Source organism: Mandrillus leucophaeus, unplaced genomic scaffold (assembly GCF_000951045.1).
Source record: "Mandrillus leucophaeus isolate KB7577 unplaced genomic scaffold, Mleu.le_1.0 Scaffold938, whole genome shotgun sequence".
In the NCBI taxonomy this organism is placed as follows: Eukaryota; Metazoa; Chordata; class Mammalia; order Primates; family Cercopithecidae; genus Mandrillus; species Mandrillus leucophaeus.
The window spans coordinates 1,372,269-1,444,357 of NW_012110230.1; the positions used below are offsets into that span (position 1 = coordinate 1,372,269).

Genomic DNA, 72,089 nt, shown 5'->3' on the forward strand with positions numbered 1-72,089 from the left:
TACATTCTGGGAGGGAAGGGATACAAAAGAGAAGCTGGCAAGTGACTTTTATTGCAACTTCTATTCCAAATGCAGCATATTTCAAATACTTCCTGCCCCACTCTCCCTTTCCTCTCATTTATATATGTGTTATACTGCTTGTCATTGTCCCACCGGTTATTGAGGCTCTACTCATTATTTTAGCTCCTTTTTCTCACTGAGTTTCAATTTGAATAATTACCACTATGCTGCACAATCACTACTGTGATCTTTTCTTCTGCACTGTCAATCTCCTGTTAGGCATACCTAGTGAAGTTTTTATTTCACTTATTGTATTTTTCGTTCTAGAATCTGCATTTGGTTCATTTTAATACTTTTCATGACTCGATTTAGATTCCTCATCTTTTCACTTATGTTCATCTTTTTCTTTATATTTTAAACAAATTTTAACAAATGTTTTAATGCCTTTGCCTGCTACAGGCTCACATTTTACTATTTCTGCTCATACTTAATACTTTTAACTGTGTTCTGGTATCATGGATATACTGTAAGGAGTCTACTATCCTTTCAAGATAACAGGAATGTTTAATTTAGTTCTGAAAGGCAGTTTTGTCCTGGCAGATAAGTTGGATCCTTTGGAGGCTTGTTTTCAGTTGTTTTCTAGAGTGGACTTTTAGTTCTAAGACTGCCTTGTTACTAATATGTAACCATTCTGAGGACTCACTTAAATACCTGGGTTGTTCAATGTGTTCTCTCTACTCTGGGTCATTGGGAATCTTACATCTCCCAACACCGGGATCTTTGTTCGGCTCGTAGACCCCTTACTAGTTATCTTTGCCAGATCTCATCTTAACCTACCCTGTTCACGCACAGTTAATATCTGAACAAAAATGTAGGGGACCCCTAGGCAGATTTCTGGATCACTTTCTCTGAACCACTGTCTTCCATTTGATATCTTGCCCTGCAGTCTCCATCGATTTTAACAACCTCATTTTTCTTTTTCTGTTGATGTATTGCCTCAATACTCTGCAAAATACAGATAGAAGAAGAAAGGCGATTACTGCCAGTACAATTATAAAGTTTTGAGCAGAAAAAGTTAAGAAAGGAACAGAAAATTCAAATATGCAACTATGGACATCATACAGTAAAAAGGGAAATACGGTGAGGTTTCTGGTGTGTTTGTTACAAAGCAGGCAAAGAGCCAGAGACCTGAATGAATGATGAGGCATAGCAGTTATATTGTTAGTTTTGTCATGTGAAAGGATTCAGCTATCTGCAGTTTTCCTCTGTAATTGCCATAGCTATAGATCAATATAGTTACAATGATATTAATTATAACTATTTTATCAATTTTTGGCAATAAAGTATTATATGCTATGAAAACAAGAACATACAGACTTTTTCTTTTTCTTTTTTTTTTTTTTTTGAGACAGGATCTCACTATGTTGCTCAGGCTGAAGTGTAGTGGTGCAGTGGTGTGATCTTGGCCCACTGTAACCTTCGCTTCCCGGGCATGAGCTATCCTCCCACCTCAGCATCCCGAGTAGCTAGTACTACAGGCACATGTCACCGTGCCTGGCTAATTTTTTTTTTTGTTTTGTTTTGTTTTGTAGAGAAAGGGTGTCGCCATGTTGGCCAGGCTGGTCTCAAACTCCTGGGCTCAAGCGATTCACCTGCCTCAGCCTCTCAAAGTGCTGGATTACAGATTTATTTTTATGTACTTAAAATATTTTAGAATGTTTACCCTATTAGTGTAATAGGTCAGACTCAGGGCACCAATTTTTAAAGTATTCTTGAATATTAATTATACTCATGATTTTAAGGTTAAATTGTAATAAGTATATGTTTAAAATTCAAACATTTAAGAAAACATAAGGTTCACTTGTTATAAGCTCTCTGTCTTATTCTTAAAAATTATTAAAATGCTTATAGATTTTGCTTGTGGTTTTGTTGATTATATAATTGAAATATTCTAAAAGAAAGTAGAATATAATAAACTTAAATATGGAGCTGAAAATATTTAGGTGAGTTTAATTAATTAGATTTATAGGTGAAGCCAAACATTAATCTGGGCTCTATTTAAAGTTACTCTTAAAAGTAGCTAGACTTATAAATAAAATAAAATTGGAAAACTGACCTTAAAAATACAAGGAATAACTAACATCAAATTATATATTTTAAAAAATAGTATCAAGTAGCTCATTTTTGTGCACATAATCTCTCATCAAGGACATTAAAAATTTGATCTACAATTTTTTGCCTTCATATACTTAAGAAAGCTTTAATTTTACATTTGTATGGTTAATTAATTTTGATGTCCTCTATTGAACAGAAGATTCATGAAGGCAAAAACCCAGTTGGTTTCTGTTTTTTATTTAAGCTCAGTGGAGTGCTCTGAGTAGGCCCTCAAAATACATTTTTAGATATGGTGAATACATTCAAACAGCATTTTTTTCATTTTCCAAAAAGACAGATATTAATCATCTTTATATCTAGGTAAATATTGATATATGCATATGTGTGAGGAAAATATTCCATTTATTTCTCAGGTAAAATATATACCATAAAACCTTCAGTCTTACAACAAGATAGGTCCAAGTACTCTCTTCCGATACGAGAGTATCTGACCATTCACGTCTTTCTCTATATACTTCTGTGAGAAAGGGGGAGGGCCCTGGAGTGGGAAATAATTGCTGGCATTGGTAAGTCTGTTCCAGAGGAGTGCAAGGCAAGAGGCTAGACTAAAGGTGATGGAGAGGACTGGCTGTAAAGGAATATAATGAGAACAATGTGTAGACAGAATTGAGATTTCCTTTTCGCGCGTGTGTGTGTGTGTGCGCGCGCACGTGTGAATAACAATTTAGTCATATTAATATTCATTTAGATAAAGAGAATGCCCTGTGCAAAGAGAAAGTATTAATGATGCATCTGTCCACATGGAGTTGCTAGTATGGCATGAACACCAGAGAGATTAACCTTGCATATAGGAAGAGGAAATGCTGCTACTTAGACAAGAAAAGAAAAAAAGGAAAGGAGAGAAGGATGAGAGTGTATGCAGATACATGCTGATGACATAGGGCACACTTGGGCAATGCAATTTCAGGCTTTCTTATTGCCCTTTCCTCTTTTCCAAATCCCCTCTAGCCAAGTTAAAGTTTGCCTAAAATTCTGATTTTTAGATATAATACTATGATTTCATCTCTCCAACTTTGAAAGGTAATTTTTTGTCACTTTACTTTCGTTTGAATATTTATTACAAATATTCCTACTAAATTTTTTGAAAATGACTAGTTTATGACTATCAGAATCAAATGTAGCTTTAATAATATTTATATATGCATAATTAATATATACACAAATATATTGATCAGTTAATAAACATATATATATATAAATTTTGTCATAGGGAAAATTTTAAAGCAGCATAGAGACAAATAAAGCACATCAAATGAGAGTATGAGGCGAGCAGTGTCTATTACGGCTGACCTGTGTTTTCTGGATTGTCTAGCTGCTATTGATGATCAAAAAATATTTGCTCCATTCCTGAGATAGGAAACAGTGTCTTGACAGCTTTTTAAGCTAGACAAGAAGACAGTGAAAAGGAATATATGTAAAAAGTGCGGAGTCAAGTGTATAGTAAAATGAAATGCATACATGTGAAGAGTTAAGTATGCGGTACAAAGAAACAGCAAAAATGATAGAAACACACAAAGACAATTTTTATTTTATCCCTAATCCTTAGAATAATAGCTAGGAACTTTTAACAAATGCTTCATGTAATTTAAAGATTAATCTTACCTCACAATTTAAAGATTTCACAATGAAACCAGTGACCCTGAGGCACCTTAGTGACAAGCCAATGATTAGAACCTGAGTTTCTGCTTTCCTTTTAGCCATTGATCCAGGCTGCCTCCCTCAGGACGCCAAGATATTTCTAGGAAAACCACAGCTCACATTTGACTACTTTATTGATCATTAATCTTCCATTTTAAGGGTAAGGACCTGAAAGTAAATACTAATCACCTTTTCCTGGAAATATTAAAACTTTAAAGGTTCGCACAGAAGGGGCTAGAATGACAGGGGAAAAACTATAAATTAAAAAAAAAAAGTGATTTGCAGGATGAACCCCCAAGGATCCCAGAACATGATCCTCTTTTTATATTCTCTATTCTACTCTTATCCTATTTTATCATTCTCTATGATGAAATTGCATATAACTTTTCTAGCCATTTTCATTTGTAAATAGACTTATGTTAACATAAATTCATAAGGATATTTTAAATCATGAGAAAAAAAGTGATCAAATTCTGTATTTAAAAAATGGAATATTCCCCACTTCAGGTAAATTCAATGAAAGCAGAGTGTTTCTGTCTTATTCATAGATTTAGCCACAGCATCTAGTGTAGTACCTGACTCAAGATAAATGGTCAATAAATATTTGATGAATAAATGAATGAACTATATTTCATCAAATCGAATCAATCAATACCATAAGCAATCAACTGTGTTACACATTAAAGAAATACAAAAATGAGTATCCTATGTACTCTGTGGTGATAATAGAAAGAAGATTGTTCACTTGATCTGGGCCAAAAGTCAGAGAAGTAATGAAAGAACATGCTTCTGGAGATGGGAGATATGAAGTAGGAGACTGATGTTTAGCAGGCCGCTTAACATACTTGAGACTCAGTTCCATGATTCGTTAAATAGGAACCAATAAGCTGAGTATCATTGACTCCCCATGAAAATAAAAGAACGTATGTTATACTACTATTTCCAGGAACTTTCCTACAAAGCGCCTGTGATGGATTGAACTATTTTTCTCAACTTGTTACTCCCTTCTTTTCATACGAGGATTACCTATCCCTTTCCCATTGGCATTGGTGACTTACTTTGGCCAATGAAATGGAAGTGTATGTGATACACTCCTCATACATAGGTACCTAGTGGCAGAACTTGTAAAATATAGGAAAGTCTGTGCCTGTGTTCTTGTTCTTGCCCCCTCTACCGTGTCCCAGCCAATGACTATTCCTGCAGCCTAATTCTCGGAATAAAAAGTGAGGGGAAGCAAATCCAAACCTGAAACACCTCCAGGAGCAAAGACAGCAGCTGACCTGTAGTTGCTGGTATCTGTTAACAATGTATTTATGTGAATAATAAATAGTCGTTGTAAACACTCAGTATTTTTAGCTTATTTGTAATGTAGCATGACCTCAAGAAAATCTGACTAATACAATCCCTTAACCACAAAAGCAAGTAATGTGTACCTCTCCCCACGAGGTCATAACTTAAACTGGATCATCAGAAGCCTGTGAGTTCCTGCCTCAGCCTCCTGAGTAGCTAGGACTACAGGCACGCACCACCATGCCTAGCTAATTTTTTGCATTTTTAGTAGAGATGGGGTTTCACCATGTTGGCCAGGATGGTCTTGATCTCTTGACCTCGTGATCCGCCCACCTCGTCCTCCCAAAGTGCTGGGGTTACAGGCGCGAGCCACGGCACCTGGCCGAAGCCTGTAAGTTCTTAAAAATCTTGTGGTATCTAATTTTGCACTCCAGTTCATAGTATTTGTGTTTGTTTTATAAGCAGTGTTCTGAAATACTTACAATGAGGTAACGTCACTCTCTAGGAAGGTTTCAAACCACATGTACATGTGGCACATCACAGCTCTTACGAGAAGCACAACGCTGTGAAACTTCAAATAAAATAAGGTTTTTGCTTTTGTTTTCTTGTAGTAGAATAAGTCTATACTGATACATTTTTAAAAAACTTTTAAAAATGTAAAACTTATACATTTTATATTTTAAAACTTATGACGTAGCTCAAGTTCTAAATATATGTATGAAAAAACAGTTTACATACACAAACAGAGCACAGCAGAGCTGGTATGTGTACATGTCGACATATGCATGTTGTAAGAGTGCGTATTAGTGTTAATTATTTTGTTTTTTTATTTGGTTAATTATGATTTTCTAAAAGGATCTCTCATTATACTATCCCCAGAGAAAAACAGATCTTCAACAGGTTTTTGACTGTTGAGGAAATAAACAATTTCAGGTTGAGACAACACATCAACTTCAGGCATTCCCTCAGTTTAAAGTCAGCTGGGCCCGGGGTTGAATCTGGTTCTGTTTTGTTGTTGTTTTGTTTTGTTTTTTAGCATTTGACTATGTACAGTCTCCATTTCTAAGTCTTGATTTCCTCATTTATAAAATGCAGCAACTAAATGATATCCCATACACTTGTTTTGAAAATCAAAGAATTAAGAACAGCACCCAAGACTATTTTTTATATCACAGGCACACATGAATGCTTTTTTCATTTTCCTTTTCTTAACATAAAAACCTATATTTTGTGACTTGTATATTTATTCATAGATGCTCTCATATGTATTATCTCATTTTTACAATAATATTATAAATATAAACACTATTATGCTATTTTACAGATAAGAGAATTGAAGCACAGAAGGCTAAAACTACCTTTAATTTCTAAAGAAATTTTGTGAGAAGTATTTGAGACTCTTGACAGTTAAAATCCCTATCATTTCAGAAAGTGCAACTGGGGATCGCATGTATTTTAAATAATTCTACTTGAGAATAGTAAAAAGTTGCATTTTTGAAGGAAGATTGACATTTTTAACTTTCCCAATGATTTCATCAAGCTCCTTTAATACTCCTAGCCTCAGTTTCTTCACTTGTGAAATAAGAATAACCAAAAATAGGAGCTTCGTGGATTAATTTTAAGAATTAAATGGGAAAATGTTTATCGACATTTTAGCACAAGCCTATTTACAATAAGCATTTTAAAAAGTTATCTATCTTAATAAATATTGATTATTTAAAGTGAATATATTTTATTTGTGATTTTGTTTTTCTTGCTTTTTTTTGGACAAATCTGCCAGGTGTTCATGAGCATGTATTGATCAATTTGGAGTCATCCTATTTTGGTTAAATGGATTTAACTGCATGTATGAAGATGGTAATGATAAATATAAGTAATCTCTAGATAGCACGATTGCAGATGATTTTCAGTTATTCTATTTGTCTATCAATATTTTATATTTTCTGGTAAAATTCATTTATTTTATAATAAGAGACATTATTATATATTAAAACAGACTTTTAATCAAGAAAGCTTGAAGAACTGCATGCAATGTTATAAGGCTCAAAGGTGGGTAATGCATATTCAAAATGCTCTAACTCAGTTTTGTCATATTGTAAGAAAATTGTCCTCATGATCATTTCAAATGTTTGACCAGCCTCCTTTTAGAATTTACTAGAGTGTCATTACTTTTGCTTCTTAACGTGACCAGTGAGTAGCTCTAAAGAGAAAAGGTGTTAGCTCTGCCACTTTCTAATTTGTTTCACATCTATTTTGTGGTATATTTAATCCATATTTGATTGAAAGATTTTTTGATCACTTGTCAATTTTTTGAGCATTTGTGCTTTTAAACTTTGAAAATATAATTCATAAATCCATACCACTAGGCATGCAAAAATCATATCACAATGTGCTTAAATGAACTAATATATAAGAAAACCATTGTGGTTATTTTCCATTGTGAAATGCTCACTCACTTCGCCTTGAAGTATGTCACTGAACAGAGAAAGCATGGAGTTATCTGTCAGAGTGTGATGAATAAAGTGAATACAGATACTTAGAATGCTTAATGCCCATCTAACTTTTTAAATTAATATATGTATGTATAAAATATTAATCCACATGTATGTCATATATATATATGAAAATCAGCAGAAATCCTACTTACACTTTGAGATGTTATTTCACTTTCAAAAAATGCTGTAAAAATTAATTATTAACCATTTACAATGTGCTAGGCACTGTATTAGACACTGAGGATACATACTGAAAAAATAATATTACAGTTTCCCATATGCACTCATAGAGTCAAATGAGGAAGACAGATGGTAAACAGTTCAGAAGAAGGAAAAAAGCAGAAGGAAATTAAAGAGTTTAACGAGGAAGCTCATTTAGACATGATGGGCAAAAAAGCTCTCAAAGAACTGGTGTTACGGCTCTTCTAAAAGATTAGATGCCATGAATCAGGGAACAGTAGGAATGAAGGCTTTGAGTTAGAAAAGGAGAAATTTTATTGTAAGGGACTGTCTAAATCCAATATGACTGTGGTGTAGTGAAAGAGGGGAACAGTTGAATGCGAAGAGGTGTGAGAGGTAGACAGGAATGAGTTATAACAGGTTTTTCAGCCATTAAATGGGTTTTGCATTTAATCTTCATGCAGTAGCAAGGGTTTTACATTGGCTGCATGAAGAATAGATTAGATGAGTGAAAAGCAGAAGCTAGAAAACAAATTTAGAGTCTGTCTCTGTAAAGCAGGGAGGAGATGATACTGTCTGAATGAAGGAACAGCATTGAGGATGCAGAAGAGCAGAATTCAAAGTATATTCTGAGGACTGAACATTCAGGACTTGCTGATACATTACATGTATGGGATAAGGAAAAGAGAAGCATCAGGAGAGACTCCAAAATTTTAGCCTGAGCAACTGGTAGATGGTAAAGGCATCTACATCTATTGGGATGAGGAAAATTGGGGAAGAAGGGTGCTTGAGAGAGTAAATCAAGAGTACCCTTTCAACCAGATTGGGCTAGTGCCTTGGTGATATAATGTAATGTTCAAAAGGGAAATTCAAGTTTCTATCGTTTGTAATTGGATGAATGGTGGCATGATTTACCGAGATGGGAAATAAGAAAGAAACAGATTCGTTCTTACTCTAAATTGGTGGGATTATGAGATCTCTATTTCCAAGGCATATTCAAGAGGCATTTAAGATGAGAGGCTGAATATGAATTTGGGACTGTAAGTTTGGCATGCAAAGGAGAGATCTGGGATCTAGATATATTCATTTTGGAGTTAAAATACTGTTATTTAAAGCAAGGGGTATGGAACCTGAGGAAAGAAATGTAGAGACAGAGGAAAACCTGGTAGCAAGATAGTAGCAAACTCTGTGGTTCCAAATAAAAATTTTTAAAGTTCCATTCTAGTATTCATGTCTCATAGAAAAAAATCTTAAAATAAACCGTCATGGTTTTAAATAAACTCCAGCTTGCTGGTATAGCTTAATGATGTATGAAAGTACGCATTCTCCAAATCACATACAGATGCCCCTCGGCCTAGATTGGGGTTAAATCCTGATTAACTCATCGTAAATTGAAAATATTGTAACAAAAAATGCATTTAATTCACCTACCAAATATCAGACCTTAGCCCAGCCTACTTTAAACATGCTCAGAACACTTACATTAGTCTATAGTTGGACAAAAACCTTTTAGCAGAAAGCCTACTTTATAATAAGGGGTTGAATGTCTCACATAATTTATTAAATACTGTACTGAAAGTGAAAAATAGAAGTGTAGTTTTTACTGAATGCACATTATTTTCAAAACAATCCTAAAGTCAAAAAATCAAAAGTCAAACCACCATGAAAAGTGGGAGACTGTCTAAATGCAGGTTTAAAACTTTTGGCTGCTTTTCAGAGTCTAGGTTACTAAGTTCCCTGATAACTTTGTAATTTCTCCCTTTCTTACTGTATTCAGATTATTGTTGTTAAAAATGATTTTATTCACTACAGAACCTTTGCTAGCTGTGGTTAATTACTACTCTTTTTGTGTATCTGTCTATTCTGCAGGGTATGGAAAATTAAAAACTATACTTCTCAATTTTCTTTGTAACCATGATAGGCAATGCAAATTTAGTTCTTTCAATTAGATGCACCAAAGACTGAAAACAACTTACCATTGTTGACTATTTTCTGTTGTCAAGTCATGAAGATGCCAGAGTTAGCCTTGTGGAAGTTGAGAGACCTTGATGGTGGTCACAAGTCCTGGCATACCAGAGTCTAGTCTGTACTGTCTTAGGATGTTAATGGCATTTTAGCTGTGACCATACTCTGTTTCCAGGGTATAAGCTTATCTCGGGGAGGGAGCCTGATTCTGGCTTCCTGATCCCTGCATCACAGCCAGGTTAATACATTCTCACGTTCAATAGTTGCAGTTTCAACTCCTGATTCTCCATCTTCCTGCCTGTATTAGAAAGTGGTAGTTCACTTGGCAAATGAGTGCCACAGTGTTCTGTCAATCATTCTAGAAAGGCCATCAGAGAGCCCATTGTTCCAGTATTTGCTGTAGTTTTGTAAGAACTTTTATGAAAGCCGATAGTTTCCTAAATCCTTGTCTACACAAAAATACTTAGAGATATTTTTACTTCCCGTATTAAAACAAGACCCATAGCCTGATTTAACTCTGGGGATAAGCAGAGTATCAGTTGGAATTAAACACTATAAAATTGTTGATAGAGGAGATCCTTTGAATTATGAATTTTTCATTATTTAATTTAGTATGATACATCGATTTATTATGGGTTCACATTGAGAAATACAGACAAACTTAGTAACCAGTACCCAATTTCAAAATTTATGAGATAATTCCTGGGTAAAAATAAGTGATTTACAGTCATGATTAACAGTTCACAGTCTTGTGCTTAATGTCCCTATCCATTACACACAAATTGAAGTAATTTATTTCTAAAAGCACTTTATTAATAGAAAAAGGAAAAGAAGATTCATTTATGTAACTACACTCATAATAAAATTGCCAGAATCATTCTATTAGAAGAAACAATATACCTTCTTAAAGACACAAATATATCCCTTTTTATGGCTAAATTATTTGATGTAATTTGATTTATGGCATAACATTATTGAACAATCTAGAAATGCAAAATGTACTCTTTTCAGATTTTGTGATAAATATTCAGAGAGTTCTGAGCTCATGTCTATTATATTTTATTGCTCTATATCAAAACATAATGAAAGAACAGGAGTTTGTGGCCCTGAAAAGTTTAATATTCTCTTGTATTAGTCTATTCTTATACTGTTAATAAAAACACACTTGAGACTGAGTAATTTCGAGAGGAAACAGGTTTAATTGACTGGGAGTTCAACATGTCTGGGGAGGCCTCAGGAAACAGAATCATAGTGGAAGGGGAAGAAAACATGCCCTGCTTCACATGGCGGCAGCAAGGAGAAATGCCAAGCAAAAGGGGAAAAAGCCCCTTATAAAATCATCATATCTCGTGAGACTCACTCACTATTATGAGAAGAGCAGCATGGGAGAAACTACCCCATGATTCAGTTACCTCCCACCAGGTCCTTCCCACAACACAACACGTGTGGATTGTGGGAACTATAACTCATGATGAGATTTGGGTGGAGACACAGCCAAACCATATCATCACTTGTGTGATATATAAATATGGAAGATATTTCTCAGGTCAGAAGAACAGGTCCAGCACAGTGGCTGGCATACACCAGGTGATCAATCATTATATGTCCAATGAACAAATGAATGACTGAAGAGATTCTAAACAACAACAACAAAATAGGTGATTTGGAAAATCACCATGGATGAGGTTGACCACACAAGCTTAAACGAAACAGTTATTAAACAGCCATTATGAAGAAAAGAATAAAATATTTCTCTGAAGTCAGTTAAGCTGGCTTTGGTTCCTAAATATGTGTTTTATTTAATATATTACATGTCCAAATCATTAAAAAACCCTCCAACCTTGATATTTTCTCATCTGTAAAATAGGGATAACAAAGCTTCCCTTGCATAGTGGTGATACGGGTTACATGATGGGTGCTCAAGAAATCGTACTTATAGGTATTGCATAAGTATTTTATTTTTAATAGAAAAAATATTTAAACGGAAAAAATTTAAATATCATCCTTTTCTTTTTAAGAAAGAGTAAAGCAAAATGTTTCTAGGAGGCCTGCCGAGCACTGTAGGTGCCTCATGACCTATGATAATTCCTCTGCTTCTATGAACATCCTTCACTCCCACTACACCTTTTGAGAGAAGATTAAATTCAGTATTGATATGAATCCTGTCTACAGTTTAATTCTCTGATATGTGGGTTCTTCCTCCCACTGATGGAAAAAGAAGTATTAATACAAGTGAAATTATGCCTGCTTTAAATTCAATTTTACATAATTTTTTTCACATTTGAAAACTGTGCTAATGAAGGTTAAATTACAAGTGTATGTGTTTATATGTACATAAATATTAATGCCAAATGTGTCCCTACGCATGTATTATATTGCATGTTTTTCGTGTAAGTTGCTGAACCCTCATATCGAACATGGGTCCATCCATGTCCCTCAAGGACAATGAGAAAGTACCAAGTGTGCCAAGTGTGTGTTGCGTGCAGAGTTGGAAAACAGGAGGCGACAGAGTAGTCTGGCTAATTCTCAACATGATTTTGAAACCAACTCTCCAGAAGACAGAGCTTAAAGCTATAGAAATACCTCTGAAATGCTATGCAAAAGTTAAAGACTCATCTTAATATATTAATCCTATAAATTCACACAAAAATTATACCAGCTTCTGAAAGAAAGTGTCTATTTGCCATCACATCATCCAATAAATAGCATGGTAATAATAAAAGAAGCAAACATAGTTTAATGTTTGGAGTTCAATTCAAATGATCTCATTAAAATAGAAATGTCTAGTGCATGCGAAGCACAGTAGACTAGTAAAAAGTTAATTAACTCGTATTTATTTTCAAAATGCATTTATTAAAAATGAATTACATGGGTAAGTTATGTTTGCCAATTCTTACAGCTACACACTTCCAAGGACATCGGGGTTTTCTTGAATCTAAACTTTTAAAATATCACTACCTCTTTAAAACTACCTTGAAAAAATTTTGCTTATGGCATAAGCACTTGCAACACAGGACACAGTAACAAGTGAAAGAAGAAATAAAATTCATCCTGCACCCATGGTGCTAAGTGGGCTTTTTAAGGAACAATTTAAAAGCAATAAGTAACTATTTTTACACATTTTCCTGATACATAATAAATTTGGGAAAAAGGGAAATCAGCAACTGAATTGATAATTCCTTTGCACTATTGTGCCTTAGTTGTCTATACAGAGCTTTATTACTCTATAAATATATAATAAAATTTGGAACGATAGACCCATTTGGCAGTGTAGTGAATAATTAGTAAACTCAAGAGTACAAATTGAATCATATTTTGGCAAAGACTTGAAGAAAACACAAACAATGCAACAAAATTCATTGCTGAGGATGTTCAAGAGCTAATTCACATCAATAAATATATGTCACCCAAAGTGACATATTAAACAACATAGAGGAAAGGAATACTGGTACTCAGGAGAAACTCAACCTAAGCAAGAAAAAAATGGATGAAAATACAAACTAATGCAAATGATTATTTTCAAAGAGCAAAATTCATGACCTCTAAAGTTTAATGTCCATTTGTGAGCTCAGCCAGCCCCAGTGAAATGTCAATTACCAGAAGACTGACAATCCTCATGTGCAATAGTAAGCCCTAGCCAATCAATAGAAAATTGAAAACACTATAGTACAATGTGGGAACTGTATGACCTAACACAAGATTATACAGTGATACAGGGGGTTATAAGCAAGAACATGCTGAATTAATCTTCAGTGAAATGACCCATGCATTGTATCACTTTATCAGATAAGACCTAACACTATCAGAAAAATGACTCATTTCTTGACTTCAGTGAAACACAATAGGATATTAATTAATATACTAGTATTTTCTTTGTTAAGAGTCTTAGATCTATTCATTATTTTAAAACTTGATACCTCTTCTTGTTCTTTTATTGAGACAGCAAAGGCAGATCTGCCTGGCTCAGGTGTAAAACGTGAGTAACCCCCAAGGATTGAAGATGCATGGAATGACATCAGAGAACAGGGCGTGGTTTTGCTTTTAATATTTTGCAGTCCCCTTCCAGTTGCCTTTCTACTTACATTCAAGTAGAAGAATTGGTAAAACTCAAGAGAGAGTGTGTGTGTTTGTGTGTGTGTGTGTGTGTGTGTGTGTGTGTATTTTTCCTCTTAGGACTAAATTATAGAAACATCATAAGCATTTTAAATCAAAGATCAGCTGTTTTAGGAATTCATAGTAATATCAATGCTATCTTATATACTAACATTAGCAATCTAAAGTTTTCCCTAGCATGGGGAAATAGAGAAAAAATAATTCACCAGTTAGAAAAAAAAAATCTTATTCTAAGCTTAACATTTTTGTGATTAAAACATAAAATTATTAAGAGTGACATTTCTGTAATATTAATGGATGTGAGAATCATAAATTACTGTAGAATGACTTTCTAAAAAACAATATTTAATACATTTTCTTCTTTTACTCTGATGTAACATCATATCGAACCTAACCCTGTATGTAGGTTTTGTAGCTGTATTGGGCTGTTATAAACCATGGCCCTTGAAAATCCTGATCTTTATTATTTTTCTCTGTAAGATAAAGAATGAATTTTAGCATACAAGAGATCATCTGGAAATAAATAGAAGATTTTCATACTAACAATTTTCCTCTTTTATGTTACATTCAGTATCTAATATAAGGTTTTCACTTTCTGTTTTGTCTGTAAAGAAACTAGATGGTGTTTATCTGCTTGAAAACTATCATAAGTACAGTATTATAATAATCTACTATGATAGTTCCTTCTGTGTTTCTATGATTTTATTTATATGTATTAACTTTCCCACAAGAATGTATCATTAACTCTGCCCCAACATTTATTAGGAAAAATCATCTAAGTTTTCTTGATCAGATTTAAAACTTCATCAATACTTCTACATGCTTTATGCTATTATATGCCAAAGCAGAATTATCAAACTATGAAGTATACTTATAAATTAATGTTACATATAATTAACATTTATATAGATTAATGTTATAAACATTTCTTATACATCTCTCTCGTGAGCAAGCACTTACTTCATCTCAAAATAATCCAGTTAATCTTTGAAACTCTTTTTTTGTTTTGTTTTGTTTTAAGACAGAGTCTCATTCTATCTCACAGGCTGGAGTGCAGTGGCACAATCTTGGCTCACAGCAACCTCCGCCTCCTGGGTTCAAGTGATTCTCCTGTCTCAGCCTCCCCAGCAGCTAGGATTGCAAGCACATGCCACCGCATCCGGCTAATTTTTTGTATTTTTAGTAGAGACAAGGTTTCACCATGTTGATGAGGCTGGTCTCAAACTCCTGATCGCAAGTGATCCACCCGCCTCATCCACTCAAAGTGCTGGGATTACAGGCGTGAGCCACCTCACCCGGCCGAAACTCTTGATATGATGTGCTGTGTTATTATACACGGTATATGCAGGGATTAGGTTAAGAAAAAATTCTACTAGAAAAACAAATTTAAGAATTGCTCCCTTCCAATTTTCCTTCCAGTTTAGCCATTACTGGACCAAAGGTGAAAAGACTGGAAAAAAAACAAAAAAACAAAAAACAAAAACTGCCTTTCTCTAATTCTACATCCCGCCCAACTAGTAGGAGATTTAATTTTTATATACTTGTAAAAATTTGATTCATGTATGAAAATCTAGATTGTCTATGCTTTTCTTTGTTTAGTTGTAAATAATTTACATTGTGACCTATTTATTAAGACCTGCATGTTGTGCACATGTACCCTAGAACTTAAAGTATAATTTAAAAAAAGTAAAAAAAAAAAAAAAAAAAAGAGCTCTGAGGTACGTCATTTTGAGTGCAAAAGAGGGTCTCGATTTGCATTTGAATTACCGCTATCCTCAAATAACCAATCAAGTAATGTCTCATTTTGAAGGGCAAGTGGGTGGGAAGAAAGAGTAGTAAATATGAAGTTTATATTTCACATGATGTACCAGATCTTCCCTCACATATGATTTTTCAAACTGGGAAAGAATGGAGGAGTTGAGTGATTATTATACTCCTGGCATTTGGATGAAGACAAGGATATAGCCATGCCAATCATCTTTTCTATTTCATTTCCCCAAAGGGAAAGACCAATTAGTATGATTATCTTATTTGGTGTACTGTAATTTTACAGAAAGTATTGATTCATTTATTTAAATGTGTACCACATATTATCCCATAAGATTCCACAGTTCTGTGCCCCATAAAACTATAGAATTTCTCATTTAATAAAAATAAGCAATAAGAAAATAAGATACTACATTTTATTTGTCATCTAATCCTTTAATATTTCAAATGCTAACATTAACACTGAATCATAATCAGTGTGCTCAAATTAAAGGCAAAAATAGGTATTTTTGTTTTGTTCTATATCAGAATTGTTGAAATGTTAGGTCTTTTTAAATTTAATGATTGAAAGAAAAAAATGAAGACCACACTTAATGGAAATCAAAAGAATTTGTAGAATTTGACCATTTTCATGATATAAATACTGCATACATTTTAGCACGTATTAAAATTATATTAATATGCAATATATAATCAACATGCAGTAAAAGGTTCCTACTGGTACTAATAACCATATCAGCATTTAGTTAACAGAATACCTGTATTCATCTTAGTTATATTGAAAGTGATAATTAATTGAGTTCAATCACCAGCTTCTTAAAAAAAGATTATATAGGTGGTATAATGCAGAGATAGATTTTCTATAGCTTAACTAAATTGACCCAAATATGGTTATATTTGCATTATTGTAATAGCTAATCAATGAGCAGTTAATAATTGCCATTTGGTCACCATATGGCCAAACTAATTTAGTTATTCCAAGTGACCAAAATAATATAAAGAGATATTTGTTATTCTGTTAAAACCTTAAGTACAAATTGGAGTAACCATGTAACCAATATTCAAACTTGCAGTAAAATATATTTCTTATAAGAACAATATTAAATCTAAATCATATAAATGTTCTGCTGATACCATCTGAGAGCATAATATGGCTACATTCCATACTTGAGTGCCAAATTTGTTGTCTGGCTGCTCTGGGATTAAGGTACATCCAAATAAAAGCATATGGTTGAAATATACAGACGCCTACAAATACTCAAAATGCACTTTCCTGTAGCTTTAAAAATCAACATGGACTGTCTATCAAGAGAACTACAAGGCAGCAGAAGAACTTGAGCATCTATATCTAGCTACCAAATGAAGAGCTGTGTGTACGTGTGCGTGTGTGTGTGTGTGTGTGTGTTTTCCATGCTCTTCTTTTTAATCATGGTCATGTAAATCAGCATTGAAAGCCATGTGGGTGATTAAGCTGAGAATCACACCCAAAACTTTCACAATCAGTGCACATATATGGTATTTTGGCTTCTTATATTTCTGACCATCTGTCAAAATGGCAAAAGGCCCAATTCAAAGTTGCCAGATCCTAGCAAGTAGTTTTCAGATGGTTATCGGTTTCGAGGGATATTCTAAATAATAAATAACACTTGTCATTTAAGGATTTCTGGCATTCTAATAAAAAAGAAATCGTATTATACTTCTTTTATGCCAAAGTAAATAGTATATAGATAAACATCATATTTCCTAGCAAGTGAAGTAAGTAAATGGGAACATCTTGAAACAACAACTAAAAATACTACTTCTAGGTTGTTTGAATCATTGTCTTCTTTAAATAGAGATTTAAGTTTAAGTGTTTTCCTATTCAGTAATGGACCTATATGAATTGGCCTGAACTGTACTTCTATTAACTGGCCTCAACTGGACTTAGGGGTAGGATTTGTGAAGCCAGGGCCACTGAACAGGGATAGAGTCCCTGTGTGAAATACAAAGTCTGGTGACCTGAAAACCCTGGAAATCCTTGTACTTTATTTCTCTTTCCCTTTTATTTTTGGTTCCTTTCAACACCTTACTTTACAGGTCCAACTCTCATTTTATTCATGTTTAAAATTAAGCAATTGAAATAAATAATTGCTCAAGTCTTTTTAATAGTATTTTTAAAATTCTAGAATGCATAGAATATTCTCTATTCCTCAATGCCCCAATCACAGATCTTCTCTGTGTATCTTTAAAAATGGGTCCCCCTCTTTCCCAATCAGAATTATTTCCCCATTTGTGTTCCCATAGTACTTTGTACATATATCTACTAGAATACTTAGTGCATGATAGTGTAAGTTTATGTATGTTTACGATGTCTCTGGTAAACATTTTGAGAGCTCCTCAAGAGCAGACACATTTTGGCATTCCTAATATTTAACCCAGTGCCCAGATAACAGTATCTACTGAATAGACATGTATTACAGTAAACATAGACACAAGTATACAGTAAACATAGACACAACACTAAAACAATAGTAACTTTAGAAAAATAAAATGAAACCGCATGCACACACATCATATATATTTGCAAATAAATATATATAATATGTATGCATACATATTTATGTATATATTACACATGTAATACATATATAATATATAATAATATATATAATACATATATAATAATATTCTGTTAAGGTTTTAACAGAATAAATACCTCTTTATGTTTTATATGTATTATATAAGTAATATATATTATATGTAATATATGCATATATAATATGTATACATACATACATGCATATAATATGCACACATATGTATATATTACATATATGTATGTATACATATATAACATGTATATATTATATATGTATACATATATCGTATATATATGTTTATTTGCAAATTTTGGCACTCTGAAGTGAGCATGACTTGCCCTAATGCACAGGAAAAATTTGTTCTATAATCCACTTTTAATTTTATGCATCAATAATAGCTTATAAGATTTATCCCTGCCAGCATTTAATTTAATTAGGTGAGAATTCTTACATTATTTTAGAAACTAAAACTAATTATTGCTAGCTTTTAGATGCTTTCTTCACAAAGACATTTATGTCCATCTGTCTTCTTTGTAGACTTTGTCAAAACTTAATGGGTTTCTATTTCAAGACAAGCTTTCGCTACATTCTCATTAGCTGCCGTTTACCTCGTTCTCTGAACTCTGTCATTTGGTTAGGATCAGTGCATTCACTTCTCATCTTCTGCATGGCATCCAGACCAGAGTGCTCCCAAATCCTGTCATCAGACCCAGGTGGCCTCACTTGGCGTTACCTTCTCACACGTGGACATTATAGATTGACTCTTCGTTCAGCTTTTTAAAGGAAGTTTCACTCTAGTACACAGACCTAAAATGACAATAATTCTTAATACTCTGTAACATGGGTAAAGGCAATAAGTGGTAGGGCTGGAATTGGAACCTAGATCTTGCCATTTTGACTTCACAGCTTTCCTTCTATTAGTTGTTTTTCCAACTGACCCATTTGATCATTCTACAATTTTCTGGAGTATTGACAAGCTATGTGTGGTATTGCCTGAGCTTACTCATTGGATATCTGGCAACATTAGGTTCCAAAGTGAGAAATGGAAATCTGGTGTCTCTAAAATTCATGCAGAGCATACTTTGAGAATGAGCCTTGTGAGACTGTAGTATCCAAAGCATTCTGTATTTCATGTAGGCAGAGTTTAAGATGAGAGATCAAAGAACAGCACACTTGTTGGATAAAATAATAACATTTGGATGTTTCCAAATGATTTACTTAAAAAAAAGGTAATTAATAAATGGAACTGGGCTTTCATTTCCTAAATAAATATTTCATAAAGTGATTGCACAAGACTTTCTTTGCATTTTGCACTACTGAAGGTTGGTCAAACATGTTGAATATGCAGAAATAATGAGATCTGTCATCCACAATGGTAATTTTGCTTGAAGTCCTGTTTTCTTTAGAGTCCTTGTTATTTAAATAAATTCACTTATCCTCATGCTAGGCTTGATGCATTTTATTTTTACTTTTTAAAAATGGCAACAATTTAAGGAGAATTTTGTAGGATAAATTATGAGATTCATATTGTACAGCACATCTTTTTAGTCTCACTAAATCTTTCTGGACATACATAATCCATATCTGTATAGAAATTGTAGAATTTTCTTTTTCAGAAAAGCACAGAAAACATGAATCTAATTCGAAGTTGGCTCAGTATTTGAAATAAAATATGAGAAAAACAAAAGTATGCAGTTAAAACTAGAACCTAAACTTTAGCTGAAAACTTTGGGGTTTTCTGAAAAGGAAATATCAAAACTGCAAGTAAGCAAAAAATAATTTAATCTACACAATGTTACTTTAAACGAATACTTATTAAAAAAATAAAGATGATGAAGAAGAAAACAAATTAAAAAAGACAATTGAGTATCTTTCCAGAGATTTTATTTATCCTCGAAGAGAGATGCCCTTTATCTTTATACCCATGAAGCTAACTTCATAACATTGCACAAAATTTTTTTAAGAAAAAAAAAAGCCTCATGGACTGTGGTATATAATTTTCCAATGTGTTATTTCTCAAAATAGTAACATCTTAAAATCTATACAATAAACTTCAGATTATTTCCAAACAAGGGCCATGATCAGAATAAGTTAGTAGAGAAACTTCTTTGATTCTTCTATAAGAAATTATGTTGGGAATATTAAATGCTTGGCATACAAATATTTAAAGTAGAAAAATGCATACCTAAAATTGACCTTTAAGTGGATATTAATCTTTTTGTTATACAAATATAAAAAGAAACTCACCTAGGGTTTCTTCTTTTAATAAAATTATAGAAAAAGCAATTTATATATAAATGTATTTGAGTGTCTCTAAAGTGGAAAAGAATTGTGTAGCTCAACAATGCATTCATTTTAAGCAAGTCCAAGACATTCCATGAGCTTGTGGAGCGATATTTAGGATTTCACTGAAATGGATTTCTAAAAAACCCTTGTTCATTTTTCCCTTTGTGTGTGTGTGTGTGTGTGTGTGCATTTTTAAAGAGATTTAATCACAATAAGTCTGATTAATTTACTTTCCTCTCATCAAAATGCTATTTAGCAAGAGTTGGATATTTGATAGCCAGTTATCTATCCCAGACCTTTTTCTTTATATGGGGAAATGCACATTTTGCCAAAATTAAATGGAAATCAAATATCAAGAATATGTGAGTAAGGTATGAGATTTAGTGAGTTTCAAAGCTATAAATAAATTACGGTTGTGGTCTGAAATTCATTCCTACTCCTTATTCTCTATACAGTATGCCAGAAGTTCACTCTAGATACTTATTGAGGGCAGAGCTGGATTAGACTCCAGAAAAATCAGGGACACTGAGTGGTCTGATTCAAATGAACAGCTCCAGGTCATTTTTCATACATTAATTAAAAAAATAATCAACTTAAAGAGAATTTGTCATGGCCTAGATATTGCTCTAAATACTTTACACATGTGAACTTGTTTAAGTTTCCTACCAAGTATGACGAAGGTCACATTATACAACCCATTTTACAGAGAAGGAAGTGTTAAGTAACTTGCTCATGTCCATCTAGCTGTTAAGTGGCAGAGCTGAGTTTCAAACCCAGGCAGTGAGGTTTTCCCAAAAGAATTGCTTGAGAAAACTATTAATATCCATTTAAAGGTCAATTTTAGATATGCATTTGTTTACTTTAAATAATATTTATATACTAAGCATTTAATATTCCTAACATGATTTCTTATAGAAGAATCAAAGAAATTTTTCTACTAAATTATTCTGACCACGGCCCTTGTTTGGAAATAATCTGAAGCTTATTGTAGAGATTTTAGGATGTTACTCTTTTGGGAAATAACACATTGGAAAATTATATACCACACACAGTAAATTAGGCTTATGTCTTTTTCCTTAACCAATTGTTGTGCAATGTCCTGAAGTTAGCTGCATGGGCACTTCTTTTGGGAAAGCCCCACTGCCTGGGTTTGAAACTCAGCTTTGCCACTTAACATGTATATGGCCATGAGCAAGTTACACTAATCTAATTCTTAGATTAGGTTAATGACGCCCAAATGTGCTTCTTTAGTGACGGGATTACAATAGGAGCCTCATAGATTCTACTCAGCAGTGTGGAGGTGTTCATTTGACCTGAGGCAAGCTGAAAAGTGGTTAGTAATTCCAAAGAAAACAAGTAGCAAGGATTTAATAAATTCAGGACTCACGAGCCTTTTCTGGAGCTGCCTTTTCTTTGCATTGACGCCTTCTCATGTGGCTGCGTATCATCAGCACAATCTTTTACATTACTTCCCACAATTTCAAATGTGTAACAGACATTCCAATGTACCCCAATTTGTGCCCATTTTAGGAATCTAGACAATTCTAGGGCTAGAATATGGAATTTGGATGATTTGAGGCCATGCACAACTACTTACTACATGGTGCTTTTGGCCAAGTCATTCAACTTTGATAAACTACGGTTTACTATCTGCAAAATGGGGATAATAGGAGTAACTATATCATCACCTTTTTTGTGAATCAAAGGAGAAACCATAGGTAAAGAACCTCAAAACGATAAGCATGTAATACTATTTACATGAGGACATTTGCATGAAGTGAAAATGTTTGTATGGAGCCACCAGGAGAAACATGGAGAAAATAGCTTGTGGTCTATTCTCTGAGCTGCAGACTGAATTCATGTCTAGACCCTAAAAGGAAGACACCAGTTCCAGGAAGCAGTCTATGAAAACACAAGGCTTACTCAGTGTTTTGTGGGGCAATATGTAGCATGACTTGGAGGACAAAAGAATTTCCTCATTGCTTTAAAACAGGGAGGGCAATAGGAAGCCCAGAAACTCTTGGGAATCTCACGATTGGGCAGTCAGGGAGCAGAGGGTAATCATGCCCTTGGTGTGCACATTGGTTTTTCTCACTGAGACAGAGGCTGTCGATCATAGGAAGCTTGCACCTTCCAGGGACTTTAAGTACCAAAAGGGAAATGTGGAGGAAGAAGGGAAGGAATGAAAATACCTTAGTGTGAAGTACACAGAAGAATCTCTTCTGGGTTTTCTAGAAATAGCAAGTTGAAACCTTGAGGGAAGCAACCTGAAATCCTTTTTGTAAATGCACATACATGTGTACACATTTGACAGTGACCCTATTAATACCTACTTTGAGGCTTGTAAAGGAAACTGGGTTACACTGGGTATTAATTTTGTCATTCTAACTACATTATAACGTCTTCAAATGGAAACCTATTTTATGAAAAGCCTCTAGTATACAGCCCAACACGTAGATAATTGATCATTATTTTCCCACTCTGTGCTTTGCATAATTAGTGATCCTAGAACCACCTCTGGACTTAGGTGAATCTCCCAGTGATATGTTATCATCTTCGGCTTTCTTAAGGCTGATATTTTGCTGTGTGTTTTGTACACCTCTGATCAATTGTTAAGGAAAAAATGTTTCAGGTTCTTTCTCAACCTCTCACCCTCAGCTTTCTAACCTGTTTCTTTATCATTTTGGTAGAGTTTCTTTTTGCTTTCATACAATCAATAATTTTCTTTTTCTGTATTATATAATATGTGGTCTAACATACATGTCTCTAATGTTGTATAAAATTCTTGAACACAGAAATTTCCAAAACAAAAAAATGAATGTGTAAGGTTTGTATGGATAAATTCTATTTTAGTTTTTATTAGGCTAACATTAAAATAAAAATGTTGAACTGAATGTATATAAAAATTCTTACATAAGTAATATTTTTTGGATTTTTTTCTATGTGAAAAATTATGATAGAACTTTTCAAATGCCTTGGCAAACGTTCACTGGGGTGGAGGGGGAATATGACACAATTAGAAATAATTGTCTTCCAAGACTTTTTCTCTAAACACTGGGAAAAATTATAATATTATGAATTTTAAGTTCATAAATATATATATTACACATTTCTGTAATGTTATGACAATTGTTTTATAGGATCACATATCATCAAGAGAATTCAAAACCTGTTTTTCCTTTGTTTGATTGTATATTTAAAAACTCAATATTTTTGCTGGGATTTTTCAGACCATAAAAATATGCTAAAACTCTTTCCCTACTGGAATGCCTCTGCTTAACCCATTTTTCTACATCCTTTCTTCTTGCATTTATAACTGGATCACACCAAACCAGAATATGCCCCACAACACATCCAAGAAATATAGTGATAACATAGGTTCACCCATATCTTTGTTACTTCCTTGGCCTTAGTTGTCGGTTGTGCCTGCTCCCCCTCCCCTTTGTTGGCAAATAGATCAATTTGAGGTGTCTGCTTTATTTCTCACAAGCATATGTAAGCATTTATTTATGGGTTTTCGCTTAATGCATTCCATATTAGAAAAGGCCAAGAGTACAACATTTCTTTAAAAATTCAAATTTCTTGAGAAACAGGGAGGTGGTGAGGGGGAGGGAGTGTTAACTTGGCAGACTGTGTTTAAAATATTTTGCAAGAGGAGCCCCCTGAGGAGCTGTCCATTAAACTCCCACCATTTTGCTGTGAGTAGTGAATGTTTTTCCTGGCTCTGAATGTATGTGATTCTTAAACGTTCTCACAGGTTGAAACAAAAAGAAATAACTGAATGTATACTTGACTATTCATGACTAAATTGTCTCTATTTATTATAAAGAGAATTTGTTTCTTGCTTGAACTTCATACTTTCTTTTATTTTTCTTAGAGAAAGCATAATATGTGGATAAGTTTTAACACTAGTCCTCTAAGAATATCAGAAGGAACATTACATTTATGCCACAATTTTTTTTCTCTTGTCTGCATTTGCCTGATTTTGAAGTGCTATTCACAGTCGCAGGAAAGCAGTTACGTCTTTGAAAAGCACAAAATAAATTCTGTTCACTGAGTGGGTAATTGTTCAAGGTCATCCATTTATTGTCTTTGTCTTGATTGTTTGAATTAGTAGCTAATAATGGTGCTGAAATGTGAATGAATTATTAGCAATGGGGCATATTTTGGGGAGTGTCAGGAAATATTACAGGGCAATTAAGGTTATCCAATAGCAAAGCTGTGTTCCCAGCAGATGTCTTGTAATTACTGTGTTTAAGGAGTGTAAGGCTTAAACTAAGATTACAGCTTTTATATTGTCTGCCTTTAGAAGTCATATTTGGAATTTATTCAGTTTATTCTCCTGCCCTTTCCTTTTTGTTCTGATTCTGTCACTTACATTTTCATTTAAACATAGTCTTCTTATGAATTAAAATAAGCATCAGCAGATGGTATGCAGTATAGATGTTTATAAAATAGGAAAATACTTGCAGAGACATTTAAAATGACTATTGATAAATAATTTACATTGATATTATTTGTTGCTCACTTTTTAATTTCTGGAATTCAAATATTTTAAAATCTCAAATAGTTTCACAACCTGGCATTTATTAAAGTGTTGCCCCAATTTATTCATACTTACCAGGGTGGTAAAAATCATTCAAGAAATGTTGAGTTACATATAATCTGGGAGCTCCTAAGTTTTAAGAGCAACACTCATTGCAAAGTTAATTTCTTCTTTCAACATTGACCTGTCACAATGGTTGTTGTTTCATTAAGTTTATAAAAGATATTAAAATAAGTGGAGTAAAAATTGTTATGTCTCTAATAATAAGTACTTTTGATTTGCAGATAGAGCGTTAGGAAACAGCACTGCATGCACTGTTCACATCTGCTGTGAGTATACTTGACACAGCTGCGGTGGAGAGATGCTTGAAAAACATACTGTAAAATACACTCGGTTTCCTCTTATTGACATATTTAGCAGAACAAGGCTAATTGGACTATTCCAAGAAAGTACTCATGATCAAATCTGAAAGTTGATGTATTCAACCAACTCATAAATTATCAGAGGACAAAGAGAATGAGTGGATTGGGGTTGGGGTGGGGAGAACCTAGCAAAGTGTCCTTATTTGTAGATTGCTATCTCTCCTGCACTTTATAAAAATTTTAAAAGAACTAAAAAGAAAACAAATAAAGAATGAGCATTAAGGTAAAAAAAAAAAGTCAACCATTAAAATCTATAGGTCTTTAGCTTACAATTATTAAAACTTTCTCAGTTTTATATTCTCCATAGAATTGAACAGATTATCTTGCTGATAAAAATGCCACTATTAATAACACCTGTGAGACCTTGGATTTTCTTATTGTATTTAATTTTAACATATTTAGGAAATACTAGTTAGGGCTTTGCTAATAATTTTTGAATAAATAATTTCAAACATAAGTTTTCTCAAACTTTTGGAATAATTTTATGAGTCATTGGAAGCCTTAAAACAATTGGTTGCTGAGTCTTGAATTTCTCCTTATAAATGGCAAAGCATGAAAATATTTTATAGTTAGAACATTTTGGTCACTATCTTTGATAGACTTACTATGAATATTAGCATTAAATAGGCATACATATTTATTCAATTTTAAAACACTTTGTTTAAAATTAAACAAGCAATTTTTGCACACTTACTCTTTGTATGCATTGTGATAAACATTCACAGAAGTATGCCTCTGAGTAAGACACAGATTCTCCTCTCAAGGAAAAAGGGAATTTTGTTTTGTGGACCAGATAGGTGTAAGGTACATACTGTGACCCAAAACAAAATGTTGCTAGTGTTGTAATAAAAACACAATGCACAGTGGCAACACAGTGGCATTTCAGATACGTCAATGCAAGTGATTGGAGAAGTTTTCCTGGGCCTTTAGCATTTTGTGTATGAAAAAATAGGAAATAAGTTAGGTCAAAGAGGGAAGAGCAAATGATAGGAACTCTGGACCAAGAAATGGACTTTGGGGACTTGGGGGAAAGGGTGGGAGGGGGTTGAGGGATAAAAGACTACACATCGGGTAGAGTGTACCCTGCTTAGATGGTGGGTATACCAAAGTCTCAGAAATCACCACTAAAGAACTTATCCATTTAACCAAACATGACCTGTTCCCCAAAAACCTATTGAAATTAAAAAAAAGAGAAATGGATGGAAGTGTAAAGGGATTGTCTTATTTAGAGATGAGAAAATAATCTTTTATTGCTAGGATGTAGTTTTATAACATTGATTAATAAAGAAATAAACTCTAGTTAGGTTGGAGTTAGACAAGATAAGGACTTAAATGTCACACAGAGGAGTTTAACGTGATCAGTCAGTAGTTGTTTTGGGGTTTTGAACAAGAAAGTGAATGACCAGATCTGTGATTAGGAGATAATTTTGGAAGCTCTGTGAAAGATGGAATTAAAGGGAGAGATTGGTGATAGAAAAATCAGCAGGAACCTTATTGCAATAGCTCAGTTTAGTGACAAAAGAGTCCTAGAAACCAGTAATTGTGTATTTCACCATTTTTTGTATTTTCTCATTTTATCTTCTCTCTCCTTCTCTCTCCATTGCTGTCAATAACCCAAGAACAACAAGAAAAAAACCTCAAAAACTAATATGTGTTTGCTTTTAAAAATTCAATTAATAACTCAAAATAATAATAAAAACTCTGGCACCCAGGGACAAAAGAGGGAGAGGGACACTGAAGTGTAATTTAAACACAAATTTTGATATAATTTTATTGAAAGGAGGGAGATAATAGAAATAAAAATTTCTACCAAAATAAAATATTCTTTCTTCAGCCTTCATATTACTAAATAATATATATTACTGCTATCAATGACTTCTTTTTATGCAATATTAAAACTAGCACTTTTGTACCATGATACGAAATTCTCTCCACTCCCGTCTTCCTCCTGTCAATAAAATTTTGTCAGAATTTGTATTTAAATTACCACTTCAGTCTTCACCCCTCAACTTTTTAAAAGTTGTGTTACATTGTTCACTTCTGAACCAAGTCATTTACTAAGATTTGCACCCTTACCTAAATAACTCTTTGTTTGTCCTGGAGTTAATACTTGTGTCTTCTTTTTCATAAATTGCTACATTCCAAACAATAAAACACCTATGGAAATTGTTTTGTTTATGTCTGCTTATAGTCAGTCTCACCAGGTAACGTGTCATGAATTCATTGGTTCCTTTTTTGTTTCCTGGAAACATTCATTCCTTAGTCTTCATGCTCTCAATAGCCTTGGGGCTTCTAGAAGAATGGCTGATGTTTTAGGATTTCCCTTCAACAATATTCCAGGAATTCTTTTCAACCTCTCCTGTGTTGTAATCATTTTTCATTAATCCTATGTCTTGTTTATTTATTCCATTATTTTGGTGATGTATATCTTCCAACAGAAGGGTGTATCACAAATACATATTTTTAGATCTAACCTATCTGCAAGTTGCTTTACTTAATCTTTGTCTTCTGGTTAATTTTTTTAATGGAGCATAGAATTCTAGGTTAGAATTAATTTTCTTTCAGAAGTCTAAATGTTGTAACTCCCATATGTGATCTTCTTTATCTTTATAGAAGTTTTCAGCATCAAATATTTATATGCATTGTACAATTTCAGAATGATATACTTTTGAATATGTTTTTATTCATTTATTATGTTGACTCTTCAGTGTGTGTTTTTCTTTATTTATTTAGCAAATATTATTGGATATTGTCAATATGTAGATACTGTTCTAGATGTTAGGGGGAAAAAGTGGTCTATATTCTTAAGTTCTTGGAAATTTCATTCAATTATTTCTTGTATTATTTTTAAGATTCAATGGCTGTGGAATGTAAAGAGATCCCCAGAGAGAGTATAGAGTGGGAAGAAGACCTTGAAGACAACAATAAGAGGAAATGAAAATCATCAATTAGAGGTTGATAGAAAATATCAGGTAAGTAAGATGAGACTCATTAATTTACTCAGACACTCATCCAACCTCACTCTTGGGAGCCTGTGGTTTCTGTTGCACATGACTCCTGCAGTTCATGGAAGTGAGCCACTTCTCTGTTGCTCCCTCCCTTGGGCAATAGCAGAGTGCCTGTAGTCACGGCATGCTCACTTGACCCCTTGGCCCATCTCTAGCTCAACCCTAGGGATAGTGGCTAGTCTGTATATCTGTATTCCCAAATTTCTTAACATTATTTTACTGCTGCTTGCAAATCCCTCATTACTTCAAACCTCTGTTACAGTTTAAAAAATTATAAACTTCTTTGTTCAAATTGATTGGATCCCAACTGATTCATTGGATAAATAGAAATCAAACTATAAACATGTATAAAATTATTATACCCCCCAGATTATATTAATGTTAGCTATCTTTGGATATATTGTCATTATATTGCTTATCTGCATATTCTAAGTCCTTACAATAAAACTATGTTTGTGATAAGAAAATTATCAACATACTTTTCTTAATCCCCAAATAAATTGTTTTTTATCCACCTATAGACAGTAAAGAATGATCTGCAATTACCTGCAATTACTCAGTATGATTTAATTTGATTCTTTGTGCCTTGTTCAAATACTGTGTGATGAACTTAGAGATAAATAACCAACAGAAAACCCAGAGTTTTGGTACTGTTTCCAGTAAAAATTCATGATCCAAGGTAATTTACTGATGCATTAATGTTCATGGAACATTGCAAGAAATTATTTTCAGAAGTAAGGCAGGTACACAACAGAAGTGTTAGGGGTTTCAGCTTTCCCATTACATGGAATAATCTTCCTTGTCTAAAACTTTATTGGTTCCCACATCTAATATATACTTACAGAGACTGGAGGGAGGGTTATTTAAACCTTTTTGACATCTGAATTTGAATTTTAGTTGACATCATATAAAAATCAGACATTGTATTGATCAGAAGTAATCTAATTGGAAAATGTCCACCATTTTAAAATTTGACTTCTCTTGATATTTGTTTATGTGTACCAGATCACAGGAATTCTGAAATGAAAACACTCTTACTTCAATAGAGAACCTTAGGTAAGCTAGGTAGTTACACAAAAGGCCAGTAGAAGGGCTAGGGAACACACAGTGAAACTGGAGTAGTTCTCTTAAAGTTTGATTTAAAGTATAAAGTGGTTTTCAAAACTTGAAATTTTCTTTCTCTCAGAAAATACATAATTTTCACCTTTAACCTGGCTCAAAGTTAACTTGCAGTTACAGCTTTGATATTAGTAAAATCCTGCACTACTACTATTTTTAAAGCACTATTGCAAAAACTTCATATATACCATATTCTATATTTTATTTTGAAATAAAATAGAAAACTTTGTCATATGCATTTGATTGTTTTACTGTTTGTTAAAATAATAGTTTCACAATAATTTTAAAGTATAACTGTAGTATGTTAGCAGTTAATCTTACTTTTCCTGGTTCAACCTAAAATTTCTGCCCTGGAAAACAATTTAGCAGGTTTTTATCAGTGTACTAGACAGTAGCCTCAGAATGAAGCAAAGGTGTGTTCTGGGAATAAACCACAATGCTTTAAGAATTGGAAATGTTACAAATGTTACACACAATTAAAATTATAAGACACAGAAAAAGGACTAAATCAATTTTGTTTACCATATCATTGTGTAATATTATGTATGAAATATATGGGCTTGGTGTGGAAAACCAGGTGGACAACTCAAGTTTATTTTATGAAGTATTGCCAAACATGAGCTGCTCTTGATAATATTGGAACTCAGATTGGAAGTATTGCCATAGAGACTACACACTTGATAGGAACAGTTTTCTTTTCTTCTTTAAAATTTGATAAGTAATTTTGATATTTTCAACTTCATAGCCTCAGAAAAGTCATTCAAAATATTCATGAAGATATTAGAATTCCTTCTTCTGGAATAGAAATACATTTGTTTTATTTTCAGCCTTAAGTCACTCATTTTTAGTTATTGGTCTGATTTTCCTAAATTTAGGATAATAATATCTTGTCTAATCTGTTGTCATAATAGAAAAGATCATTTTATGTACGATTTTGGTTAGCTTCTGGTTTGCTTTGTCAAATTTAGAACCACTTGAACATCGTGGTTTCTAAATTTAGTCAAACCCTTTGAGCTTTAAGTTCCGTTTGGCGCTGGCTGAACATGAACTGCTGCTTTGAAAAAAAAAATTCTCTTGGCACTATCAGAATCTAGATGTGTGCACTGCACAGACCTCCTCTTATTTAAAAGAAATACATTCACTTTTTTTGAAAGTTGGGAGCTCCAAGAGGATAAATAATAAAATGAGAAACTTGAAAGAAATAGGTCATATTTTAAAACAGCTCTCAAGCAGAATTACGCCTTTGGGTTTAGGGCATGATATTATTTAAAAGAGAGACAGAGAGATCCATTTTAGTTATTTTAAAATGTAGTGATTTAATTTTTCTCAGGAAGTTAAAGCAAACTCTGTCCATTACGTTGCCATTAGTCTGGTGTTACTAAGAAGGATCATGTTGAAGTATTTTATTTTTCATTAAAGACAACTTATTTTCCACACTATAAGGGATAATCAGAATATACATCCCTCAAAGTCAGTGGGCTAATTTTCTTTTTCACACTTGTACAATAAGTTTAATACATAATGATAATTAAAATTAATATTTATGGCTGGACATGGTGGCACACACCTGTAATCCCAGCACTTTGGGAGGCCAAGGTGGGTGGATCACCTGAGGTCAGGAGTCTAAGACCAGCTTGGCCAACATGGTAAAACCCCATCTCTACTAAAAATACAAAAATTAGCTGTGTATGATGACACCTGCCTGTAGTCTCAGCTACTCAAGATTGTGAGACAGGAAAATCACTTGAACCTGGGAGGCAGATGTTGCAGTGAGCCAAGATTGCCTCATTGCACTCCAGCCTGGGTGACAGAGTGAGACTCCATCTTAAAAAAAAAAAAAAAAAAAAAAAAAAGAGAAGAAAGGAAATAAAAAGAAAGAAAAATAACATTTACAAGGAGACACGTCAGGCAATGTCCTAAGCTTTTTACATGTAATAATTCATTGACTACAACTACCCTTTAAGATAGATACTACTATTCCCAATTTACAGATGTCAAGGCTGAGGCTCCAATGGTGAACTAACTTTCTAAGTACCACACAGATAGTAACACAGGAAGTTGCACAGGAAAAGCCAGGGTTAGAACCAGAGCCATCTGTTAATTCCTGAGAATATGCAGTATGTCAGTAGTAGGCTGGACGAAATCTAAAAGCAACCATGTTCAGGGATCCAAGTTTCCCCCTCATTCTGTCCACATCAAGCAAATTAGCCTGGGTTTATGTAGCAAAGATTTTTTTCCTCAACTTGTGCACTCATTCTTTAGACACTTGTACAGAAAGCTTATGTAAAACCTGCCACACCTGATGTTCAAATTATAACATAACACAAGGTTGTAAGCTACTCGAGGTTTTCTAAAGGAATCTCGCTTCTCTCTTAAACTGAACATTCTGTCAACTTGCTTGAAACTTTCTGGGAAAACACATACACACACACACACCACACACACACACTTCACATGATTCTTTGTATTTCCAGTCTCAGCATGCTTTTCCTTCCTTGGTGGTTCAAGTCTAGGCTGGGCATTCCAAGTTTATGTGTTCATCCTCTAATATTCTCTAGGCTATTTCCCTGTATGCTTTGATGGCTTCTCCTGTAGGCCTCATGCGCAGTTAGTAAGCGCTGGTTGTAACTAAATGAATAAATAAAGGAACTGCTGTAACACAGAGAGCTGCTGCTCCTGAAAGATGACTCTTTAAACACAAATAGGAGAGAATATTCTGTAGTCAGACTTCTGAAGGCAGATACGTTTTTTCTTTTGTCTGAGAATAACCGAAAATCTGGTTAGGGAAAGGCGCAGAGAAGTAATCTTTTCTCTATGCTTACTGCCCCCTTGTAAGATAAATTCGGAGTGGTCCCCTAAAGAATTGTGAGGATTAAACTGAAATGCCATTGAGATCCTATCTGAAAACACTTTGGGATAACATCTCCAACTCTAATGAGCCTATCTACTGCCAGCAAACAAAACAGAACATTTAGATATATTTACTGTTTTACAGCAGGTTGGACCTTATGGGTGAAATTTCCTAAATCATACTTTCCTTTGTTATTTTAGTTTTAGTTTATTACTCTTAGGTTTCCTTCGCAAGGATGCTAGAGAGCCAAGAGACTCGTGAGCCCTATGGAAAGAAATTGTTCAATACCAACCAGCCCTTCCCCATAAAGAGGTAGTCATTTTCCAATCTTTGTGTGTGTGTTTAAGACAATAAATGAATTTATTGTACCTTCTTATAGTGCAGCCATAATATTGGGTATTCAATAAATTTTGTACTGAATTGGATTGAATATTTTAGCTCTTACCTTAAAACATCTTTCTTACGGTAACAAACTGAGTGAAAAGTGCACAAATGGTCTCCATTTTATGTTGGATTATACATGACATTTCCAGGAAGTAAAAAATGTAAGGAATTGCAGGGGTAATAATTTGTTGAGTGTTGGAGATAGAAATATCAACAAAATGATATACTCCAAGCTCATCCACTACTTAATGGTGGATAGTTGGTTTCTATTCTGTGTCTTTAAGTTATTGTCACTGCCTCATCATAAATTATAGTGACATACACTATAGCTATTTCTTACATTCTTCTATAGCCGAGTGAGCAGAATTACCAATTTCACATTTTCTGTACAGTTCCCTGTAGATGGAATGTTTTTTAAAAAAATAGGAACTTGAATGAGAATAAAGGGTAGAAGGGCTATAACAACCCAAAATAAATAAATTTGTAAAACTCTATCATCATGCATGCATTTTTCCATGTGCTCTGGTGTGTAAATTCTTTTTTCCCTACAGAGATAGCTGACAGAGAGTATAAATGCTTATGTATCTTTGAAACAGCCACTATTCCAATAAAAGAGAAGAATAAAACTAAAATATTAGTATATGACTGCAGCCAGAAAAATCAAGAAATCTGCCTCTCCATACTTCAGATTAGCTTGAAATTTTTTGTCTTCCTTTTGCCTGTTTGAGTTTTAATTTTCTTTTTTTAAACTGGAGCATATGAATTTTGCAAAAGTAATTATTAGCTCTTCTCCACAGGTTTTGTTTGTTTCTGAAAAATTAGGTTTTCTTGGAAATTTGCTTTAGCGAGTAAACCATATTTAGAAAATTATCTTACTCAGAGAAGACACTCAAAATGTATTAAATAAATTAATTAATGTGTTTTACTTCATGTAAATGCACCTATTTGATTATACAGCTTTGAATAAGAAGATTTCAAAGAGAGATTGTAAAGAGAGGGATCACGTTTGAAATCCCTTTCAGCTCTAAGCTCCTTCTTTGCCATCCTTTTTGGGTCATCTTGTCTAAAACTTCAAAATTAGTATCTGAATGTAGCATGAAGCTACCCTAATCTCTACACAGCAAAAAGGAAAAATATAACTCATAGAATGTGATGAAAACTATTTGAAGTATATTAAAAATAAAAAATATTTGGCGGAATATACACAAAACCAAACAGTGTTTACCTGGAGAGGGTGTGATGGGAGAGTCTGGGCAGAATTTAGTTTCTTCTACTAGATTATAAGTTTTATACAGCAAAGTCATGTCAGTTTTGTTTTCTATTGCATGTCTAACTGCCAATATGGGGTTCAACCCATGATACATGTTCAAGAAATACTGATTAAATGATATTATATTCATTTTTCTTCTGTATAGGTTTTTACAAAGAAAAAAAATTCCTTTTCTAATCAGAAAAATAAGCAATAAAGTTTTTTAAACAACTATGCAATATAGCCTATTACTGAACCTCTGTAAACATTTGTTGAGTGACTGAACCCAAGCAAAGAGCATGAAGTTAGTTGTGCAGACTGCGAAACATGAGCCACTATTCTTCAGCAGCATGAAAACCACACCTTTTTCTTCAGGATAAAACTGAACACGTAACACAGGCATGCCCAGCTCACCTGTGTCATGGCTCTTCCAAGTGTTTCCCATCATTAGGCTGATGCTAAACAGGCCAGAACTTCCCAGTGGGAGTTTATTTGATATATCTCTACTCCACTTCAAATGTATCTCTAACTCCAAGTATTCACTTTCCATCTTCTACAGACTTAGAGAAAGAAGTGTCATTTTCGATCTCAAAAGCTCATGTTTCCACCTGTGCCTGGGATCCAATCCCCATGGTCCTGCTCCAGGACCTGATTCCACCAAGTTGCCCTCTTGTTTCTGGAATACAACTCCTTACCATGGCTGCTCCCATCCATTCCACAACTGTGCATGACTCATATCTTCTAAGAATAAAAAAATCAAACCTCCAGCACCCAAGGAGCTGATCAATTCACTGCCCCTTTAATAATTTCCCATCGCCTTCCCAAGGTAAATGATTCACTGAAAATCTGGGTGGCATCTGAAACCTGTGGGGAAGCTGGTGAGGTGGAATGGATAGCGATTCTGAAGGAGCCTACACACCAGCAAGATACCATCCAATAGGTTTGGCTGGACTTCTGCTCCTTGGCTACTGCTGCTGATTCCCACTCCCAGCCCTGACTGTTGCGTTCGCCTCATGAAGCTCTTTGTTGTCTCCAGTGGGGACACAGTATTTAGCCTCGTCATTCCCCTGTTGTCTGTGACCAGCCATAACCTTCTCATGGCTGTTTTCACGACTGCATGACAGAGTTTTTTCAAGTTTTTCATCACTATAAAATCAGACAAGGTTTTTGTTTCCTGATCACCCACTTTCTCCTTAAATCTTACACTTCGATTTCTGCTTCCGTCATTTAATAAAACCTCTCTCACAAAGATATGATTAAGAAATTCTTACTTGCAAAACAATGATTTGTTTCAATGTCATTCTATTTCTCTTCTCTGGATTGTTTATTACTATAGGCTAGAGATCACAAACTGGCACCCTGTGGACCAAATCAAGATAGCAGTGGATTTTCCATAAGGATATTGTGTTTTAAAAAATGTATTTCTTTTGAAGTCAGTTACTTTATATGGGTCACATGTATTTCACTTTGCCTTTGTCCCATGTCTTCTTATTACTTTAGACTTGGATTGCTGCAGTGTTTGCCTGACCACTGAAAAGATTCAACTTTGCCACTCTTAGATGATTCTCTCCTTTGAGCTACTACTCTACTCTTTCTTTGTTGTCTTCAACTACCTTTAGGATCACTCTTTCTGTTTCTTCTCTCTCAAGTTCTTCCAATTCTGCTTCCTCATCCCATCTTTAAGATATAGATACTTTATAGGGATTTGCTCACAGTCTTTATTTTTTCTCGAACCACACTCACTTCCTTAGTAATTTTGCTCAATCTTATACTCTCAATTGTCAGCTTTACCTAGTGACTTCCAAGAATCCACCTGTGTCCTCCTGACTGCCTGTGGGTTCTAGTGTGCATTGTACAACTTCAGCAAAAATTCTGCAAATCATTTAAATTGAGTATATATAAACTAATATTTTTATTGTAGCCCCAAAACCTACTCTTTTTCCAACATATCCTTCTGGTTATTAGTAACCTCCTAATTGACTAGATTAAAAATGTCAATTATTACTACTATCTCTCTCTAATGTCTCTTTATTGTCAAGTTCTATTTGTTGCCATCTATCATATGTCTTTATCCTCATTTCCACTTCCCTTATATGATGCTCATGAAAAATCAGCTTTTCTTTAATTTGATGGTGCTGCCAATAGAGTAAATTTCTTTTTGATTACACAAAATATTGCACATCCAATATCCAGCATTTTCCTAGACATACTACTGTTACTCTTTTTTAATACATTGTCTTGGGCTCACCTTTCTTCCCTTGATGAGTATCATGAAGTCTGTTTTTCCACACCTGAGTGTCTCACAGACTCACCTCTCCTTCTTACAAAGACATTCCCAAAGAACATCTTACATTACATGTGTGTATAAAAGGAAGCCTGTAATTTTGACCTAGTAAGGAACTAGTGACTGACTGATCACCCTTCCTTTTTGTAATTCAGTTTAAGAAACAAAAGTTTAATTTTAAATTCTAATTTTATAGTCATATTTTCTACAATATTTGTTATTTCATTCTTTCAACAAGTTAATATACTAACTTTTATTCCTAAACCAATTATTTTTTCCTTATTCATTTTATAACTCATTTCCAGATTAAACTTTCTGAAACCTAGTTCCATTAAGTTTCCTCTACTTTTCAAAAATATAACAATGGTTTCTTCTTGTGTATAAAATATAATGTTCAACTTCAGTGTAGGGCATTCAATTCTTTCCACAACCTGAACCCAAAATTTTTTCCAACCTGATTGTCCCATGTACATGTGCCACACCCTTCAGCTAAACCAAAACTTTCACCTTCCACCCTGTGGTGGATAGGCTCTCTTGTGTCTCCCCATCATCCCCATCTCCTGACATTTATGGCCTTGAATAGTACTGTCCCCTGAGTATGACCATGACCTGTGATTTGCTTCTAACCAATAGGATACAGCAAACAAGACAGGAGGAATGTGATTACATGTTTATGATTACATAGAGAATAAGGTGTGATCATCTTGTGAAAGTTTATTTTTTCCTGGCTGTATTTAAAGAACTATACTGTTATGTTGTAGGTTGTATGTTGGGTGACCACTGTGACAAGGAACTTAGGGTGGTCTCTAGGAGCTGAGGATGTTCTCCAATTGAACATCAACAGGACATTGAAATTCTCTGTCCTTCAACTGCAAGGAACTAAATTTTGCCAACACAAATGAATTTTTCTCCAGTTGAGTTTCAGATGAGACTGTACTTGCAGACAAATCCTTATTGCAATCTTGTCCACCCTAAACAGAGGACTCAGCTAAGCCCTTCCCAGATTCCAGATCCATAGAAATTTTAAGGTAACAAATGTGTGTTACATTAAACTGCAAATTAGTGATAATTTATTACTCTGCAATAGAAAACTACTACTCACCTTTTGTTTTTGCATTATGTCTGAAAAGTCTTTCTCTATCTGATCATACATTTTAATTCTACCATATGTTATAACGCAATGCCAGTTACTCCAAGAAGTATCCTCATGTCTTGGGAAGCAATCTATTCCATCTCTCAACTCCAACATCACCTTATTGGATCTGCTTCTAAGAACATACTTCTTTTACATTTTTATTATGGGTGCTTACCTTCTCTTTTAGACCATAACCTTCTAAAATGCGGAATTTGTATTTGATTCATCTTTAATAACAAGGGATCCAACACATTGCTTTGAATATATTAATAGCTCAATAAATACTTTCACTAAAAATTTTACAAAATATTTGAGCCTAAATATTTCGGTGCTGGGAAGATTAAAATATATGCTTTCTGTTTTATACAATGACAAGCTTAGTGGGCAGTTGATCACACTAGTAAATACTGCAGAGAAGTAGATTGGCACTTCTCATTATTTTTTCATAACCTGCTCAAACTCCTTTGCATTGTGAAATACAAGAACTTTTTCTAAAGGAATGATACAAATACATAGTATTAGACAAAATTAGAAATTAATTTTTATGTAAATGATAATAGTTTTCTAAAGGTTTCACAAAGGACTTACTATTAAAATAAAGAAAAGCAGTTTAACTTTATTTCTCCATGGTCTACGATAGTTGTCTTCTATTGATAATGAACATTCTATCTGCTACACTCATAACTATTGTCTGTATTGGGAGAATGATTTTGATTAACATACATAAGAGCATAAAATACAAATTTAACCTTTTTTAGTTTTTCAAAAAAGTCTATAAAAATAGTAAGTGAAATGAAAGTAATTTTCTATTAGCAGGAAGATAGTCTAAGGCTGTGTTTATGCTTTGTGGAACATCCATGTTGTATGTGAAAGGAAGCTGTACTTTATAAGAATTGCTGAATAGTAAAGAGAATTGGAATAATGTTTAATATTACATATGGTAATACCATTAAAATATAAGCAGATTTGTACATGTTTTCTGCTAGGAATGTGTCTTCATGTACTAGTTCTGTCTACATTGAGAAGTCATGATTATTATATCCTTATTATATATGAATTAGCTCATTTCCTAATAGCAGTAAGTGCCAGTGTATCAAAGATATAAGATTGTTCCGAAAACTGCTTAGATGTAATGGAGACTCAGGACACTTTTCTAAATTTTCATTTATTCAAATATTATTTATTTACAGAACTATGGTTTTTAAAAAGAACATTTTTAGATCTGTACTATATAACCCTGGTAGAACCAGTATCACACCAAGTGTGTTTGATAAACACCTCTAAATTGCTAAGAGTAAGATGAAAATGATCTTTTGTGATAAGAGATTTAAAAATGGTAGTCTATCTCAAAAATATCAAAAATAAAAGAAGGAATAAAAGCTTCACAACAAATTAATGCTTTACTCCCTAATATGCTTCCTTTAAGTATAAAACATTCCATTTAGCATTCAGAAACTGCTATTGAATCAGTCTACATCAAAAACATATTCACTCACTACAATTTGTGTTGTCATTTTGGAATATTACTTCAAAGCATGAGTCATAAAGCATGTGAAGTGCTATTGTCAAAAAAGTCATAACATACATTATTTAAAGGAACACATTAAATTCTACATTATTGTAAATATACTTTTCATAATGCTGTTTGCTAAAATACTTTTAAAAATCTTCAAATTTACTTTCAGTGACTTTTCATTGAATGGGAGATTTTTAAAGCATATACTCTCATTTTGTGCTTCTCTGCAAGGTGATAATTTCAAGATTATCATTATAATGAGTACATTCTTTAAAATTTAAATGTCTTAAATTCAATATGCCTATAATTTTCTGTGAATCTGCACATATAAGTATCCAAACATAATTCTTATGAATATAGATTTGATCTCCTTTCCCCTCACTTTCCTGCAGAACAGCTAGAGTAATCCATTTAAAATGAAACCCAGATTATGCCATTCTGCTACTTAAAACACTCCAATATCTCTCCATAACACTTAGGATAAACCAAATTACTTGGCTGCTCAACACTCTACTTGATTGGTCCCTGCCTCAACCTCTCTAATGTCAATGCCTATCATTCTTCCTTAGTTCAGGGTGTGATATACCAGCTATACTGGTAACGTAGTGGCCCTTGAATGTCCTTGAATATGTGAAGATTTACCTCTGCATTATGGTCACAGCTGCCACCCCTTTATCTTCTTATGCTTATTTCCTTCTTGACACGCAAATCTTAGCTTAAATGTCACCATCTCAGAGAAGTCTTTGTAGGTCACCAACCCAAAAGTAGCTGCCATCTTCCAGGCATTGTCCATAATTTCACCCTTGCTTAATTCTCATCTGAGTTGTCATCCTTTGTGTATGTAGGTGTATATATATTTATTTTGGTTTGGTGTCAGCCACACCCAACCAAAAGTAAGCAGCATAGACCTAGTGCCTGGCATTTAGTAGATGTTTTGAAGGGATGAGTGGAACATTAAGATACAGAGGGCTTGCTGTAGCTTAACTCCTAACTCTTAAATTTTGGCTTTTACTCTCATTTGCTGTGACTTTAGGCAGTTACTCAAACTCTCTAAGCCTATTTCCTAATCAGTAGAAATAAAATTGTCACATCTATTTCATGAGGATTTTTGAATAATAATGACATACTATGTATTCAATATTTAACTTGTTGATTGATACACAAGTCAAAAATTGTTAGCTATTTAAATGCATATATATGTCTGTATACCTATGTACACATATATACATATATGAAGAGAAAGCGAAAGAGTCTCATCTTCAATACAATACATTACATTTCTGAGGCTAATATTTTATGTCACTTATGAATAATTTAAAACATAAAATAACACATGAGAAAAAATAAACTTTTGAATGATTAAAGAAACATTAAAGGTTATATTTGGATTTAAAAGTAATTTTCTCAACTTAATTGTTAGTAATTTTTCTCCATAACACGTGTCTGTCTTTTCTTGCAAATGTAAAACAATCAATACAGAAGAGTATAAAGTTTCAAAAGTACTTCATGCCACCTTAATTTTACTATTACAGATTTCATCTTACATTGTCTACGTTTTTATGAAGGCACATGATTCAAATGCTCCATTACTTCTATTACTCTATAGAGTACTGAAAATCAACGTATTTTTAAAAAGGAAGTGACTGGTGGGCTGATGATAAATGTTATTTAATGAAAGACAAGTATTACTTTTTAAATGTTTTAAAATGTAACTAATATGTGAGGATTGACATTTTTATAAATATGGAGTTTTTTCCCTCCAGAAAATTTAATTATCTCACCTTTTTAAATTTATGCTGCTGTAAGGGCCTTCTGTTTTGCAACATTATTGGAAATATAGTCTCTAAATCTTATTTTTAAAGTTGGCTTTTAAATAGAAAAATCTGAAAATATGGGCTTTTAGAAAAAATTCTGGGGTAAGGGAAGAAAACCTATAAGAATGAATGAAGTTACAATATTCTAAGACAGAAAATGACAGGTTGCTGTCACTAATGTACAAGCTAGACCAATCTGTTTGGGTCAATGTGGGAATGTTGATTTAGGAAAGAGATATAGCAGGAAAGCAAAAGTTTTGTACGCTAGAAAGCCACGTGGCAGTCTGAACTTTTCAGAGGAGATGGGTGGGGCTTATGGATTCTTTGAAAAAGCAAAGTCATCACACTTTTAATATAGCATATATGGCTTTCTTTAGTAAAAACGTATCTTTCTCCTAAACCAGCGTTTAGACTTATAGTCAACTATAAAAAGAAAGGCTGACTACCAATTAACTGACTCTTTTATACCACCCAGGCAAGCTTCTCAGTTACATTTGTTATTTTAGAAAAATACATGTTAGACCAAAGACGGAACCCACATGGGTTTTGGCATTCTTCTTTTCTCCTCAAATAAAACATGAAAAGCTTTATTGAAAAGAAGATCAAATGATGAACAAACTGGATTTGTTATAATTGTTAACAATATCTAATCATTTTGTTTCTTCTCACAAAGTTTGAAAAACAGAGTTAATTCAGTACATACCACTTGAATTACAGTGAGACGCTTCAAAAGTGTCAAGTTAAACGGGTATACAAAACTGAGTTCTAAAATATAGATTTATTCAGATTAACACTTGCATTCCAATGCTATGTTAAAATATTAATTTATAGAATAAATGCACAGAGTTTACTCACCCTATGCCAGGTAGTCTTCTAGGTGCTGAGACCCAAAACTGAACAAAAGAAAACCCAGCCATGGACAGGTACTACACATGTTATATAAAACCTTCCATGAACATCTCTGTGCTTGGAATTGGAACTTTAAGGAGTGTGCCACCAGAATTTTATTCAGAACTTACCAATAAGGATCTATATAATTCAAATGAACTTCATTTACGTTTTTTACGTCTTTATTTCCATGTGTGCTGCAGGGTGGAGAGGAAGTATTCTGTTGTGGCTAAGCATGCATGCTCTGAAGCCAGGTGGCCTGCCACAGTGCTTTCTATCTGTGCAACACTGGGCCCTCCCTGACCTTTGGTTTCCTCATCTATGAATGGAAGGTTATAATGATATCTACCTTCTAGATTGTTATAAGGAATAAATTAAATAACACTTGTGTGGTACTTAGGCTAGAACTTACATTATAAGCACTCAACAAATGTTCATTATTATTATTGCTTAAGCTGAGGGAATCGTTAGATAGCACCAGATTCTTACGTGTACTACATAAGAGAAGGACCAGGGGGGAAAAAAATCCATGTTGTTTGCATTCTCTTCTTAGAAAACAAGAAAGTGAAAGATGAATGGAAGGATTTGTGCTTGTCATTCTAATATCTGGCATATTTTTAATCAAAGAGGAGGACTACATGTCTCATTAAGTTTCTACTATCATTTTTCACCAAATTAAAATAAAAACACTGTCGGACTTCAATTTTCAAAAGCTCAAACTATATATGTATAATTTCCACTTCTAACCATTTTATGATCCAACTCTTAGGGTAATATTTGGGAAGAATCTTCCCTTTGGGGATCTCTTTCTCATTTGGCGTCACCTTTATTACTATTCCTTAAAGACAATGTAGTTTGTTAATAATAACATTATGGAAAACGACTTTCGGTTAACTTTGGAAATAAACTTGAATAGCAAGCATGAGAAATATTTCGGAGAGTTTTTCTTTTAAGTGGCAAGCTATTGTTCTATCATGGATATAGCCAAGGTTAAAGAAGTTCCATATGGCTTGAGCACTAGTAACACCACCAATAATTAAAGGCTGCCCCAATGTCTCTACTTAGCTATGACATCATAACCATAATTATTTTAGGACTGAAATGAACTATAGTTTATCTCTATTCTAACCCTATCATTTAACAGTTGAAGAAACTGAGGCTTAGTTAGATAAATTTGCTGACCCAAGACAACTTGGCAAGTTGGCAATGGAAAAGGGAATGCAATTCACATCTCCTGCCTTTCAGAACAACATCCTTGCCCTTGACCACTTGGCGTCTTGCAGTAATGGAAAAAGTATACATCTTGAGCATTTTATTACCAACTACTTTTCCTTTATTTTCTCTAGAAAATATAACTATGAAGAATTATAATGTAAGTGAAGATAATGGGAATCTGGATTAATTTTTACTTTCAGTTCGTGTATATTCTGACCCATGTAAAAATTCATTTTTTTTCCTCCCCCTTGAAAAATCTGTTATATTTTTCTCTTCCACTTAAAAGTTTTGACAAATAACAGATGAGTATCTCAGAAACATACATAATGACATGCATTGTTTTCATGTTGTGTTTTTTATATCACTTCAAAATTTTTAAGTAAAATTTATAATTTATAAATTTAAGTAAAATTTATAATTTATGGTTAATATAACAAGTACTATTTTCTTCCCATTATTCCTCTCAGGCACATGGAAATTGGGGATAGACTTTAAGTATGATTTTAAAAGTTAACATGAAGGTAAATAAGTTTATTTGACATAAACATGCTGTCTCATAGATTAGCTATAATAGAAGCTGTTTAATCTTTCTCTGTATATATGTGTATCCCTTAGTCAATTGTGTGTTCCAGATAAATCATTTTGGTTTTCTTCCCCATTTTTAATCTGCAGAGTTTTCTTCCCTAAGAACAAAAGTCAATAAGCATATTACATGTTATACATTAAACAATCAACTGAATGGATTGAGATAGTTTTATTTTAGCCTAACTCTTAAGCAGGAAAAGAGAATCAATGTTGCCTCTTCAGTCTGAATAGGTTAGCTTTATGTGTAGGCAAAAAGGCAATTGCAGTTATATTATCTGATTATTTGTAAGAATTAAGATAAATTAGTGCTCTAAATGGAGTCAGTCAACCCTCTTCCATTTCCCCTTCTAGTAAATAGAATGAAGACAAGATTATTTGCAGAACAACATTTAGAAAGGTCCAGGCTGACTCTTTGAGTAGGTAGATGGTTTACTGGGCATCTGGGTGGAAGTAGAAGCACTGAACCAGAGGAGGGAGAAGTGACAAAAAAAAGTATACATTTGCGAGATCTATTATTTGGCCCTTAACATAAATGAACGGTCTTTCTTCTTAGGTTTTCATGACACATTCTCTTTGGGCATGCTTCAACTAGACATGTGTAAATAAGATTTGTCTTGACATATTTTCATTTCATGTTTGTATGTAGACACTGAGTACACTAGTTAAAATAACTTACTTTGCTGCCTTAAACATTTCAAGTCAGTTGGAGCTTCCACTCCATCAAGATGGAGAGTTTGCCTGTGCTCAAGACCTGCTCTGTAATATTTCTTTATAATTTCAGCTATGACTTTGTTCATGCTGGTACAGAATTTAATGCTTACTATTTGACTACTGTTGAAACTTTGCAATTTTTAATAGCTTTTACCATTATATCATGGCCATTCATGTTTCTTGCATTTCTTTTAGCCTTAAATGACACCTTTTTTGGTATTAACTTTAAGTTTTCTACTTTCTTTCTTTGCATTTTTTTTATCCTTTTGTTCACTTCTTGACTCTCTAATTCTCCTTACCAATTGTTTTAAGTGTGACTGGGTAAACATAACATTGGTGTTATGTTTACTGAATGTGAGAGTCTACCTTTAATGGCAAAATTCATTCCATTCTCATTTAGAGTAGAGATCAGTATATCTCATGTTTATTACTGGCTTAAGTTTTTTTTTTTTCTTTCTCTTATTGTTTTATTTGAACAAATTACTATTTATGTTACCTTTCCTTTTGTTTGTTTTTGTTTCAATTATGGTTTTCCATTCTGTTAATGGTTTTCCTTTTTCTTGCCCTTATTAGATATCTATGACTCTACTATTATTTTAAAAACATCAACTATGCTCCCAATTGAGATAGACTGTCTTACTCAGTCAACACTCAGTTTTCTCTGATCTCTCTCTTATTCCTCAAAACAATAACAAAGGAAGATGAAAACCTTAGAAAGAATTATATTAGGTCTCTCCACTCTTTGCAAGATACCATTTCAATTTTAAGATTTTTTCTTTTTTTTTTTTTTAAAGACAGAGTCTTGTACTGTCACCCAGACTGGAATGCAGTGGCACGATCATAGCTCACTTCACCCTCGAACTGCTAGGCTCAGGTGATTCTTCCACCTCAGCCTCCCACAGTCTTGGCATTACAGATGTGAGTCACTACACCTGGCTGCCTCAAGATTTTTTTATTTTTATTTTTATTTTTTTGAGACAGAGTCTCGCTCTGTCACCAGGCTGAAGTGCAGTTGCGGTGATCTCGGCTCACTGTAAACTCCGCCTCCCGGGTTCAAGTGATTCTCCTGCCTCAACCTCCCGAGTAGCTGAGACTACAGGCGTGCATCACCACACCCAGCTAATTTTGTATTTTCAATATAGACAGGGTTTCACCATATTGGCCAGGATGGTCTTGATCTCTTGACCTCATGATCCACCCACCTTGGCCTCCCAAAGTGTTGGGATTATAGGCCTGAGTCACCGCACCTGGCCAGCCTCAAGATTTTTTAATTTAGCATTAAATAACCTATTATTAGATTTTATTTACTAAGATAGAAAAAATATATTGAAAAAGAGAGAATGAGTAAACAAATACGTGAACGAATGAACGAATGGATAGGCGGATAGGAACATCGGTCACCACCTTCCTTCTGCCTCTTATTTCTTGAATTCCCTTCTGATCGCTGCGAGTCTTTTTTCAAGTAATTTTTTTCAGGCAAGGTATTTGTGTGGTACATACTCTAAATTCTCAAATAATATCTCAGATGGTTACAGAATTCTCGAGTTATAAATCCTTTCTCCCTTTTTAGTGTCAACTATTACTAATAAGAAATACCATGCCAAACATACCTTCTCTACAAACTTTGCAGACAACTTTTATTTCTATTTGGAGGTGTCTATATTTAAAAAACTTTTGACTTTAGGAATTTCACCAGGATAAAATGTTAGATTTGTTTCTTTATTTAGAACTCTTAAAGTCCTTTTACTGCTCAGACTTTAGTTTTTTCTTCATGTCAGGGGAATTTTCTTAAATAATTTATTCAATTATTGTCTCTCCTATTTCTGTTTTTTTTCTTCTGAAAATTCTATCATTTATATTGTATCTCATGAATCTAGTCTTCAGTCATATTATCTTTTCCCTCATGATAACCATCTCTCTATAGTTTTGCTTTGTCATTAGAAATGTTACTTGTACTTGACCTCTTAAGTTACTTAATATGATTTTTATATTGGCCATTCTCGTTCAATTCAACTATTGTATTGCTTCCCCTAAAATAATGATTTTTTGTTTTATTTTGCTTTGCTATTGTTTTAGCACAAGACAGACTTTTAAAACTCAAGTGTACTGAATTCTACATTTTATATTTTTATCTCTCCCCACAAGCAGTTTTGCTTCACTGCAAATATGCCCTGATTATTCTGCCTGATCATCCTTTCTGACTGGTGGGAAATTTTAGATAGGTTGTTATTTCTGACTTCTTGTCTCATGCAGCTCAGATCTAGAGGTTGGAGTTTCCTAAGAGTTTAGAACCCCACTGCTAAGAAAAGCAGAATAGTTCTAACACCCACAGTTTAGAGGGTTGCCTGTTTCTTGCCAAAGCACCTGGAGGAATTCTCTTCACTCTCTAGCTCCCCTGAACTCTTTCAGCCTCTAGGGACAGAAGAACTCATTCATCACTGACCCTCTCAATATTCTAGGGGCCAGAGGCACCTTGTATATTCAGTCAGAAGAATGTCACCTGTCTTCTTGTGGTTTCCCAAAATATAAGATGGCAATTACGGAAAAAAAAAAAAATGAAAGAATCGTAGGATAGGTCCAGAGGATATAAAGCTGCTTCTTATGAGTCCACAAATCTGTGAAAGCTAGAGTCATCCTACAATCTACTTCTTTATTTTCCTTTTGCCCAGGCAATAATGCTTTACTCTAGTAGTTTGCCCTGCCACAATTCTTTTTGCTCTGATTTTAACAGACGTCATATCCCAATTATACCAGCTTTCCATGAGTTCCAAAGTCTCCTGGGTTAACAGAGTCAAATAGCTTGAAATAGGAGTAGATAAAAAAGAGAAGGTGGCCCAGCTGCTGCCAAAATCTCTGCTCATGGTATCTACTTTCTGTAACACTCCTATAGTGAGCTGATCGAATCCTACTAGTGAGTGAGTTCTCGTGAGATCTAGTCATTTGAAAGTATGTGGTACCTCCCCACTCATTCTCCTGCTCCTGCTTACACGTGACAGGCCTGCTCTCCCTGTATAGCCTGCAGAACTGTGAACCATTAAACTTCTTTTCTCATAAATTACCCAGTTTCAGGTATAAAAAGCAATCTTTAAAGCAATGCAGCTTTAAAGATAAAAATAAAGCTTTATCTTTAAAGCAATGCAAGAACGAACTAATCCACTGCTCCAGAAAAGATATCATATATGACACAACATCTACAATTAAGGCAAAAATTTACTTGAGTTATGGTAGCTCACTCTCACGCTCAAAGATCCATCTGACTTTCTATGTTGGTGAATAAATGGCAATATCATCGGGACTACCTCCCATGGATCCTTAGGTCTTTAATAATGGCACTAATTGTTGCTATTTTTCCAGAATAAGGTACTATTTTGGATTTACTCTCTTGACTGTAGAGTACAAGGGTAATTTCAGAGGCTTCCATTTGGCATTTCTTTTTACAATATCCCCTACCTCACAGGCCAAGGAACCAGAGTGGGATTTTTCCCAACAATAAGGTGTTCTTACTTTAATTATATATTGAAGACCGAGAAAATGATCATCCATGGTCCTAGTAGACCCACTGTGAGCTGGACCTGTTCCAGAACCTGAATTTATTACTCAGCCCTCATTTACACCTAATCTAATATAGCGGCCATGGTATTTCTTCCAGCCCCTGTTTATCTAGGTCAACTCGAGTCCTACATGAAACAGTCCTTGAACTATTTCAGTGTTCCCTTTTCCCCAGTGAACAATTACCTAAACAAATGGCCACAGACCTTTTGGGGAAAGACTGGAGAATTGTTACCTAAACACTTTTAATGGTAATGTAGGGTCCTTCCCCTGAGGAGTTGGTCTCTCCTCCCATCAGTGGTTCCTGGACTGAAAACTGCTAGAAGTTCTGCAGTAGGAAAGAAATTGTGACTCCTTATTGAGGCAGTTGCCCTTAAATTCCTGTTCATCCCTCTGTGGTTTTCGTGGCTTGTACAGATTGAGCTAGACTGTGTAGCAGGAGAATATCACAGGTATGATGAACACAATTAGAAATATGCGATCCCATTTCTGTCTTCATCTGTTGAGTAGTTAAAATTATCCAGCTCCTCTGGACCTCAGTACAAAAATGCATCTTGCATCTTGCCCACCTGGAAATAACTTCAGAGTGCCTACACTAGTTCTAGCCACTGTAGCCTCTTCTTACCTACTGAGGAAAGCTGATCTGGCATTGCCCTTGGGAGTTTCTCTACTCTTAGATTCTCACTAACATGACGTGTTTCTACTAACCCATGTTTCTACTAACATGGGTTAGTAGAAACAAACACATGATGTGTTGCTTGAGTGTGACCAGTCTCAGATTTCACTGTGTATGACACAGTTTCACCTGCTCCCAGTCACTTCATCTCTACCAAACCTGACTCACTGATAGTGTTCTGCCTGTAACTATATCAGGAGTAAGAATAAACAGAATTGTGTGTGTGTATGTGTGTGTGTGTGTGTGAAGAAGGGGAGGATTGTGGGGGCAAAAGATCTCTATCTCAAATATATTTTTTCCTTCTATAGAGTACCTTCTGAGTCACCCATTTACTATAATCTAACACTGAGATAAAGTGTAACTTTCTCAGCTTCCTTCAAGGTTAATTTTCAGAGATCTGTACATGCACACTGACTTGAGCTGTCAGAATATATCTTGATTTCTGAAAGACATTTAATCAGTTTTCCAAGATATTCCTGCAGATAAAACGAGTGAATGTTGAAAGAATAATAATAAAGTTATTATTCTAGTTATGAATAACCACACCCAAAGAATACCAAGCTTTGAATCACTGTCAGCCTTGAGTTAGGTTTCTTGTGACATGCATTAGATACTGTCTTATTCAACATTTTAATCAATGGCTTGGATAAAAAATAAAGGTACACTTATAAAAGCAAAGTCGGATGAAAAAAGCTAAGATTTAAAAATAGAGTAAAGTTGTATGAGTCCGTTTTCATACTGCTGATAAAGACATACCCAAGACTTGGAAGAAAAAGAGGTTTAATTGGACTTACAGTTTCACATGGCTGAGGAGACCTTAGAATCATGGCAGGGGGTGAAATGCACTTCTTACACGGTGCAGCAAGAGAAAATGAGGAAGATGCAAGAGTGGAAACCCCTGATAAAACCATCATATCTCATGAGACTTATTTATTACCATGAGAATAGCATGGGGAAAACTGCCCCTATGATTCAAATTATCTCCCACTGGGTCCCTCCCACAACATGTGGGAATTATGGGAGTACAATTTAAGGTGAGATTTGGGTGGGGACACAGAGGCAAACCATATCATTCCAACATTGGCCCCTTCAAATCTCATGTCATCACATTTCAAAACCAATCATGCCTTCCCAACAGTCCCCCAAAGACTTAACTCATTTCAGCATTAACCCAGAAGTCCACAGTCCAAAGTCTCATCTGAGACAAGGCAAGTCCCTTCCACCTATGAGCCTGTAAAATCAAAAGCAAGCTAATTTCTTCCTAGATACAATTGGGGTTACAGATATTGAGTAAATACAGCCATTACAAATGGAAGAAATTGGCCAAAACAAAGGGGTTATAGGGCCTATGCTAGTCCAAAAATCCAGTGGGGCAGTCAAATTTTAAAGCTCCAAAATGATATCCTTTGACTTCAGGTCTCACACCCAGGTCACACTGATGCAAGAGGTGGGTTACTATGGTCTTGGGCAGCTCTGCCTCTGTGGCTTTGTGGGGTACAGCCCCCCTCCCAGCTTCTTTTATGGGCTGGTGTTGAGTGTCTGTGGCTTTTCCAGGTGCACAGTGTAAACTGCCAGTGGATCTACCATTCTAGGGTCTGAAGGATGGTGGACCTCTTCTCACAGCTTCACTAGGTGGTGCTCCAGTAGGGACTCTGTGTGGGGGCTTCAACCCCACATTTCCCTTCTGCACTGCTCTAGCAGAGGTTCTCAATGAGTGCCCCACCCCTGCAGCAAGCTTCTACCTGGGCATCCAGGCATTTCCGTACATCTTCTGAAATCTAAGCAGAGGTTCCCAAACCCCAGTTCTTGACTTCTGTGCACCATCAGGCTCCACGCATGTGGAAGTTGCTGAGGCTTGGGGCTTGCACCCTCTGAAGTCATAGTCTGAACTCTATGTTAGCCCCTTTCAGCCACAGAAGGAGTGGCTTGTATTCAGGGCACCAAGTTCCTAAACTGCACACAGAACGGGAACCCTGGGCCCTTCCCATGAAACCATTTTATCCTCCTCTGCCTCCAGGTCTGTGATGGGAGAGGCTGCCACAAAGGTCTCTGACATACTCTGGAGACATTTTCCCCCTTGTTTTGGGGATTAACATTTGTCTCCTTGTTACTTATGCAAATTCATGCAGCCAGCTTGAATTTTTCTTCAGAAAATGGGATTTTCTTTTCTGTCGCATTGTCAGGCTATAAATTTTCTGAATTTTTACACTCTGCTTCCCTTTTAAAACTGAATGCCTTTAGCAGCACCCAAGACACCTCTGGAATACTTTGTTGCTTAGAAATTTCTTCCACCAGATACCCTAAATCATCTCTCTTCAAAGTTCCACAGATCCCTAGGGCAGGGGCAAAATGCTGCCAGTTTCTTTGCTAAAACATAACAAACGTCACCTTTGTTCTAGTTCCCAACAAGTTCCTCATCTCCATTTGAGACCACCTCAGCCTGGACCTCATTGTCTATATCGCTATCAGGCTTTTGGTCAAAGCCATTCAACAAGTCTCTAGGAAGTTCCAAACTTTCCCACATATTTCTGTCTTCTTCTGAACCCTCCAAACTGTTCCAACTTCTGCCTGTTACCCAGTTCCAAAGTTGCTTCCACATTTTTGGGTATCTTTTCAGCAACACCCCATGACTGGTACCAATTTACTTTATTAGTCTGTTTTCATGCTGCTGATAAATACATACCTGAGACTGGGAAGGAAAAGAGGTTTAAATGGACTTACAGTTCCATATGACTGGGGAGGCCTCAGAATCATGGTGGGAGGTGAAAGGCACTTCTTCCATGGTGGTGGCAAGAGGAAATGACAATGATGTAAGAGAGAAAACCCCTGATAAAACCATCATATCTCATAAGACTTATTCACTACAAAGAGAACAGTATGGGGGAAATCGCCCACATGATTCAAATTCTCTCTCACTGGGTCCTTCCCATAACATGTGGGAATTGTGGGAGTACAATTCAAGATGAGATCTGGGTAGGGACACAGAGCCAAACCATATCATTAGTCATAGTACAAAATTAATAAGGTGAAACTTAGAGAAGAATACCATCTTAGAATTATACTGAAGCTAAGATCACACAGTTTCAAACCACTGATTGTATAGATGAGGAAACCAATGCCCAGAGAGGTGAAATGATTGACATAGGGCCACTGAGCTTGCTTGTAACAGAGACAGGATTGAATTCTGGCTCGTTTTTCCAGTGTTATGAGACTATGCCTCGGTTCTTCTCTCTCAATACTATCCTTAGATAGCCTCCATATTATGCCTCCAAATTGATTTTTAATTTGCTGAATTCTAAATAGATAATAAAAACTATGCTTATGAATGTGGAGTCCTATATCTAGTCCAAAACAAACAAACAGAAATTGTTTGCATTAGTGCAGGATGGACAAGGCAGACATGTGAAAGAGACACTGGTTTTTTGGCAATAATACATCTCTAAAATGTGATTTGACTTCATAAAAAGCTAATTCAGTCTTAAATTGCATCAGTGAACAGGAGGCATTCAGACTGAGATAGGCTTTTGTTGCATTTTGTTCTGCAATGATCAGAGCACTTCTTTAATGGCCTATCCAGTGCTGGGCAGCACCTTCACAAACTAAAGAACATTAATCATAGGACTCTCTGAGTGAAAATCTGGAAATCATGACAGAAATAGAATATTTGTTAAAACTGATATTGAGATTTTTTCACCTAGAGGAAGTAAACATTTAAGTTATGTGTGTGTTTGTTTATTTCTTTGATACAACACATTAGTAAATAGCCATGAAGAAAAGGAGTGATTTATTTGTAATCATGTTTGGTTGTGTCTGAAGTGGTCTGAATTTTCTGTAATAAAGAAAGTCTGGTAAAGCTGAAATTTCTTTCTGATTAAAAGCAGCATTAATCCTCTTTGCTTTTGTTAATCTAAAATGATCCAGTGCCTTTTTTAAAAAAAAAAAAAAAAAACACAAAGAATTGCATTTCTTTGTTTAGTACCTAAATATGTTACCCATTGAGCCAAAAGATATAAACCCCAGAAGCACTTTTATTCTTTCCACTGTTTGGTTGTATAAGCAATCTGTGGCAGAAATTTCGTTTGAATGTTTCTCAGTTAACCCTGCCTGGGTGTCTAGAGATCTATGAGTTACCCCATTATAGTCACAGGCCTGTGTTAAATCTGTGAAAGAATTTTATTTCAAAGCATAATTTATTTTATTAATAAGTAATATCTTATTTCTACATGATGTTAGTAAGTAGATCAAAAAAGACACTAAAAATAAAGTGGGAATTTTATTGTATTTTCCTAAAGTGTCCTTTGTTCACAAGGAGAATCATTTTAGATCTTTTATAAAAATATTAGTTGGAAATATTTTATTAATTAAAACTCTCAAAGAGTAATGAGTTGACATAAGAAAAGTTTTTATCCACCTTTTCCTAAGTGAAGTATTGAAATTGAAATTGAAAGTATTATTATGAACCATGCAGGAAGCCAATATTTTTAATGCTATCATGTTGAAATAAGACTAATAACTCACACTGATTTTTGTCAGTGAGATAAGAGGATAGTTGAGTTCATTTGAAAAGCAAAGCATAAATATTGATGAATGCCTTTTGACTCTGTCATCTAAACTTCAACTTTAATGATAATATTATATGCAGTGCCCCCTGCTTTATATTTGTAACATGCACAATATATTTCATGGAGCATTTAGGTATAAAAATATAATTTTTACATTTGTATATAATTCAAACAAATCTCTCTTTAAAGACCTTATGTGATTCATATCAGAAGATGTAATAGTCACCAATTTTGAGTAAGTTTAAGAAATAAAGGTTTAAACTCAGTCATTTCAGATTTCCCTTAAAACTCTTCTCCCTTGAATGCATCTAATTTAGGGATATTGAGTCCTAAAGTTGTTGAGAGATGGGTGAGAGAACACTGAGTCCTTGGACACCAAATGTCTGTTGGTGACCACAGGGTGTATCACTCTCTGCTGGCCCTTTCTGCCCCCACGGAGTTGTCCAAGTTGCCATCAGCCCACACATTCTCTGTTTGCTCAGCCTAATTTCTCTCTCCCTACATTTCTCACCCTTTAAAAGGCAGAAGTCATTTTGAGATGCTCTGCAAAATGCACACTCTGCAAAATGAGAGACCAGGGAGCTGGATCAGGTTTCATCTGGATTCAGTATGCATATACTTCATGTCAACTATTACCATGGTTCAGGATTATCTACAACTTTTCTCACATATCTCTTCCCTTTCAGAAGATGGCAAGGTCTTTTCTGCTTTGAATTCCTTAGCTCTCTCCCGGCATTCTACCATTCATCTCCTGGAGCTGAGGCCTCAGCTCTTCCAAGAGACCCTCACCTGAGTCTGACTTTCTTGTTTTCTTTTCCCATTCTCTTTCTCTCCAAGTTTTCAGAGGTGGTTTTCATTTATCCTTTTTTAAAATTTTAATCTCATCTCCATTTAGAGCAGAGGAAAATGCTTTGCATTTTTCCAGCTCTTCTCTCTTAAACCTTGGACATTCATGTTTTCATAAAGCCAATAGTTTTCTGACATCATGATTTTCTGGCTCTGTCATAATACCTCTCCCTTGGAGCAATGGGAGTGTCAAGCCCTGTAGTCTCAAAGGAGTGGGGAAGGGGAGCATCACTGCTTTGAAAGAAAATGTGTGTGTGTTGCAGGGGTAGATAGGATGGGTGGGTAGTGAAGCCTGCTTAATATTTTGTAATATTGTTCTGTTATGTGTGCTTCATCATGCATATTGGTTTATTAGAGAAAATCAAGTGCCTACATGGAAAGAGAAACAGGTGTCTGTCACTGGAATGTAGCTTCCTGAGGTCAGGGACTTGCTTTATTTTCTTCTATAACTTTAAAGCCATGCCCGGCACATAGCAGAAGCACTATAAATAAATCCAGGATTAATGTGTTGAAGGAATGCCCATTACATATCTAGATTGAAAGTGTTCTTAGGTTCAGCACCGTGCTTCAGAGTGGGCCTGAAAAGAAATTAAATGAATGAAAGCTCAATCTTAAAACAGGACTAAAGCTTTGATAATTTCAAAATGAGAAATAGGTCCATTTTTAGACTGCATCTTTGAAGTGTTAGATATCTCAAGTGGGTCATTTTATGGTTGAACTCTCTGACAAATGTCTAAAATGTGACTACTGTGTTGAAGAATAGAGATTAATGTACTGTAGGCCACATTCCCTGCTGGTTCACTGCAAATGGGTCTATGAGTGCCATGTATTGATCTTCTCAGCGCTGTGGGTGGCAAGAGCCCCTTGGCTACCACCTTCATCTGAGAGAAGCCTCCTCCTTTTGCTCAATTTGTCATCTAAATACATGGAGCAAGCAGGGTTGAGTCTAATGTAAAAAGTCTGACCTATATTCAAGCTAGTTTCTTCTAGCCTCGGTTTTTCTCTAAATGATAAATTATCAAATATATAAATTGACTGCCACATAGGTAACATTCACTAATATCGGTCGTTATTTTTACTTTATATGTAGAAAGGCTAATTCTGAGCAATGCTGCATGTTACTTGCATGTTAGGTATGAAGTGTATGTCAACTTAAGTAACAAAGTCTTTCTCCTCATTTTAAAATATTAATTATTGCAACAAAAGTAGTAGCTTTGTTAAGCTACTTGCTAGAACCTAAAAATGAATCTATGCTATCATGTATAGATGAATATATCACTTTATATTCTTTTAGTCCATTTCATCTAATACAATAGCTACATCAAATAAATTAGAATTAAAATAAGACCTAGGATAATATATTTTTATACACTATTTTAAATTGAAATTTATTTGTTCTTCACTGTTGTTCTGCATTCTAATTTTGGTAGTATGTTGTGGCATATGCTTTAAGAAAATACTAAAGACTGGAATCTAAAATTAAAGGGATGATTTGCACCAAAGGCGGTTCCAGACTATGAACTAACACGTTTAGTGAGAGACTACTAAGGACTTAAAAAAAGATGTATTCCTTGCTTATTCCTTTTCTCCACTAGGTTTCAATAGTTTATATATGCATAAAATTCTCTCTCTCTCTCTCTCTCTCTAAAATAGAGATGGGATCTCACTCTGTTGTCCAGGCTGGAGTATAGCGGTGTGATCACAGCTCACTGCCTTCTTGAACTCCTGGACTGAAGCAATCATTCTGCTTCAGCCTCTCTAGTAGCTCAGACTACAGGTGCACACCACCATATGCAGTTAATTTTTTAAGTTTTTTGTAGAGACAGGAATCTGACTATGTTGCCCAGGCTGCTCTCGAACTTTGGGCTCAAGTGAACCTCCCACCTCTGCCTCCCACACTACCTGAATTACAACTGTGATCCACCACTGCCAGCCCCATTTATCTCACAGTTTGGTAGACTGAGAATCCTGGGCAACAATTTGTTTGAAAGCTGATAGCTGTATTTGAGAAATAGCAAAAGAAGGCTATAATTTGGATTTCTATTTTGAAAGATGGCATAAACAATACTAGGAGTTCATTCTGGGAGAATGTTATCTAAAGATATAATTAAGAAAATAATTTTGCATGAAAAAAGAAGGTCATTAAATAATAATATTTAAATAATTTGTAAAGTTAGAGGTCTTTTCTTGGTGTTACCTTTATCTTTAAGCAAGAAATTTGTCGTTATATAATAGGGTAGTATAACTGGATCTGAAATTTTTTTAAAAATCCACAATTTGGATAAATTTTTATAGGACTCAAGTGGAATAAATTGTTTAGTAATCGGTAGATTTCTGCTTAATGATTATCCTTGCAGAAGTCTAATGATATTTACAATTTCTACATTTAGAGTTGCTCTTGCTGGCTGAGTAAAATATCATTTGTTGAGACTCAATGTTATCTTCCCCCTAAATTATTTGGACTTTCTAAATTTTAAAATTAATGTTTATTCATTATTTAAAATCAAAATTCCATCTGAATTTTAACTCACTTATTTTTAGCACTGTTCTTTTTCTTCTTGGCCATCTTTAAAAAACATAGAGATTAAGTGACATTTAATTGTCCAAAAATGAAATAGTCAAGCCTGTTTGATAACTTTCTATAATTGATTAGGGATAAATAAACAAAGAGGCAATATTTTCCCACACTCTTTTTGGTCAGCATAGTATAAAAAAAATTTTGGACATCAAAGGATTATTTTTATCAAATTAGAAGCCTGCCTAAACCATATCATTCCTTGGTTTTACCTCCAAATCATTTATATTGTACAAGTCACTCAGGGCAGCAATAGTAAGTGACAAATAGTATAAATTTAAAAAGAAATGAATTACAATCCATTATAAAATATTTGCCTAGAGAATAGGTATAAGTAAGATAAGAGACTAATTTTAAATAATAATGCTGGTCCCTTCATTAGAGAAATAAATTAAATTGTCTTTAGATTTCCCACAGGCTGCCATTTACCATTATCTAGTTTTGATAATGAGTTTGAGCAGGTATTTTTCTTTTTGATTCAAACTGCTCTTCTAGTGAAAGAGCCCAAAGGGAAGTAATCTTCTTCAATTCAAATTTCCTATGCCAGGACCACTGACAACCCTGGCAACTGCAACCACTAAAATCATTAAGTTGGATAATGGCTATTTACGTAAAGTTCACACAATTGTTAAATTGATTCCAGATGTCTAAATAATCTGCATGCGCATTAGCAGGAAGTATATCAAATACACACGTGTGTGTTCTACATACATTAACCTACCACCTGTCAGTTACATGACAGTAGATAGACCAGAAGTAATAAAGCCTTACTACATGTAAATTGTAGCTCTGAAGTCAGCGTTCACTTATATGAGCTCAAATCCATATAGCTAACTCACCTTTACTTTCATCAAAATTGCTTTGAATTAAGGATGGGAGAAGAACCTTGGATATGGACACATTAGTTCCATTAAAATCATGTCTATTGTGAACCTAAGGTAAAAGCTGAGAGAAAGGTTTAAAAGCAGGTCTTTTCTTTTCATTATGAATTCCAAGAAAGGATTCTAGTTGTTGGGAATCTATCGTAATGCTCTTGCTGAAGGTTCCTCAAGTACAACTCAGGATCTGTGTCCCAACTGCTCTTTGGAAGAGAACAGAATTGTTGTAAAGATTTGGTCTACAGCATAAAGTATTACATATTAGAAATATTGATTCGTGTCTGTGAGTTCCCCTCCACAACTCTAATGACCAGATTATCCTAGATGTAAGATGGTCTTTCAGTCCTGATAGGGCTCCATAGTTGCCCTGAAATTACTGCTGTCTTAGGGAGAAACTTTCTTAATTGCTTTAATGTAAAATTATTTATATGTATTTATTTATTTTCTACTTAAAATATTTTAGTTTATTTTTGTCTTAGGGAAATTTAAAAATCACAATAATGTCTAATGTTCATAAATAGAGATTTTTAGATGTGATGCACTCAAGCATTTCCTAGAAGCTGTCTTTAAGGTTAACATACCTATCTGGGGCTAGCATGGTTTAGGGTCTTGAAGGACTGCAATAGCGCTAGTAAAAGCAGGCAAAGAAGATGTACTCTTTTGGACTAGGAATTTTTTTTCTATCTTCTGTTCAAAGAATAAAAGCAAATATGAAGGTATATAAAATATTTGAAAAACACACTCTAAATTTGGTATATTCAATAAAGTATATAAAATAATAGCTGTTTTGCTGAAGATAATATGAATGTCTTATAGCTGTTCTCTTAAAGAAGTGATTCTGAAATGTTTTAGCGTTTACTTTATCAGAATAATAAACTCATCAGATGATTGCCCCTGCACTCGCTTCTTATATAAACTGACCACTGCCTAAAGCTATGGACTTCCTAGCAGAAATCTCTCCCCGATGTTCTATCTCCTATCTCAAACCATTTTACACTTTAGACAGGCAACTGAGGCAACTACACACAGATGTGATACATACCTCAAAAGTTTTCTAAGAAACTTTTATGGAGTTTCAGATGAGGGGAAGGCTGTGTCCTGTTGGAAGGATCTGAGAGTTCCATGCTGGAAATTTCATTTCAATTTGAACCAAGGAATGGACTACACTGGATCTCAATAGGAACAAGCTGGTTGAGCATATTCCAGACAAAGGACTAATGTGATCAAAAGATCAGAGAAAAGAAATTTCTGACATGACTGGTGACCAGGTCAATTCATCAAACAAGTGGGCCAAGAAACACTGTCATTTGAAAATAAATGTTAGAAAGTTGGTTGGGATTGCATTATAGATACCCCTGCATATCAGATTACATTTTTAAAGATTTTTGCTCTTCATAAAGGAAGCTGTGGCAAATATTCAAAGAAATTTGTGTTCTTGTTAGAGCTGCATTAGGAAGATTAATATGATGAAATTCATAGGATGGAACAAGAAGAGAAACTAGAGGTGGGCAGAGAGAGGTAAAAGCCCAAACTAGGGTGGGGACACTAAGAATGGAAAGGAAGTGACATATTGTGAAAGAAAAAACACAATTTGTGGTTACTTAAATGTACAGAAAAACAGCATAAGCAGATTCTTAATCAATAATTTGCCAATATTTGTTTTACATATTAATAGGGCCGAAGGGTGTTTCGTAGTTTTAGGAGGTGCTTCAAGAGATCTGCACCATATCCTCCTCTGGGACATTCAGAGTGTTAACACATCAAAGTCTATGAGATGACCTGTGTAAAGATACCAACTTAACTTTATTTCAGCAAGAATTATCCATCTTACTCCAGTAGATATTGGCATGTCTGTAGTTGTATGTGGAACACCTATTCATAGTCTAAAAACCTAGTATTCTTTAGTACACACTTTCTGGTGCTTAGAGAAGTAATAAACATTAGCTCTCAGTTCTGCCTTTTGCTATGGCACAGCCACACTTTCTTGTCATTTTTATTCCACACACGTCGTTGCTTATCAGTGTGTGCTTATTGAGGGCAGGGGTAATATTGAGCCGTAACATAATTTTGAATCATCAAATATTTTGAACTAGAAAAATGTTCTAATCTAGCATCACTCAGTTAAAACTCTATTTGAAAATATCTTGGAAACATACAATACAATGAAAACCATAAGAACAAAGACCACAAATCCAGAAAATAAAAATGAATGAAAAGATCAAGATATAATGTACAAATGACAGTTAAACTTTTATAATTCCTTAATTTATGAAAAATAATTCAAATACATTTAGTATTTTACAAATGAGCAGGTAAAATAATTATGATTTTTGAAGACTATATTATTATTTCTGTATAAGAAAGGTAAACATAACACTTGTAATTTGTTTCTGCAGTTAATAATTAACATGGGTCTTTTTTTAAATGAAAAATCTTGAACATGTAAAGAAAAGTCTTGACATTATTTTATTAGAATAAAGTACTAGAATTCTCTCATTCCTTATTAAAAAAAATAAGCCTATGTTACCATGTTTGTCAATCTCATTTGATTTTCTATTCTTAGGTCTAAAGTTTTACTAAAAATGTAATGAATTTATCAGTAAAACACATGCTTAGAATCCAAATATATTAAAAATTTTTGTAAGTAAGCAAAAGAGATAAATAAGGAAATGTCTTTACTTTGATTTTTAGAAAAAAGGTAAAGAATTTTATTTTCTAAGAGAGCAAAGCAAATTATTTTATGGTGACACTGAGACAGAAAAGAGTTTGTTTTCATTTCTGGTATTATTTGCCAATGTTTGACAGTTGAATTTTTTTTCCAGATGAGAATTGTGCATCAATGTTCAAGTCCCAAGAGATGTTATCAGTCTGAACAGCCCAGTGAACAAGTATTTGTGACCCTCCTTCCAAATGAAACGTTCTATAGAAAGGTGGAAGTGGTAAGAAACCGTTGAAACAGTGGTTAAGAAGGTAGGTCTTTGTGGTACTGATGGGAAATAGTCGTTAGGGGAAAGCTGCTTCACCACACAGGAAACAGAAAAACTCTTGAATGCATCTTGTCCAGCTGTGGCAGACGAATTTACATAGATAACATTTTAAAATGAGAGAGTTTGTACTCAACTGGTGACCAAGAAACGGAGACGTGAAGGGCTGCAGGCAGAGAGAAGGGAAATGTTTTAAAGTTACAAGACCTACAAGCTGTGCATTTTGCAAATCACATAGCTACATATCTTCTCAGCAAAGATGTTTAAAATAGAGACCTACACTTTATCATATTGAAAACCAGAGCAATCTCAATGAAGGTTAAAAACAAATGTTTACCAAACCAAAAGAAACTCAAGGAAGCATTTTATAAGCTCACAGAGCTATTATTGAATGCTTTGAAATGGCAATATTTTTATTTTCTAATTATAGATATTGAAAAAGGTAATAAGGAAAAATATTCATAATAAATATTAAAATAGTAACAACAAAGTTTGCCACTTTTTCTCACTTAAGAGGAACTGATTTGGTTTTGTGAGTTCACTTAATTGTAATGCAAATTCAGAACTGCCATCCACATATTATAGATGAGCAAACAGACTCACAGAGATTGAGGCTTTTGACCAAGCTCCTAGGGCTCAGGTTTTGAACCCAGATGTGATGAAGTCTGAAGCTTGGGCTTGTTAAATATTATTGTGAAACTCCCATCATAATAATTTGAACAGTAACAAAAATAATTACATTCTGTGTTTGGTTTGTTCTCTCTCTCTCTCTCTCTTTAGTTATTTTATTCTTCTTCCAGAATGTCATATATATTATTCTCCATATAAGGAAATATAAGAATATATTCATCCTTAAATACAATGTTGGAAATGCTCTCTTGGAAAGACTTCTTTGTGGCTTCTGGTTTTGTTCATTACTCTGTTTTTAATGATCATTATTCTTCTTTCACAATATTGTAACATACTACCAGAGTCATTTTATTGGAAACACTTTGAAACTAAACAAACTTCAACAATAATATTGTGGCTATAACTCAAATTCTCACCCACATGGAAAAATTGTGTGTTTTCGCTATAAAATATATGTGGAAAAAAGAAGTGTGAAGTAGAAAATGATGACAAAGTTGAAATAAATTCATTAAAAGCATGATTCATTGGTCTTTTATTCTATTCTACTCATCTAGTGAATTTGTAAGATTTTAAGTGTGTTGGTAATTTCTTTAAGCAATCTAGGTACTATTACTGGGGAAAAACATCTCAAAGACAAACACTCTAGTATATCAATAGCTAATTCACATCTGAGGCCTCTTCCATTTCGCATAACTCTCTCAAATACTTCTTGAACATAGGAAGACTCAATCTCACTTTCCTTTTTTAAGGCACTTAGAAAACTTCTTCATTTCCTAAATGTTTCTGTGTCATGTTCTAATTGAATTTTCATCAGGCTATAAGATAATTTAAAATGCTACTTTACTGATTTTCTATTTAGGTGAAAGACTACTTTCTAATAACATGTTTCTGTGTGCTTTACACGCATGCACAATTCATGCATGATGCTTGTTTGGTCTATCCCAGAGCCAAGGCAGGCCAAATAATGATTTAGAAATATCTTCTGGGAGACAAACTTTTATGTAGCAGGATGACTATATTGTAAACATTTAAGACTTGTCTAAAACTCTCTACAATGTCCATATTCACATTGTCACACTATCCTTTAATACAGCTCTTTTGGATTTTTAAATACAGAAGATTCCTAGGATTAAAGCATTTAACATGGGAGCAACCACTTGTAGGAATCTAGTCCAATCCTCTTATTTTACAGCTAAGGAAAGTAAGACTCAGCACCATAAGTATATTGAAGATTGGCTCAAGGATCAGGTTGTTTTCTGATTTCCAATATTGTGTACTTAATTTAGTATAATTACTAGCAATTGATTTTTACTCAGTAAGACATTGGGCCCAGGGTCCCAGAGCGGATAAAAAAATAAATGATCAAAATAGCTTGAACTATTTTGGCCTAAATATTACCGTTTTAGAGAAAAATATCATATCAATGGATTTGATGAGGCCTGAGACGCCATATTTGAATGTCCTTATGATCACTGATTCACTCACTTTTAGATTTTGAAAGTCATTTTAATGACTTTTAAAGATGATCATATTATTTTGGTCCAGTTGGATCATTAAGGCAATTTTTTCTAAAGCAAACCACATACAATCACTAAAATGGAATAAACCTAAGTTACAAGGAGGACTAAGCAGACACAACCATGAATGAGTAAATCTAAATTCTATGATTAATGACTTTGAGGACCTTGTACTTGACTTCTGTAATAGCATTTAACAAATCCTTTCATCAGAATCATTTCTCATGCTGTACTTTAAATGAAGTTCTTTGTCTGGTCTAGAACAAGCTGGAAAAGAGCTGGCAAAGAGCCTTTGGTCATATATTTCAGATTCGTTAAGTGTCTTTAATCATCCCCCTGTAGATAAAAATATCTTCCACCAAATCTCCTAACTTGGTTCAGATAGTCCATAGTTCATAGTTTCTGAATCCCCAGTGTGGTCTGCTTTCTAACCCTGCCTTGTAGTTTCTTCTTTGCCTTTCATTAAATCAATGATGAAATTTAAAACTCACAAGCAGAATGATATAGGCTATAAACATTAAGGAAGTTAAGGAAGTTGATTTGCCATTTGTGTTTTCATACTGTTTCTTTGCATTCCTACATCTATATAGATAGATGTTTTATCTTTCACTATATATATTTACTTGTCTCTATCTTGATATACTTTGAATAAATAACTAGCCTCCACCCACCAATTTTAATTGATTCCTTGTTAAATTAAAATTAAAATGGCACACATGCACATGCATGTACCCACACACACACTCATATGTAACACACACAAAAACAATCTGATCACTGATCACCTTCAATACTCACTCTATTCATATCTATATGTCATAATTTTTTGTACTATACATTTTAAGATGCACATTCTTGGTTCCGATGTGTGCTCTGGAAAGATGTTTTGAATTTGCTATTGTTCACTGGCCTTATAGACACCAGGTTGAGAATAGGGACATTGGAGTAGTTCAGCTCTAATATGGTGGAAATGAGTAGTTCTTACAGACTGAATAGTGGAAAATAGCAGAGGACAAAGAGATTTGTATTCAGATTTTTTAAAAAAATAATTTCTAGAATTTAAAAAAAGAAATCAAATATGTTAAAAATAGAAGAAGAGCAAATTGGGGAAAGACTAAAAAAGAATAAGAAGGAAATGCAAATTTAAAGAAGTGCAAGTCTGTTAGGTGAAATGTAAGAATATTGGGAAAAAATAAGTTAAGCAGACTGATTATTTTGGCAACACTAAATAAAATATCTGTATCTATCTATATATCCATATATATATGGAAAGAGAGGAGAGAACAAACCACAAGTCTAAAATATTATTGTACTAAGAAATAATAAAGTATTATCATTGCTGCTATTTCTCTTATCTTTGGTCATATTAAATATTACCAAAATAATTATCTACAAATGGAATCTGATATTATTGTATTACTCAAATTAATGTATAACACATTCTGCACTTTTCTCCACTTTTACAAAATACTTATATTGCATGATTGCTCAGTCAATTTATTGGATAATGTTGATCATTCTAGACATCTTTGGAAGTGCAGAACATGGGGAAGGGGGAACAAGATGGCTGATTAGATGCAGCCAGGAGGCACTGCTCCCACTCAGAGAGACCAAATTATCAAGTAAACCACCATAATTTGGGAATGTCTTCAGAGAGAAAATGCCTAAACTCAAGGAAGAGGTGATGCTGAAGCTGAGACTGAACAGGGAGGAAGCTGGGAACCCCATGCAGGGTACCTGAATGCTAGGGCTAGCTCCTGATCCCGAATGGTTCCTGAGAAAGAAGTGAGTGAAGGATGACTTACACTTGTCATGAACCTCTGGGATCCTTGCTACAGGGGACCCCACATCACCCATGGACTTATAAGTTATCTAGAGGATCTTCCCAGGGAGCAGGCAGAGACAAGCCTTCAGACAGCATGGAGCCTGGGAGCTTTTGTCCACTGGGCAGCTCCAGCAGAGAGCAGCCATAGATGTCCACGCCCCAGGGATCTCCATGCACCTCCAGGAGGCACTGGTCTTAGCTGACCTCCGAGCTAAGAAAGAGCAGGGCTGGTTTCCCTGAGGAACTACAGCACATCTATTCCATAAGCCCTCCTGCCCACTGGCCCCTCCTGCCCACTGGACCCCATAGGGTCCATGCCTAACTGTTCTGCAGAAACAAGTGCATAGTGAAGCCTCTGCAGTTCAGCCTGAGTGCATTGTTCCACATGAATACTTTCCTGGTAACCCAAGAGCACATCAGATCCCTCAGCACAGCCAGAATCCAATCCTGAGCCATGGGATGCCCCCAGGGATGCACCACAAATCTGGGGAGAATGAGACAAGCTCTGTAGCCTGCACCTGAGCAGGGAAGGAGCCCCCATCTTAAAAGCACTGCAACGGGTGAGATGCACTGGTTCTTGGGCCAGGGTGGAAGTTGGGTGACCTTCCTTCTGAAGAACCATTCCAGAAAGACTGGCATACCTCCCTGCTGCAGCCTTTCCCTAAGGGAGCCCCATGGCCCAGAGCACCTAACAAAAGAAATGTGGACATGGTGCCAGTGATTGAAGGGGGCACCCCCATGGGCCATAAGCAGACCTGGTGAGGGAGTAATGTAGCTCCCCTCAACCACAAAGCACGTCTGCAAACTGAATGAAATACACAAAGTGGTATAGTTGGGTATTAGTGTACCCATAAGCCATTAGTCTTAAGTACCGTCTACTGGATCACAGCCCAAACTACAAAAACAAAATTATCCTGCTAATAATATATATGCCTGTGAAACAAAGCACAACAATTCACCCGTACATCAAGATCCTATGCAAAGCCCTTGCCCTCAGAAACCATCCAGAAATGAAGCAAAGTGACTATACTCAACTTATATCATAGTTAAATGAACACCAACCCTCCAATTGAGAAAGAATCAGCACACGAACTCTGCTAATTCATAAGGCCAATATGTCCCCTTACCTCCAAATGAGTCCACTCACTCCGCAACAATGGTTTTTAACCAGTCTGAAATGACTGAAATGACAGACATAGAAATCGGAATCTGGATGGCAAGGACACTCATCAAGATTCAGGAGAATATTGAAACCCAATCCAGTGAATTCAAGGAATCCAGTAAAATAATCCAGAGAAACAGCCATTTTAAGAAAAAAAAAACTGAAATTCTAGAAAAATTCACTACAAGAATTTCATAATGCAATTAGATGTATTAAAAACAGAAAAGACTAAGCTGAGGAAATAATCTCAGAGCTTGAAGGCTGGCTCTTTGAATCAACACAGACCAAAAAAAAAAAAAAAAAAAAAAAAAAGAAAGATAAGAAAAAGAAGATTTGACGTGAACAAAACCTCCAAGAAATATGGGATTATATAAAGAGACAAAATCCAAGACTCCTCTGTGTTCCTGAGAGAGAATAAACAACTTGGGAAATATATTTGAGGATGTAGTCCATTAAAATTTCACTAATCTCACTAGAGAAGTTGACATGCAAATAAATACAGAAAACCCCAGGTAAATACAATGTAAGACCACCATCCCCAAGGAACATAGTCATTATATTCATCAAGGTCAATGCAAATGAAAAAATCTTAAAGTCAACCAGAGAGATGGTCAAGTCACATCCAGAGGGAACCTTATGAAGCTAGCAGCAAACTTCTCAGCAGAAACCTTATAAACCAGAAGAGATTGAGGGCCTATTTTCAGCATTGTTAGAAAAGGAATTCCAATCAAATATTTCATATCCTACCAAACTAAGCTTCATAAGTGAAGGAGAAATAAAATCCTTTTCAGATAAGCAAACACTGAGGGAATTTGTTTCAAAGAAACCAGCCTTACAACCGGTCCTTAGAGAGTGCTAAACATGGAATCAAAAAAACACCTGCCACCACTAAACACACCTAAGCACATAGCCCACAGGCACTTTAAAGCAACTGCACAACCAGCTAACAGGATCAAAACCGTACACATCAATACTAACCTTGAATTAAGTGCGGCCAAACATTCCATTTAAAAGATGTACAGTGGCAAACTGAATGGAAAGATAAGACCCAACTATCTGTTTTCTTCAAGAGACCCACCTCATACGTAATGACACTTATAGGCTTAAAGTAAAGGGTTGAGAAAGCTCTACCATGCAAACAGAAAAGAAAAAGAGAGGAAGTCACTATTTTTATATAAGATAAAATAGACTTTAAGCCAATAAAAATGTAGAAGGACAATGAAAGACATTACACAATGATAAAGGGTATAATTCAACAAGAAGATTGAACAATTCTAAACATAGATGCACCCAACACTGGAGCACCAAGACTCATAAAATAAGTTCTTGTCCTATGAAAAGGCTTAAAAGACTTAGACAACCACGGAATAATAGTTGGAGAATTCAATAACCCACTGACAGCATTACATAATCAAGGTACAAGACTAACAAAGAAACTATGGATTTAAACATGACACTTGACCAACTGGACCAAATAGGCATCTACAGAACATATCACCCAACAACCACAGAATATACATTCTTCTCGTCTGCACACAGAATATATTCTAAGATTGACAACACGCTTCATCATATTGAGCAAGTCTCAACAAATTTTAAAAAATGAAGGCACACAAAGCAAACCCTCAGACAACAGTGCAATATAAATAGACATCAATACCAAGATCTCTCAAAACAACACAAATATATAGAAATTAAACAACCTAATCCTGAATAACTTCTGGGTGAACATCAAAATTAAAGCAGAAACTTTTAAAATATTTGAAATTAAAGAAAACAGTGACACAGTTTACCAAAATCTCTGGAATGCAGTTAATGCAGTATTAAGAGGAGCATTTATGGCCCTCAACATCTTCATAAAGAAGTTGTTAGAAAGATCTCAAATTAACAATAAAACTTTGAACCTAATGGAGCTAGAAAAAAAAATAAAACCAATCCTAAAACTAGCAGAAGATGAGAAATAACTACAATTAGAGAAGAACTTAACAAAATTGAGTGAAAATATTCATGCAAAAGATCAAAGAAACCAAAGCTGGTTCTTCAAAGCAAATAAGCAAGATTAATAGACTCCTAGCCAGATTAACAGAGAGAAAAAAGGAGGATTCAAATAAATAAAATCAGAAATGACAAAGATGACATTACAACTGTTCCTAAAGAAATACAAAAGATCCCCTAGACAATAGTATAAACAACTCTATGCATACAAATTAGAAAATCTAGAGGAAATGGATAAATTCCAAGAAAAAACACAGTCTTCCAAGATTGAATCAGGAAGATACTGTGAATAAACCAATAACAAGCTCTAAAAATGAATCAGTAATAAAAACCCAGCAACCAAAAAAAGCCCTGGACCAGATGGATTCACAGCCGAATTCTACTAGACATATAAAAAAGAACTAGTACTGATCCTACTGAAACAACTCCAAAAAATTAAGGAGGAGGCACTTCTTCCTAATTTATTCTAGGAAGACAGCATTACCCTAACACCAAAATCTGGCAGAGACATGACAAAAAAAAAAAAAAAAAATCAGGCCAATATCCCTGATGAACATAAATGCAAATATCCTCATTAAAACACTAGCAAACCAAATCTAGCAGCACATCAAAAAGATAATTCACCACAATTAAGTAAGCTTTATTCCTGGGAGGCAAGGTTGGTTCAACATATGCAAATCAATAAGTGTGATTCACCACATAAACATAACTAAAAGAAAAAAACCATACGATCATCTCAATAGACACAGAAAAAGTTTTTGATGAAATCGAACATCCCTTTAAGAGACTAGGCATCAAAGCAACATACTTCAAAATAATAAGAGCCACCAGTGACAAACCCACAGCCAATAAAGTTACTGAATGGGCAAAAGCTAGGACCATTATCCTTGAGAACCTGAACAACACAAGAAGCCCACTCTCACCTCTCCTATTCAACATAGTACTGGAATTCCTAGCCAGAGTAATCAGGCAAGACAAAGAAATAAAAGGCATCCAAATAGAAAGACAGGAAGTCAAACTATCTCTTTGCTGACAATATTATTCCATATTTCAAAAACTCTAAAGACTCCATCAAAAGGCTACTAGAGCTATAAATGATTTTAGAAAGTTTCAAGATACAAAAGCACTGTATAAAAGTCAGTAGCATTTCTATACACCAATAATGTCCAGGCTGTTAGTCAAATTAAGAAGTCAATTCCATTAATAATAGCCACACACACACAAAAAAATATTAAATACTGAGGAATACAGCTAACCAAGGAGGTGAAAGATGTCTACAAGGAGACTGCAAAACACTGCTGAAAGAAATCAGAGACAACACAAATAAATGGAAAAACATTCCATGCTCATTAAAAGGAAAAATCAATTGTTAAAATAGCCATACTGCCCAAAACAATGTATACATTCAACACTATTCATATAAAACTACCAATGTCATTATTCACAGAATTACAGAAAACTATTCTGAAATTCATATGGAACTAAAAAAAAGTCCAAATAGCCAAAGAAATCCTAAGCAAAAAAGAACAAAGCCAGCAGTATCATTCTCTGACTTCAAACTATACTTACAAGGCTACAGTAACCAAAACAGCATGGTAGTGGTATAAAAATATACACACAGACCATAGAATGGAACAGAAAACTCATTAATAATAAATAAAGCCACACAGCTACAACCATTACAAAGGCTGACAAAAACAAGCAACGGAGAAAGGACTTCCTATTCAATAAATGGTGCTGGGATAACTGGCTAGCCACATGCACAAGAATGAAACTGTACCTTTACCTTTTGCCATATACCAAAATTAATGCAGTATGCAATGAAGATTTAAGCATAAGACCTCCAACTATAAAACCCCTAGAAGAAAACCTAGGAAATGCCCTTTCCAACATCAGCCTTGGCAAAGAATTTTTGGCTAAGTCCCCAAAAGCAATTGCAACTAAGACAAAAATAGACAAGTGGAACATAATTAAATGAAATTGCTTGTCGACAGCAAAGAAACCATCAACAGAGTAAACAGCCAATCTACAGAATGGGGGAAAATTAAAAAAAAAAGAATGGGGGAAAATATCTACAAACTCTGCATCCAACAAACATCTAATATCCAGAATCTGGAAGAAACTTCAAGCAAGAATCAAACAAGCAAGAAACAAATAACCTGATTTGTAAAATGGGAAAAGGTCATGAACAGACACTTCTTTAAAAAGCACATACAAGTGGTCAACAAATAGGAAAAAATGCTCATGATTGTCAGAGAAATACAAATCAAAATCACAGTGAAATAAATATCAACTCACACCAGTCAGAATGGCTATTAACAGAAAGTCAAAAAACAACAGAGACTGACAAGGCTGTGGAAAAAAGGGAACACTTTGACCCAGCAATACCACCTCTGGGTATTTAGATCATTAAACCCAAAAGACCAACATCACAGCACTATTCACAATAGCAAAGACTTTGAACTCAAACTAGGTGCCCATCAATAGTGGACTGGATTTAAAAAATATACATACACACTATGGAATATTGCACAGCAATAAAAAGGAATGAAATCATGCCCTTTGCAGCAACATGGATGGACCTGGAAGCCATAATCCTAAGTGAATTAACGCAGGAACAGAAAATCAAATACTCTATGTTCTCACATGTTAGTGGGAGCTGAATATTAAGCCACAAGAACATACACATGGGAACAACTGACACTGCAGACTACTGGGGGGAGAAGTGGGGAGGGGGCATGGGTGGGAAAGCTATGTAACAGGTGTTATGCTCACTTCCTGGGTGTGGTACACCCATGTAACAAATCTGCATATGCATATTTTATCTAAAATAAAAGTTGAAATTTTTTAAAAAGAGAGGAAAAAAAAAAAAACAAACAAGTACATAACATTTCAGAACTCTGGCTTACCATATAACAACTATTAGGATTAAACAAAGATCACATTCAAAAGAATACCCAGAATACTTATCAAAAGAGATATATCAAACTGTTTTTAAATAGCTTGTTTAGTTTGCCCTGTGAACACCTTATTCTCTATGAAAAGTATTTTTAAGTGTTTGATTTAATACTTGGGATGTGTAAAAGTATATAAATTAACTTTTTCATTCCATTTATTTGATCAATTGACTCTTTCCTTGTAATCTGAATGACAATGATGATAATGAAGAGATTTTCTAAAATAGTCACTTCCTTTCTAAAGTCGAGGCTGAACTGGTCTTGAAACTTGTCCACTGGACTAAAATTTTAAGTTTTGACTAAGTTTTTATTTCCGATTTTTATTTATTATAATCTAATTTTAGAAAATAATTTGCAGATGGATTTTCCTACCTATCTGCTCTCATTTGAAGACAATATTGATCTCTGTTTCCCTGCCAACCCATAGTTATTTTACAAGTATATATACTAGGAAAGCTGATTTTAAAAATCAAACAAAATGCCGGGCGCTGTGGCTCACGCCTGTAATCCCAGCACTTTGGGAAGCTGAGGCAGGTGGATCACGAGCTCAGAAGTTGAAGACCAGCCTGGCCAAGATGATGAAACCCCGTCTCTATTAAAAATGCAAAAAATTAGCCAGGCGTGGTGGCAGGCGCCTCTAATCCCAGCTACTTGGGAGGCTGAGACAGAGAATTGCTTGAACCCTGGAGGCGGAGGTTGCAGTGAGCTGAGATCGTGCCATTGCACTTTAGCCTGGGCGACACAGCGATCTCAAAAAAAACAAAAACAAAAAACAAACAAACAAACACTGCATAAGATTCCTATTATTTGAGTTGATTGATTTTAAGTTATGTAGCAGAGCAAGCTTAGCAGAAGGTACAGTCTTTATCTACCCAGAAGACTGTAGTTGGTATCCAAACTCAGCCACTTATCACCTCTCAGAAGTTAGAGAAGCTTATGAACATCACTGAACATCTGTCTTTTAAGTTTTGAAAATGAAGCTAAAGTACCAAATATAAAATATTTTGACTGATTAGTTGGGCATCGTGGCAGATGTCTGTGGTCCCAGCTACGCAGGAGGCTGAGGCAGGAGGATTGCCTCAACTGAAGAGTTTGAGGTTACAGTAAGCTATGATTGCACCATTGCACTCTAGCCTAGACATCAGAGTGAGACCCTATCTCTAAAAAAAAAAAGAAAACAATAAACAAAATACATAAAATAAGGCCAGCACAGTGGTTTATGCATGTAATCCTAGCACTTTGGGAGGCTGAGGTGGGAGGATCACTTGAGGATAGGAGTTTGAGACCAGCATGGGCAATATAGTAAGGCCTCTTTTCTACGAAATAACAAAAAAAAATTAATTAGTCCAGTGTGGCATTATACATCCCTAGTCATAGGGACTCAGGAAAATAAGGTGGCAGGATCCCTTGAGCCCAGGAGTTTGATCTACAGTGTGTTATGATCACACTGCTGTACTCCAGCCTGGGCAACACAGCAAGATCCAGTCATATATATACATATATCCAGTTAAATAAGATCATCTATGCAATTTATCTGGTAGTCCTAAAAGATCAATAAACAATTGCCACTATGAGTAAAACCAGATTTGTATAGTAGCATATAGTTGCATAAGTATACACATTTGTTTCTTTTAACTCACTTGTCTTACTAACATTTATTAAAAACTTTTATTTTTGCAATGTTATATTATTAAAGTCCTAAATCTGTCTCTCTTTTA

At 34.7% G+C, this 72,089-nt stretch overlaps 1 long non-coding RNA gene across 1 annotated transcript; it reads right to left on the reverse strand.

Moving 5' to 3' along the window:
- Nucleotides 1-13,914: 13,914 nt before the first annotated feature.
- On the reverse strand, nucleotides 13,915-39,825 carry LOC105532171. The gene is made up of 3 exons (XR_001004928.1): nucleotides 39,645-39,825; nucleotides 29,307-29,481; nucleotides 13,915-14,329 (listed from the first exon to the last, which is right to left on the reverse strand). It is a non-coding gene; the product is annotated as an uncharacterized LOC105532171 (long non-coding RNA).
- Between the last annotated feature and the right edge of the window lie 32,264 nt (nucleotides 39,826-72,089).